Below are 62,785 nucleotides of genomic sequence, written 5' to 3' on the forward strand. Positions count from 1 at the left end.
GTGAAATCCTGTCCTGTGTCATCTTCTCTGACGAGGATCATCACCAGAGCCCACTCTCTGGAGAGCAGCGATAAGCATTCTCTGTTTGGTCGGTAATTGGCATGAAAGGCCACAGTCCTGAAGCAGGACATCACTGGATTCCTGTCGACGCAGAAACTTTGGTGAGATTGTAACTCTGGCCTCTTCTGAGTTACCAAAATAGAAGTGGCAAATATTTGTCAGCTCTCCTGCCAATTCCTGTTCATTTCTAGTGACTTCCTGGGGTACAATGTCGAGAAAGATTCTGAGCCCGTGTCTGAGGCTCAGTGGAAAAGATAACCGCTGTTGATTAGTGAGGTCTGCAGTGGATGAATAGCAGAAACACAGCAGTGGAGGCTGGTTCCTGTCCCATGGGCATTAGATGCTGTCAAAGGGTGGCTCAGGGGTCTTCCCTGGTGGTCCAGTGGCTAAGACTCTGAACTCCCAATGCAAGAGGCCTGGGTTCAGTTGCTGGTCAGGGAACTAGATCCCACATGCTGCAAACTAAGTTCTCATGCCACAGCTAGGTCTTGGTGCAGCCAGATAAATGAATATGTGATAAATGGTGGCTCAGCTGTGGGCTGGGATGACAACCCCTGTTATTATAGATATTCTTATAAAGAGTGACCAGGGCATCCTCTCCAGTATTCTTGCCTGGGAAATCCTACGGACAGAGGAGCCTGGAGGGCTATGGTCCATGGGGTCACAAAGAGTCGAACACGACTGAGCACGCAGCACACACACAGGGCATTCATGCTGCAGGAAAATCTTTGGAGGTGATGATCTCTCCCTTCCATTTGAGGAAAAAAAGCTTCCAGAAAGACGCCTTTCTTCTCCATTATCTGAGCTCCTGAGAAGGGCAGCAGGTCAAGCGCCATTTCCTCCTCTTTCCCCCGAGAAGTGAACTGCTGGTTGCCAGCAAGGGCCTCTTTCTCCAAGGCTGTTCTGGAGCTCTTGTTTGCCCAGGGCAGCTGCAGTCACACAGTTTGTTTCTCGTCATGGAAAGCTGAAACTTCTCAGAGCCCAAGCTAAATACTGGCTACGGCAGAACATCCAGTTTTTTTTTTTTTTTCCATGAGCCCCTGCTGAATTGAAACCCAGAAGCCAGCGGCCCACCTGCCAATTATTACAGTTAATTCTGTGCAGGCTTGACTCAGGAACCGAGACAGAGAGTTCTGTTTGCTGCTGGGGGCACACAGGGCGGGCGGGAGGGGCCATGAATGCCCGTGTGTGTGTGTGTGTGTGTGTGCCCGGGCTGGTCCTGGCAGCCACAGCGCCCTCCCCTGCGCCGGGAGTCTGGCATCCAAGTGTGACTTCAGTGGGGCCTCTTTCTCCTTGAGTCGGCCTCTGAGATCAGAGATGTTGACGGTCAGGAGCTTCTCTTCCTCCTGCTCCACACCACGGCCACCGGCTTCCTCTTCAGAACTCAGTTAAGAACACTTGTGTTTATTATTTTATTTTTTCCAAAGGAAAAGAGAGAAAGACATTCAGGTTAAAACTCTGGGAGTTTTCTGTTGCCTTTTCTCCTCTGACCCCACTGCCTTGTAAGATCCCATTAACTCGGGCAGAGAACAGTCTCTCTTTGTTCCCCGGAAGCGAGGAGTGAGTTTTGTGGTGGACCACGGGGCGAGTTCCAGTTTGGTCTCGCCTGAAGGTGACCTCAATCCTGGTTGCTCAGGGCTCTCTGTCCTAAGTTCCTTCAGGCCTCCTTCAGTTGATTCATGAGTTTATCCATTCACCCGTTCGTATGTTCATTTGCTCCTAGTAAGCCAGACAACTAGGTGGGACATCTGGTTGACCGTGAAGGGGAGGAGGATTTCCTGCCCTCTGGGAGTGAAGCGGGAAAGTAGAGAGAAAGCAAATAATTACAGGAACAACCAAGGACTGCATGGCCAGCGTTAGGTAGGGGATGCTCAGGGCTAAGATCTAGCTCTGCCCTGCAACAGGGAAGTGAGTGCACAGAAGATGCTAGAGCAACCACTTGGGATGTGGTACAAACCTGTTAGAAGGAGACATGATCAAGAAAGTTCAGTTCATAATCTAGAATGTTCAGAAAGGAAGTCATCCCTAACTTTCTTGTCATTTTAAATAGAGAGCTGAAGGGGGAGTTGGATGAAGCAGAGAATGGATCTGGGTGGTGGGACAGCAGGTCTCAGGAGAGGAAATACAAAGTACAAAGGCCCCCCAAGACCCACGGATCCTTCCAACCGCTGAAGTCTACGGAGACCGGAGCATTGGGTGGCAGTTGGGGGAAGTCCAGAACGAGGTGAGATGCAGCAGGCAGTAGGGCAGCCGCGCCCGGCCTCGTGAGTCTGGAGAACCAGGGCCTCCTTCTTCAGGATGCAGGGGGTCACGGGGTGAACTGAAGCTCAGGTCACAGCATCGCTGTCCCTGCTCCCGTCCTGTGGTCCCTGGATATTTGTGGTGGCGGTTTCGTTGCTAAGTCGTGTCCAACTTTTGCGAGCCCATGGACTGTAGCCTGCTAGGCTCCTCTGTCCATGGGATTCTCCAGGCAAGAATACTGGATATTGTCTCCCCCTAACTCAGCAAGACAAGCCATTGGCCCAAAGTGACTGCCCACGGTGGACACTGTGCCAGGGCCAAGGCTGGCATAAAGATGACAAGACCCAGGCCTGACTCCAAGGAGCTCACCTATTGAGGGGGTGGATGGACCTGGAGGTGGGTGCCCTTGTCACCCCGAGGAGGGAGCCATGACTTGTTCCAGGCAGGGAGGGGTGGGAGGATGTCTGGGGGAGGAAAGGAGACTTGAATGAGTCTCGTGGAGGAAGCCATTCACACCTGGAGGCTGGAGATCCAGAGGTAGGACAGCCAAGGTGAGTTTGAGACCAGGGGTTGCAGGGTATATTTAACTGGGCTGTCTGGCCCCTTAGCCTAGAACATTTGAGCCTCCTGACTGACCCAGAAAGTGGGTGGCTGATTGGAACCACATGTTGGCACCAGCCTTCTCCTGTTGATGCAGGAGGGGGGCTTCATGACAAACACGGTGCTGAGAGAGGAGCGGCTGGTGGAGGGGGGCAGTGCTGGGCTGGTCCCTCTTCTATGAAGAGCGCTCCATCCTCCGTGATGGATGGGAGGCCAAGGATGTAAGCTTCTGACTCCTGCCCTGCATTTTAGACATGACAACCCTGGGAGATTTCTAGACCAGAAAACTCATCTTAAAAAAAAAAAAGAAAAACCCACACCTGCCCAGGGTCCCAGGGGACACTGTGCCCTGTGCTCCCCTCTGGTCTCAGCTGCAGCAAATGTCTCCAGACCGTGGCCACCTAATCACACGGTATAAGCATCTATTTTAGTTACATAAACAGAGTTGTCTACATTTGGACTCCGGGGCTGGCTGCAGGAATTTGTAAACAGCGTGGCGTACGCGTCTCACAGAAAGTTGCCAGGACATGCTCCTTTCCCACTGCCTGTTGTCCAGTTTTCCCTTTTATAGAGAGTCTGGCTGGGAAAGGGAGACGGAACTTATTTGGGAACAGGAGACAATCTCTCAGGCAAATTCCTCTCTCCCGTTTCTGCAACCACCACCTCCTCTTCTGAAATGTTGAGGTCTGGTATGGAATGAAGACTGCTCCTGAGTTATGAGTCCCTCATAAATACTAGCTTCTCACAAATATAAATATCAACCTCACGCAAAACAAATTTGGGGAGTTGTTATTCTCGGGAGGATAACAAGGGATTATGAAGCTTGAGATGGGTTCTAAAAGCTGTTGGACGCCGCTGTCTCTATCAGGGCCAAGACCCCATGTGACATCACAACGTCCCCTTTGCTACCCCCGCGGAAGAAGGTTCTTCAGCTTCAAGCAGAGGCTGGGAAGGTTCAAGAATGAAGATAGGCTTGGGGCCACGGAGGAGTGGTAGCCTCAAGGGGGAGAGGGCCTTCTTCCTTTTCCTTCATTGAACAACCATTAAGGAAGCATCTATTCAGATGAGATGCTGCATTCAGCATTGTGAGCCTTAGAAGATGTCTAACTCACACCGTCGGCATCAGACAACATCAACGAAAGGTGGGAACATGGAGTCATGTAGGTGGATTTGGACCGGCAAAGGGAGTTGAGTTTTACTTAACACGTACATATCTGCTGAATGAATAAGTGAATAGATGAGTGAACAACAGGTCTGTGACTGAGAATGAAGCCTGCTACAGTGGCTGGAATCGAATCCTAATCTTAATTTCATTGCAAGTTCACTTTTACTCAGACTTAAAGCTAAAGTCACAAGCTGTCCCTTTCAGCCTGGAACTCAGGGGGCAGGATGGAAAGCAATTCCCAGGCAAACCAGCACAAATTGCTCCTACTGCTCAAAACTTGGAAGGAAAGAGAAATAGAAAGAAGAAAAGCTCTCGTCGATGAAATACCTGAACTGGGGGGAAATGGGAGGAAAAATCAGAGGTTATTGAGACATACAGCATATATATAGCAGTCGTGTTTCTCCTTTCATGTTTTAGAAGAACAAAGAAGCAAAAAACAATTTACCCACGTAGAAAGGCACAGGGAAATTAGGAGGTTATGGGGAACTGGGCATTGACAAGCAAAACAAGAGGGCTTCAGTTCTTCTTAAAATATTCTCAAACAAGCTCCACAGTAAATAAAGCTGCTGCTGCTGCCAAGTCGCTTCAGTCGTGTCCGACTCTGTGTGACCCCATAGACGGCAGCCCACCAGGCTCCCCCATCCCTGGGATTCTCCAGGCAAGAACACTGGAGTCGGTTGCCATTTCCTTCTCCAATGCATGAAAGTGGAAAGTGAAAATTGAAAGTGAAGTTCCTCAGTCGTGTCCGACTTTCCGCGACCCCATGGACTGTAATCTACCAGGCTCTTCTGTCCATGGGATTTTCCAGGCAAGAGTACTGGAGTGGGTTGCCATTGCCTTCTCCAAAATAAAGCCACAGGTAGCCTTTTATTTCATCTCCGCAGAGAATGGCAGAGAAATCAGGACTTTGAGTCACTGAAAATGTTGTGTCTGGAACAGTTACCTATGATTCAGGAGCATTTATACAAGGAAAAACTGAAGCTACAATAAGCAGGAATTTAAAGCAATTAATGTTTGGTGTAACGGTTCTATCTTCTACCTAGACTTTTTATTTCTTTAGCTTTTTCTATAAAGTGTAACCCTTTTAGAAAGGTGGGTGGCTGTTAATATTTAGCGATTTGATTTTTAAGGAAGCAACGGTGTCTGCTCTTTTAATAGAAGAGTTTAATGTGTTAGAGATGCTGTCGCTGAGTGGGGAGCAGCAGGATGTCAGAATCAGTGACCATCCCGGGGGACAAGTCCGGCTGGTCCACGGGACGAAAAAGCTCGGCTTTGGCGCCACCTGGTGGCACTCATCTAAATAAGGGCGAGGTATTGCTCATTTAACCTCAGAAAGTGACAGAAAAGGTCCCTAAGGTCATCGAAAACATTATTTCATGAGTTTTTGCACTGTGAGCAGTTGTGAAAAAGAATGATATGGACCTGGTTCTTTCATTATAAAACTTGAGTCCATTGGAAAATGGTCTCTGAAGCCTGCATGCCTCAATTTTGTATCTTTTATATTGTTTTTTTTTAAGTTTTTAAAAAAATGAAGTGCAGTTGATCTACTACATTGTGTTGGTTTCTGGTGTACAACAAGGTGATTCAGTTATACATACATGTGAGTCCTGTTTCATATTCTTTTTCATTATGATTCATCAAGGGACTTCCTAGGTGGCGCAGTGCTAAAGAACCCACCTGCCAATGCAGGAGACACAAGAGATGTGGGTGTGATATCTGGGCTGGGAAGATCCTTGGGTTAGGCAATGGCAACCCACTCCAGTGTTCTTGCCTGGAGAACCTCATGGACAGAGGAGCCTGGATGGCTACAGTCCATGGGGTCACAGAGTCAGACACGACTGAACACAAACACATATGATTCATCACAGGATACTGAATATAGTTCCCTGTGCTCTACAGGAAGACCTCATCCTTCCTTTATGATGCAAGCGACTTGAGCATGTGAATTCAATGCCTTGTGCCTGGGGTTTCTTATCTGTATAGTTGGGGCAACAATGAAACCCATTTCATGGGATTATTGTGAACCTCAAATGAGCTAATATATGTGAAGAATTAAACTTTTTGAGTCCAAGATTATGACTTCTGGTCGTCATTTTCTCATCTCTCAAGTCTCAGATGGGGCTTGCAGGTTGGGGTAAAGAACAGAAGTGCCTCAAACATTGCCTGGCATACAGCAGGTGCTCAATAACTAGGAGCAGCTGAGCTAGTGGCAATGGCTTTGACATTATTTATTGTTGGGCAGGGGTAGGGTGAAGCTGGGAAAGCTGGCTGAAACTTTCGACAGTATTTGAACTTTGATGTTGTTAGTGATTTCTTGAGAGAAAGGGATGCAATGGTCCATTAGATCTGTGCGGGAAACCACAAGAGCAGCCAGAGCCTGGTTTCTTCAATGACAGCTAAGTGTGAGGTTGAACTTCCTGAGCAAGACTTTGCCCCAAGGCTTGAACACCACTCTTAGGCCCTGGTGGCTCAGATGGTAAAGTGTCTGCCTGCAATACGGGAGATCCAGGTTTGATCCCTGGGTTGGGAAGATCTCCTGGAGAAGGAAATGGCAACCCACTCCAGTATTCCTGCCTGGAGAATCCCAGGGACGGAGGAGCCTGGTAGACTACAGTCCATGGAGTCGCAAAGAGTTGGACACGACTGAGCGACTTCACTTCACTTCAAACTATGACAAGTTCACAGAGCCATCAGAGAGGAGACAGCTCTGCCTGAGACTGTCGTCTGGGCAAACAGGGAAGACGGTGATAAGGGGAGAATTGGAGAAAGTGGAAATGATGGTTGGAACCCTTCTCTGTTTCTTGGTTCCTCTCTGTGCTGGACTGGAAGATCTTTAAGACCCCATATCGTCCTAACATTCTACCCAGGGTTCATAACCATGGATACAAAACACAAAGCTGTGCTGGTGAGGATATGGAGAAACCGGAATTTTTCACTCCTTCCTGGCTGGAATGTAAACTGGTATAGCAACTCTGGAAACTAATTCAGCAGTTTCTTAGAAAACTAAATAAGCATCTGCCCCATGACCCAGCTTGGAAAGAAAGCTATGACAAACCTAGACAGTGTATTAAAAAGCAAAGACATCACTTTGCCAACAAAGGTCTGTAGAGTCAAAGCTATGGGTTTTCCAGTAGTCAAGTACAGATGTGAGAGTTGGACCATTAAGAAAGCTGAGCGTGGAAGAATTGATGCTTTTGAACTGTGGTGTTGGAGAAGACTCTTGAGAGTCCCTTGTACTGCAAGGAGATCCAACTAGTCCATCTTAAAGGAGACCAGTCCTGAATATTCGTTGGAAGGACTGATGCTGAAGCTGAAACTCCAATACTTTGACCACCTGATGTGAACAGCTGACTCATGGAAAAGACTCTGATGCTTGGAAAGACTGAAGTTAAAAGGAGAAGGGGGCAGCAGAGGATGAGATGGTGAGATAGCATCACCAACTCAATGGACATGAATGTGAGCAAACTCCAGGAGATAGTGAAGGACAGGGAAGCCTGGCGTGCGGCAGTCCCTGGGGGCCCATGGCTTAGGGACTGAATAGCAACAGTATGACCCAGCAGTTGAGCTCTTGAACATTAATATTGGAGAAATGAAAAACTTACGTTCACATCCAAACCTATACATGAATGTTCGTAGTAACTCTGCCATAGCAGAAAACTGAAAACAATTCAAATCTCCTTCAGCAAGTGAAAGGTGAGACATCGCTAGAGTGGAGTACTACTCAGAAACACAAAGAAACCAGCTATAGACATACACAGCAACTTTGACGGGTCACAGGGACATTAGGAAAAAAAAATCCATTCTCAGAAGGTTGTTCACGTATGATCTTATTTACAAAACATCCTCAAAATAACATGTTTATAGAGGGTGAAAACAGAAAATAGAGGGTGGGAGAGAGGGGTGCAAGTGTAAAGGGGATTGTTAGGGGGTTTCTTGATCTTCCCAGATGACACGAGTCGTAAAGACTCTGCCCGCCAATGCGGGAACCACAGGAAACACAGGTTCGATCCCTGGGTCAGGAAGATCCCCTGGGGGTGGAAATGGCAACCCGCTCCAGCGTTCTTGCTTAGGAAAGCCCATAGGCAGAGGAGCTTGGCGGGCTGCAGTCCAAGCGGTCACAAAGAGTGGACTCGACTGAGCACACAGAGGCTTTCTTGGAGGTGAGAGGGGGGTGGGGCAGTTCTGCACCTTAGTGGTGGTAGTTTCATGAATCTACACATTAGAGGAAAATTGCACCAAACGATACACACACATCGATTCAGTGGACGTGAACTTGGGCGAATTCCAGGAGATGGTGAGGGGCAGGGAGGCCTGGTGTGCTGCAGTCCATGGGATTGCAAAGGGTCGGACACGACTTGGTGACTGAACAACAGCAACAAGCACACAGAGATGAATGTCAGTAAAAACAGTGAAATCTGAATAAGACCTGTGGTCTAATTAACAGCATTGTATTGGTATAGATTCCCTGGTTTTGATGTCTCACATAGTTTTATAAGATGTCATTTACTGAGGAAAGCTGAGCGAAAGGTACATGGGACTCAACATGTTTGCAACATCTTCTGACTCTACCGTGATTTCAAAATAAAAATGATAAAAAAGCAATGTATACAACAGTTGTATCCATCACTGCCTGATATAAAAATTAATAAATAAATAAGCCCAGACCTTGTTCGGGGCTATTGGCTGTGAGATCCAGCAGGGAGGGAAGCCCTCCGCCCAGAGCACAGTGCGTCTCTGATGCCCAGTGCTGACCGCGGCTGGACCACTCGGCTCTGTGAGCCAGGCACGCCTGACAGCGCTGTGGGGACACAGTGTGGTCATTATGGGCACCGCAGCCTCTGGTTTAGATCTGCTTTCCCTAGCCTGAGCCGAGGAAAACCTATAATAAACACCGTGCCTAGTCAGGTCTGAAAGACCATCGGCAAGAAAGAGGTGGTCAGGAATTCTCCAGACAGCAGGAGTCATCCCTCTGGGCCATCTCTCTTCTGGATACCCATAAAGCTGTTCTGCCTCCTTGAGGTTGCTAATCTGAAGCAAATTCTTTTGCTTTTAATTTGATTTAATTGTTGTAAGAACATTTAACAGATTTACCCTTAAAAATTTTTTTTAAGTGTACATTACTGTTGACTAGGTGCAATGTCGTACAGCAGATCTCTAGAGCTTGTTCATCTTACTTGACTGAAAGCTTATGCCTAGTGATTAGTAATTTCCCATTTATAAGCACCATCCCCAACCCCCGAAACCACCATTCCACTTTTTGATTCTATGAATTTGACTATTTCAGTGTCTCACATAAGTGGAAGCCTGCAGTGTTTGTCTTTCTATGACTGGTGAATTTCCGTCAGCATGATGCCCTCAAGGTTCCTTTGTGTTTTGACATACCACAGAACTTCCTTCTTTGTAAAGGCTGTATAGTATTCCATTATAAGTGCCTACCACATGGTCTTCATCCATTCATCTACTGAAGGGCACTTAGGTTGTTTCCATGTCCTGGCTCTAGCAAACAGTGCTGAGATGAACATTGGGGGTGCAGATATCTCTTCAAGATCTTGATTTGGACGCGTCTGGATAAATACCCAGGGCTGGGGTCACTAGATCACATGGTAATTCTAGATTTAATTTTTGGGGGCCTCTGGTACTGTTGTCTCTAGGGACATGGCCGTTCTGCATTTCCACCAACAGTGCGCAGGGGTTCCAATCTCTCCACATCCTCTCCAACACTTGTTGTCTTAAAAAAAAAAAAATAGCCATCCTGACACGTGTGAAGTGAAGCACATTCTTTAAGCTACCACACTTTGGAATCTAGGAGAGTCCTAAAGACAGTTTTCTCCCAGACAAGGCAAGGACTTGTTCTAAATTTTCAAGGAGATGGAATTCCTACAAATCTCTTCTTAAGGGAGTGGGTACTTGAGTTTGATGGATGTCCCTCCTTGAGACCCAATCTGAGTGCATCAGAAGGGCAGAAGGCCTGGGTGTCCACAGTGATAGGGCCTAGGTGGGGTTGCTGGGACATCTGGGGGTCTCTTCCGGCCCTGGATACTCCCCATCCCAAGCTTCTGTCATTGAATCAGACACAAAAATTGCAAAGAAAACCGACTCAACAATCTGCCTAAATGAAGCAGTCAGGACTAAGGAGAGATGTTGTCATGGACACATCTGGGAAGCATTTCACTGGATGCATTCACGGGAAGCTGGGTTCTAAGTAGAGACCGAAAGGCAGGTCTGATTCCTGGCAAAACTGGAAAGCAAGATGAAGTTTGCTCGTGAGAATCCTCTTCTCTGTTCCCCTTTGGGGTTGATCTGCTTTTCCCTACAAGGGTCCAAGGCCTCCCACTACTTCTAGGGGAGACAAAGCCCTGATGGTTCTCCCTTCTCCACTTTCCATCCAGTTTCATTTTCCCCCACACCTGTGGCCCACATGTTGAGGATTCTTTTTTCTTTGTTTTGATTCTCCTCCTCTTTGAAAATCGTCTCTGTAAAATAACCCTGGTATCACAGTAAGGCAATCGTTCATTCCAGATTAGCACAAGGGAGGAAATGATGCCAAAAGCTCAGTTTCTAGGTACACGGGTGCTGAATGGAATCTCAGAGACAGAGATTTGGGTGAAGTGGGAAAGGATAGCTTCATTACCTCGCAGGAACTGCAGGAGATGCAGCTTTGATCCCTGGGTCAGGAAGATCCCTTGGAGGAGGAATTGGCAACCCACTCCAGTGTTCTTGCCTGGAGAATTCCCATGGACAGAGGAGCTTGGTGGACTACAGTCCATGGGATCACAATGAGTCGGGCACAACTGAGGGGCTTAGCATACCCATGAATCTGGAAAACACTGAGAGCTTTTGTTCAACCAGAATCAGAATGAGAAATTACAGACAAGATTCCTGCTGTTGTGGAACTCAAGTTCTAGTTAGAGACAGGGCATGTGGATCAATAAAACAGGGTCACTTCAGAATTCAGAGATGCCATTATGCAAGGTGGTACAGTCTGTGCACAAATTCCTCTAACACTCTGAGTGAAGGGTGTCCCCCAGTTGTGCACTGACAGTGTATGGAACAGGATGGGGCAGCCCTACACAATTCAGATAATTTAAAATTGTTCCAAGTGACTGATGACTGAGCTGGGCATCCATGTTACAGATCTGGTGAGCAGGGGAAAAAACTTGTCTGAGAATATGTCATTTGAAGTGAACAAGAAGCAAGCCATACTAAGATCTGCAGGAATATTGTTCCAGGCAGAGAGAACAGCTGATGCAGAGATGCTGTGGCAGGCCAAATGATGGCCCCTCGAAGATGCCCAGCTCCTGATCCTTGGAACCTATGAATAAAGTTAACATACGTGGCAGAAGGGATGTTGCAGCTGTGAGTAAGTGAAAAGCCTTGAGGTGAGATTATTCTGGATTATTTGCACAGGCTAGGTGCAATCACAAAGGTCCTTATAAGAGACAGGCAAGAAGGTCAGGGTGAGTGGTAAGAAATGTGAGGATGAAGCAGAGGTTGGAGTCACATGAAGAAGAGGCCATGAGCCAAGGAATGTAGGCAGTCTCTAGAAGCTGGAAAAAACAAGGAAACAGGTCCAAACCCTCAGAATCTCCAGAAGGAATCAGCCCTACTGACACCTTGATTTTAATCCAGCTAGACCCATTTTGGACTTCTGACCTCCAGAACTTTGAGATAATAAATATGTGTTGCTTTAAGCCACTAAGTTTGTGACAGTTTATTGCAGCAACAATGAGAAACTAATACAGTCGCTAAGGCACGAACCAGAAGAACAGGTTACAGGGGGCAGATGAGATCAGAGAGGGGACCAGGGGTCCTATACTGGCTTGCAGGTTGCACTAAGGAGTCTGAATTTTACTCCAAAGGTGATGGGAAACCAGTGGAGACTTTTACACAGGGCAATAGCATGTTCTGATCTATGTTTCTAAAAGGTCATGCTGGTTGCTCTTAGACCTGGATGAATGAGGACAAAGAGCAGAAGGCTGAAGGCAGAGAGCAAGCCATGACAAAACCACAAGGCGGGTGGTTCAAAGTAGACTGAGTTGGGATGTGTTTTGAAGTGTCAGATTAAAACACGAAACCACAAAAGCAGTAAGAAATAAAGCTGAATCCATTGCTTGCCAGACAAAAGGACACGATCAAAAGGTCTGCCTGTGCAGAAATAGGAAGAGCAAAGCTTAGGGTAACAACAGAAAAAGAATTACAACAGAAGAGGACAGGTTTCTGAGAACAGATGTCCAGTTGGTGTATGAGATGGACTGCAACTCTTCTTTGCAGTTGGCCATCACACCAGTTACAACACAAAAGCCCAGACGCAGTTTCCAATGAAGTTGAGTTGGATTGCCACAGTTCTGGTGGGTTCAATGTTGCCCAGAGGTCACACTTACACATCCAAGCTCAAGACTTGGAGAGATTTTTCTTGACGGGAGTGAATCTACAGTATCTGCTGATGGATTGGATATGGGAGGTGAGGAAAAGAAAGGAATCAAAGCTTATTCTTGGGGTTTTGGCTTGAGGAACTGAAAGGATGGTGAGTGTACCTTTACTGTGATGGTGGAGGAGCAGATCTGGTGGAGAATTAAGCGTTCTGTTTGGACCTTTAAGGCAAGATGTCATCAGACAAGCAAGCAGAAATGTCAAGAAAGCATCTGGACATTTGAGACTGAAGTTCACAAGAGAGAACTGGGCTGGAGACATAAATTTATAAATATGGATTTTTAAGATAGCAACTTAATTGTGGTATAGTTTACATCAAGTTACACATACCCATTTCAAGTGTACAGTTGTATGACAAATGTGTCCACTCGGGTAACCAACACTGCAGTCAAGATACAGAACAATTCAGTCACCTGCAAAAGTTCTCTCTTCATCCTTTGCATTCATGCCTCTCCTCACTTGGCACCAGGAAACAACTGATCTGCTTTCTATCATTACAGATTACTTTTGCCCTTTCTGGAATTTCTAGAAATGGACTTACACAGTAAAACCCCTCTTTTGTCTGACATGTTTTGCTCAGATAATGTTTTTGAGATTCATCCATGTGGTTGCATGTATCACTGGTTTGTTCCTTTTTATTTTTGAGCAATAGTCTATTGTATAGATAGACCACAATTTGTTTACTTGTTTGTCTGTGGAAGGATATGTGGGTTATTCCCAGTGTTTATATTTTGAATATAATTGCTATGAACATTCATATGTAAGTCTTTGTGTGGACATAATTTTTCATTTATCTTGGGTAAATACATAGAAGTGGAAATTGTTGAGGCCCTTTTTAAAAATTAATTGATTTGGCTGTGCCAGTCTTAGCTGTGGCATGTGGGATCTTTTTTAATTGCAGTGTATGGCATCTAGTTCCTTGACCAGGGATTGAACCTGGGCCCCCTGCACTGTGTGGAGTCTTAGCCACTGGACCACCAGGGAAGTTCCCATTGGGACCCTTTTGCTAAGTTATTCAGAAACTACCAAACTGTTTCCAAGTAGTTGTATCATTTTCCATTCCCACCAGCAATGAGGAAAGTTCCAGTCACTCCTCAGCTTCACCAACAATCAGTGTTGTCAGTCTTACTTAAAGCTTAGCCACTCTAGTATATGAGTGGTGGCATCTCACTGTGCTCGTAAGTTCATTTCCTGGCTGACTAATGATGTTGAGCCACTGAAGGGTATAGGAAGGAGTTCAAGTGTAGCTAAAAAAGAAAAGAAAAGAAATAATGATTAACTCCAAGGGAAGGGGGAGAAACTTGTACAGGAAAGATGTAATTACAGCTCACAATGTGAGTCATCAAGGAACAAGGTTTCTATTACCTTAGAAATGCAAACTCTAAGATTGGATTTAACCCTAAATTGTGATGTAACTAACTTCCCAGGTGGCGCTAGTGGTAAAGAACCCACCTGCCAACGCAGGAGATGTAAGACACTCGGGTTTGATCCCTAGGTTGGGAGATTCCCTGGAGGAGGAAATGGCAACCCACTCCAGTATTCTTACCTGGAGAATCCCATGGACAGAGGAGCCTGGTGGGCTACAGTTCATGGGGTTATGAGAGTCAGACACAAGTGAGCGACTAAACCACCACCACGTGCCCTAGAGCCTGTGTTCCACAAGAGAAGCCACCACAATGAGAAACCACTGCAACTCTTTTTCCGCAACCAGAAAAAAGCCTGAGCAGCAATAAAGACCGAGCACAGCCAAAAAATGAAATAAAAAAATAAATATTAAAAAATTTAGCAATACATTTAATGCAAACTAATATATACAAAATATACTCATTCTTATAACACATTAATATAAAAATTATTTGTCATAAGTCTTCAAAATCTGGTTTGTATTATACACTTATAGCACATTTTGATTCAGATCAGCCATACTCTTAGTTCAGTAAGTGTCTTATGGAACAACATATATTTAAATGCTGAGAAGGAAAACTGAGTCAGCTATCCAGTTCAAGCTGAACAAACAAGCCAACGTACTTTTCTTTGCATAAGTTATTTAGATATTTCAGGATAAAATGGTTTTAAGCCTATGCATTTACTCCAGGTATTAAATTTGTTTCATCTCATTGATATTTTGGATAAAAATAAAATCCAATAGACTTGAAAGAAAGGTCAGTGTTAAGTTCTTATAAGTATTTAAGCTAGCATACTGCTATTTTATAGGGTTTCTCTGGTGGCTCAGTGACAAAGAATTTACCTGCAATGCGGGAGACATGGCAAGAGCTGTGAGTTCGATCCCTGGGTTGGGAAGATCCTCTGGAGAAGGAAATGGCAACTCATTTCATTATTCTTGCCTGGAAAATCCGATGGACAGAGGAGCCTGGCAGGCTATAGTCCATGGGGTCACAAAGAGTCGGATACCATTTAGGAACTAAACACACACACACACTGCTATTTTGCATGTATGAAATTCACTAGATTTGATGTTCAAGTTTTCCAAATATTCCATAACTCTGTGTTAACCAATTTATTATCGGAGTTTCTATAGCTGAAAGGCAGACTCAGTTCTAAACAAAGTCTTCTATGCTCTTTTCTTTCAAAGGAATTTTGGGTTTTGTTAGTGCTGGATGTCAGACTGAATTTTAAATCCAAAAGCAGATTCAGCTCTCTAGATTTTATTTATTTATTTTTTAAAATTTATTTATTTTTTATTTTACTTTACAATTCTGTATTGGTTTTGCCATACATTGACATGAATCCACCACGGGTGTACATGCGTTCCCAAACCTGAACCCCCCTCCTACCCCCCTCCCCACAACATCTTTCTGGGTCATCCCCGCGTACCAGCCCCAAGCGTGCCATATCCTGCATCGGACATAGACTGGCAATTCGATTCTTACATGATATTATACATGTTTCAATACCATTCTCCCAAGTCATCTCACCCTCTCCCTCTCCCACTGAGTCCAAAAGTCCGTTATACACATCTGTGTCTTTTTTGCTGTCCTGCATACAGGGTCATCATTGCCATCTTTCTAAATTCCATATATATGTGTTAGTATACTGTATTGGTGTTTTTCTTTCTGGCTTACTTCACTCTGTATAATTGGCTCCAGTTTCATCCATCTCATCAGAACTGATTCAAATGTATTCTTTTTAACGGCTGAGTAATACTCCATTGTGTATATGTACCACAGCTTTCTTATCCATTCATCTGCTGATGGACATCTAGGTTGTTTCCATGTGCTGGCTATTATAAACAGTGCTGCGATGAACATTGGGGTACATGTGTCTCTTTCAATTCTGGTTTCCTCAGTGTGTATGCCCAGTAGTGGGATTGCTGGGTCATAAGGTAGTTCTATTTGCAATTTTTAAAGGAATCTCCACACTGTTCTCCATAGTGGCTGTACTAGTTTGCATTCCCACCAACAGTGTAGGAGGGTTCCCTTCTCTCCACACCCTCTCCAGCATTTATTGCTTGCAGATTTTTGGATCGCAGACATTCTGACTGGTGTGAAGTGGTACCTCATTGTGGTCTTGATTTGCATTTCTCTGATAATGAGTGATGTTGAGCATCTTTTCATGTGTTTGTTAGCCATCCGTATGTCTTCTTTGGAGAAATGTCTATTTAGTTCTTTGGCCCATTTTTTGATTGGGTCGTTTATTTTTCTGGAATTGAGCTGCAGGAGTTGCTTGTATATATTTGAGATTAGTTGTTTGTCAGTTGCTTCATTTGCTATTATTTTCTCCCATTTGGAAGGCTGTCTTTTCACTTTGCTTATATTTTCCTTTGTTGTGCAGAAGCTTTTAATTTTAATTAGGTCCCATTGGTTTATTTTTGCTTTTATTTCCAGAATTCTGGGAGGTGGATCATAGAGGATCCTGCTGTGGTTTATGTCGGAGAGTGTTTTGCCTATGTTCTCCTCTAGGAGTTTTATAGTTTCTGGTCTTACATTTAGATCTTTAATCCATTTTGAGTTTATCTTTGTGTGCGGTGTTAGAAAGTGATCTAGTTTCATTCTTTTACAAGTGGTTGACCAGTTTTCCCAGCACCACTTGTTAAAGCTCTCTAGATTTTAAAAACATGCCCTGTGTAGGCAGAGGTAAGTAAAGCTGTATGTGAAGGTGTGGACTGCAATGTAGTTTTGAAGGAGAATATTTATTTTCGTGTCCCTTGCTTTCTGGGCAAGTAGCATTTTATTGTTGGGGACAAGGCAGAGTAAGTCTAAGGAGAGCCTTCTGCAGAGGTCAAGAAGGCTGATGTCCATCAAGGGAAACAGGAGACAGCTCTGTCCCCCTTTCACTTTCTTCTCCAGCTTGTAACAGATACTTCAAAGAAAGTGAAAAGTGTGAGTCGCTCAGTCATGTCCAAATCTTTATGACCCTACGGACTGTAGCCTGCTGCGCTCTTCTGTCCATGGAATTTTTCAGGCAAGAATACTGGAGTGGGTTGTCATTTCCTTCTCCAGGGGATCTTCCAAAATCAGGGATCGAACCCGGGTCTCCTGCACTGGAGGCAGATTCTTTTCCATCTGAGCCACTGGGGAAGTCCCTTACTTACAAAACAGAATCACAGACATAGAGAATGAATTTATGGTTGCCCAGGGGATAGATGGGAGGAAGGGATAGTTACGGAGTTTGGGATAAGCATATACACACTACTATATTTAAAATGGATAACCAACAAGGATGTACTGTTCAGGACAGGAAAATCTGCTCCATGTTGTGTGGCAGCCTGGAAGGGAAGGGAGTCTGGGGGAGAATGGATACACTCATATGGACGGCAGAGTCCCTTTGCTGTCCACCTGAAACTATCTCAACATTGTTAATTGGGTATTCCTCAATTTAAAAAAAAAGAGCTGCCCTTCTCATAATAAGGCTGGCCAAGTTGTGCTTCTCACTGCCACGTCCTCTTTTTATTTCTCTGAAAAATAATAGCAAAAGTTAACATGGGTAAGGCACTTACTGTCTTATTATGTGCCAGGTCTGTGCTAAGTGCTTTATGTTCTTCATCTCGTCTCATTTTATGACAACCCAATGAGACAGAAACTCCTTTCTACCTTGCAGCTGAAGAATCTACAGATCAGGAACACTATGTAATTTGCTCTCCAGGTTTGTCAGCCTCCAAAGCCAAGCTCTCAGCCTCCAGGATATATCACCTTCCAGTCTTGCTCTAATTACCAAAGTGTAGACTCATTCTTTTGATTCTTCTTAGCTCTGCACCAGGAGAATTCAAGTTATAAGGTTAAACTGATGCCAAAGACGAAGCTTCAATACTTTGGTCACCTGATGCGAAGAGCTGACTCATTTGAAAAGACCCTGATGCTGGGAAAGATTGAAGGCGGGAAGAGAAGGGGATGACAGAGGATGAGATGGTTGGATGGCATCACCGACTCAATGGACATTAGTTTGAATAAGCTCTGAGAGTTGGTGATGGACAAGAAAGCCTGGTGTGCTGCAGTCCATGGGATTGCAAAGAGTCGGACATTGAACTGAACTGAGGCTGAACTGAGCGGAGCTGAACGGAAGGTTAAACCACCAGGGCTGCCTGAGGAGGGAGATCAGCATCTGTTCCTTATTTCACCAGCAGGGGGCATAGTCCTCTCAGTGGAATTTACCAGGGAGACATTTAAATATCCTGCTTCTGTTTCTATGAAGGCACTCTCAGTCCAATGGGGCCATCAGATCCATCCTTTCCCGTGGAGTTTGTCTTGTCTTGTTTAGAGAAGGCAACTTTAGAAAACTAATGGCGTCATAAGAAGCTGGTGCAGAGTTTTAGAAATCCTTGTATTTCTTCAGCTCACTTCAGTTCAGTTGCTCAGTCGTGTCCGACTCTTTGGACCCCATAGACTGCAGCATGCCAGGCTTCCCTGTCCATCACCAACTCCCAGAGCTCACTCAAACTCATGTCCATTGAGTCGGTGATGCCATCCAACCAGCTCACCCTCTTTCGTCCCCTTCTCCTCCTGCCCTCAATCTTTCTCAGCATCAGGGTCTTTTCCAGTGAGTCAGCTCTTTGCATCAGGTGGCCAAAGTATTGGAGTTTCAGCTTCAGCATCAGTCCTTCCAATGAACACCAGGACTGATCTCCTTTAGGATGGAATGGTTGGATCTCCTTACAGTGCAAGGGACTCTCAAGATGTCTTCTCCAACACCACAGTTCAAAAATGTCAATTCTTCTGCACTCAGGTTTCTTTATGGTCCAACTCTCACATCCATACATGACTACTGGGAAAAAAATAGCCTTGATAGATGGACCTTTGTTGGCAAAGTAATGTCTCTGCTTTTTAATATGTTTTCTACGTTGGTCATAACTATCCTTCCAAGGAGTAAGCGTCTTTAATTTCATGGCTGCAAGTACCATCTGCAGTGATTTTGGAGCCCAGAAAAATAAAGTCAGCCACTGTTTCCACTGTTTCCCCATCTATTTCCCATGAAGTGATGGGACCAGATGGGCCATGATCTTAGTTTTCTGAATGTTGAGCTTTAAGCCAACTTTTTCACTCTCCACTTTCACTTTCATCAAGAGGCTCTTTAGTTCTTCTTCACTTTCTGCCATAAGGGTGGTGTCATCTGCATATCTGAGGTTATTGATATTTCTCCCGGCAATCTTGATTCCAGTTTGTGCTCCCTCCAGCCCAGCGTTTCTCATGATGTACTCTGCATATTAGTTAAATAAGTAGGGTGACAATATACAGCCTTGACGTACTCCTTTTCCTATTTGGAACCAGTCTGTTGCTCCATGCCCAGTTCTAATTTTTGCTTCCTGACCTGCATACAGATTTCTCAGGAGACAGGTCAGCTGGTCTGGTATGCCCATCTCTTTCAGAATTTTCCACAGTTTATTGTGATCGACACAGTCAAAGCCTTTGGTGTGTAGTCAACAAAGCAGAAATAGATGTTTTTCTGGAACTCTCTTGCGTTTTTGATGTTCCAACAGATGTTGGCAATTTGATCTCTGGTTCCTCTGCTTTTTCTAAAACCAGCTTGAACATCTGGAAGTTCAGGGTTCACATATTGCTGAAGCCTGGCTTGAATAATTTTAAGCATTATTTTACTAGCGGGTGAGATGAGTGCAATTGTGCGGTAGTTTGAGCATTCTTTGGCATTGCCTTTCTTTGGGATTGGAATGAAAACTGTCCTTTTCCAGTCCTGTGGCCACTGCTGAATTTTCCAAATTTGCTGACATACTGAGTGCAGCACTTTCACAGCATCATCTTTCAGGATTTGAAATAGCTCAACTGGAATTCCATCACCTCCACTTGCTTTGTTCGTAGTGATGCTTCTTAAGGCCCACTTGACTTTGAATTTCAGGATGTCTGGCTCTAGGTGAGTGATCACACCATGGTGATTATCTTGGTCATGAAGATCTTTTTTGTACAGTTCTTCAGTGTCTTCTTGCCACCTCTTCTTAATATCTTCTGCTTCTGTTAGGTCCATACCATTTCTGTCATTTATTGAGCCCATCTTTGCATGAAATGTTCCCTTGGTATCTCTAATTTTCTTGAAGAGATCTCTAGTCTTTCCCATTCTATTGTTTTCCTCTATTTCTTTGCATTGATTGCTGAGGAAGGCTTTCTTATCTCTCCTTGCTATTCTTTGGAACTCTGCATTTAAATGGGTATATCTTTCCTTTTCTCCTTTGCTTTTCGCTTCCCTTCTTTTCACAGCTATTTGTAAGGCCTCCCCAGACAGCCATTTTGCTTTTTTGCATTTATTTTTCTTGGAGATGGTCTTGATTCCTGTCTCCTGTACAATGTCACGAACCTCCTTCCATAGTTCATCAGGAACTTTGTCTATCAGATCTAGCCCCTTAAATCTATCTCTACTTCCACTGTGTAATCATGAGGGATTTAGGTCATACCTGAATGGTCTAGTGACTTTCTCCACTTTCTTCAACTTCAGTCTGAATTTGAATTTCTTCAGATCACATCTAATACATTAGCTACAGCACTTGGTTGTTGCTGTGGTTCAGTCTCCAACTCTTTGTAACCCCATGGACTGCAGCACGCCAGGTTGTTCTTTCCTCCACCATCTCCTGGAGTTTGCTCGAACTCATGTCCATTGAGTCAATGATGCCATCCAGCCATCTCATCCTCTGTGGTCCCCTTCTCCTCCTGCCGTCTATCTTTCCCAGCATCAGGGTCTTTTCCAGTGAGTCGGCTCATCACATCAAGTGGCTATGGTACTTTGTAGGTCATTTTAACCCCAGCCCTCTTCTGCTTGCCAGCCAGAGTACTGCAAAACGTATTGTTCAGAGCACCACTTAATGAGAAAATCCAAGATGAAACAAAGTTAACGTTCCTTTACACTGGAACATTACTGCATAATGACCAGTCCTGTGACTCTCAAGTGACTTTGGTGGAGTGTAACTTCTGCAGCCGCCATTCAGGAACCAGACTCAAACTCTGACTCTACTTCTTTAAAAACAAACAAACAAAAACTTACTTTCAAAATTTATTCATTTGGTTGTGTCAGGCCTCAGTTGTGGGATGAAGAATCTCCCTGTGTCTTGGGAGACATTTTTTTTGTGCCCCACAGAGTTTCCCAGGTGACTCAGAGGTAAAGAATCTGCCTGCCGATGCAGGAGACTCAGGAGACGTGAGTTTGATTCCTGAGTTGGAAATATCCCCTGGAGAAGGAAATGGTAACTCAATCCAGTATTCTTGCCTGGAAAATCCCATGGACAGAGGAGCCTGGCAGGCTACAGTCCATGGGGTCACCAAAGAGTTGGACATGACCTAGCAACTAAACAACAACAACAGGGACTCTCTAGTTGTGACCTTGAGGGCTTAGTTGCTCTGTGGCACATGGAATCAATTTACACCATCGGGAACTGAGCTCATGTCCCCTCCATTACAAGGTGGATTCTTAACTCCTGGACCACCAGGGGGACGTCCCTGCCCCTACTTCTATTTCATTCCCACCTGTTGACCTTACTGTGCCTGGATTCCCTAGTTGTCAAGTTCACAGGACTTTTCACACTGGGTTGTGGAAGCAATCACACGATGCTGATACAAGAAAAGCGTTTGAGAAGAACCTGGCATGTGGTAAGTACTCAAGTGTGTCAGCTTCTGTTAAGTCCCACTCTGCTCAGTTCCAGTGTCTCCAACTGCCATAGAAAGGATCATTCAGTAAGTAGAATTTGTTCAGCTTTTTGTATTCTTTGCAGACTTGCTTCCATTTCCTCCATATAACACCTTTTGTGACCAGTTTCTATTTTACCAGACAACAGTGTTGTTATAATTCATTTGGAAATTGTTGCCAGAGAGAGGTGAAATGAAGTGAAGTGAGAGTCGCTTAGTTGTGTCCAACTCTTTGCAACCCCGTGGACAATACAGTCCATGGAATTTTGCAGGCCAGAATACTGGAGTGAGTAGCCTTTCCCTTCTCCAGGAGATCTTCCCAACCCAGGGATCGAACCCAGGTCTCCTTCATTGCAGACAAGTTCTTTACCAGCTGAGCCACCAGGGAAGCCCACAGTATTTAAACAAAATTTGGCTTATGAGGAGGTGGTCAGAATAGGAAGTCCTGCCTTGAAATATACTGACTGTCTTCTCACTTCAGTTCAGTTCAGTTGCTCAGTCGTGTCTGACTCTTTGCGACCCCATGGACTGCAGCACACCAGGCCTCCCTGTCTATCACCAACTATTGGAACTTGTTCAACCTCATGTCCATCGAGCTGGTGATGCCATCCAACTATCTCATCCTCTGTCGTCCCCTTCTCCTCCCACCTTCAATCTTTCCCAGCATCAGGGTCTTTTCCAAGGAGCCAGGTCTTCGCATTAGGTGGCCAGAGTAGTGGGGTTTCAGCTTCAGCATCAGTCCTTCTGATGAATATTCAGGACTCAACCCACACTAACCACCCACGGCCATATTCATGTCACCTCTCTGGGACACATTCCTTCCTCATGAGGTCTGCAGGGAAAGGTGCTGTCCACTGACATTTGCCCTGGGGAGGGAGACTCCCAGTACCCTGACTGGAGCTGGCATCACAGGGCTGGAGGTGGGGAACTTGTGCCCAAGGCCAGACTCCACCCAGGCACACCCACTCCAGACACCAAGGTGAATTCCCAACTGCTGGTCAGTATTTGACTTTCTACATAAGATTAGATTAAATATTTGGGTTTGTAAACATCTAGGACTGCAGATGGCGGTCAGCGAGGGCTCGGCTGGCTACAGGCTGAAGCTGCACACAGGCCAGATTTATGCAGCACCCTGGAAGCTCCCCAAGCCAGCAAGAAGGTGCAGCAAAGAATTCCCTACCGCTCACACACCATACAGGTAAGTTTCCATCACAAATTCTTTATTGTTTGAGGAATTAAGTAACAAAGCTATTTTTTTTTCACCAGAAAATGATAAAAGGAATGATTTTCCTGGTACAAGACCTGGCCTTTCCTTTCTTTCTGCTTTCCTTCCTTGCTTTCTTCCCTCCTTCCTTTTCTGCACCCTTTTGCTCTCTCTCTCTCTTCTTTCTCTCTTCCTCCTCTCCCTCCTCTATTTTCTTGTTCTCCTTTCCCTCTTTTTCCTCCTTCTTCTTTTTGTAGGGCTTTCTGTACTTGTTTCTTCTGTAGTTGCCTTTGCCTGGGCACGTTGAATGTGTATTTCTTTACTGTTTTAAATATTTTATTTAACTAATTGCACCAGGTCTTAGTTGCCATATGTGGGATCTAGTTCCCTGACCAGGAGATGAACGTGGGCCCTCTGCACTGAGAGGGTGGAGTCTTAGCCACTGGACCACCAGGGAAGTCCCTGAATATTTAATTTTCTAAATGGAAGTTTCATGGTAAATGCAGATACTTGTCTTTTTCTATTCCTGTTACAAAAGGGAAAGACTGCTGCCTTTTGTAGGTCCAGATGATACTAGTGAGCCACAGTCTGTAGGAAAGAGAGCTTTGGGTTTGAGAATCAAGGGCATGTTGCTTTCCTCATAGTGTCCCTTTGTCCTGGTCATGAATTATGCACAATTAAGACAGGGGCTCCCCTGGTGACTCAGACAGGACAGAATCTGCCTGAGGTATAGGAGACCCGGGTTCAATCCCTGGGTCGGGAAGATCCCCTGGAGAAGGGAATGGCAACCCACTCCAGTATTCTTGCCTGGAAAGTCCCATGGACAGAGGAGCCTGGTGGGCTATAGCCTATGGGGTCACAAAGAGTCAGACACCACTAAGCCACTGACACTTTCATTGTGTGACAGTTTTAGGGGTTATTATGTATCCTGAAGATAAGGCTCAACCCACTGATGTGTGTGGAGTCAAGCTTGGATCTTGGTCTCATCTCTTTTTGCCCAGTGAGCTGACTGGTTGCAGGTGATGGAAACAGAGAGTTTCTGGACTTCGTGACCTTTGCTAGGACAAAGTAGGGGCTGGGTGCCAGCCTGGGTGAGTTGGGTTTCGACACTCAGACTTGTGACCTTGGATGGGGGATTCAAGCTTGTCTCAGGCTATAGTTACTCTACTCCCCAAAGCAGCAGGCAAGCCCCAAGAATCTCTAGGGACCCATCCTTTTATTTGACCGAGCAAGAACCATCTATTAAGAATGCCTGAAAGTGTAGACCCATTTGTATTAAATTATATGACTTTGCCAATATTTGACCATTTTTAACCTCTATAAACGGCAACTTCAAATGGTCCAACAGGACGTAAATAATAGTGGCCTCTCCATTTCTTCCTAAGGTGAATGCCTATTATGGTATTCAACTTAGAGGAGGAAAAACTGCTCATACTAAATGCGGTCAACGTCTATCAGTAAAATAGTTATTTGGGGGTATCAGAAATGTTAATCTGTTTGTTTCAGCAGAATGTCCATCAGTGAAACAGCTTTCACACACCATGATTTGGTTTCTGCCTGTGGGTATGGGACAGAGGATGAGTCGCCCAGCCATGTCTCATGCAACAGCGTCTGAATAGTGAATACTCCTTGGCCTTGACTTTTTCAGTCTCGCCAGGGGTCAGCACTGAGGCATTTTATCCCCAGAGGCCCTTTTCAGCTCTGTGCTTAAAAAGCACCTCCTGATCTGCTTAGCAATGGCCTCTGTCCATATAAAAGAGCTGAACAAATAATCAGCAGTATTAGCTCTAAGAGGCCGGTAAATGCAGCTTCGTCCACACCCAGAAACAAAGCCAACTCCAGGGGATCTCTGAACTCCTTCATTTCAAAGATACTTTGTGGCAGAGATTCTTCGTTGGGTTTCGGGGGCCCAGGAGTCCCCCAAAAGTGAATGTAGAGCTTTGTATCTGCATACATATACTTTTCTGGGGGAAAATAGTCATATTTTTCAATTGTTTTTCAAGGAATCTGGGGACCCTCCCTATCCCTCCCCTCCCACAAATAAGTTAAAAATAACTGTTGTAGTTTCCAGTTGAAATCTGCAGAACACAGGGTAGGAATGTTCATTCATTCAACAAACCAATAATAAAAGTCAGCTCCCCACCAAACCTGGGCTTCCCTGGGGGCTCACATGATAAAGAATCTGCCTGCAATGCAGGAGACCTGCCTTCAGTCCCTGGTTAGGAAGATTCCCCGGAGAAGGGCATAGCAACCCACTGCAGCATTCTTGTCTGGAGAATGCCACGGGCAGTGGATCCTGGCGGGCTACAGTCCATGGAATCGCAAAGAGTTGGACATGATTGACTTTCACTTCACCCAACAACCCCTGTGCAGGTCCCGGGATTCAGAGATGCATAAAATGATCCCTGCCCTCCAGCAGCTCTGTTCTCATGTCTTTTGGAATCAAAGGATTTATTCTCTAAACATCAGTTTCCTCGTTTGTAAAACAGGTTCAATTGAGTTCAGTGGCTTAGCCATGTCTGACTCTTTGCAACCCCATGGACTGCAGCACGCCAGGCCTCCCTGTCCATCACCAACTCCCAGAGTTTACCCAAACTCATCTCCATCGAGGCGGTGATGCCATCCAACCATCTCATCCTCTGTCATTCCCTTCTTCTCCTGCCCTCAATCTTTCCCAGCATCAGGGTCTTTTCCAATGAGTCAGCCCTTCGCATCAGGTGGCTAAAGTATTGGAGTTTCAGCTTCAACATCAGTCCTTCCAATGAATATTCAGGACTGATTTCCTTTAGGATGGACTGGTTCAATCTCTTTGCAGTCCAAGGGACTATGAAAATGTCTTCTCCAACACCACAGTTCAAAAGCATCAATTCTTTGGCACTCAGCTTTCTTTATAGTTCAACTCTTACATCCATACATGACCACAGGAAAAACCATAGCCTTGACTAGACAGAACTTTGTTGGCCAAGTAATGTCTCTGCTTTATAATATGCTGTCTAGTTTGGTCATAACTTTTCTTCCAAGAAGCATCTTTTAATTTCATGGCTGCAGTCACCATCTGCAGTGATTTGGGAGCCCACAAAATAAAGTCTGTCACTGTTTCCGCTGTTTCCCCATCTATTTGCCATGAAGTGATGGGACTGGATGCCATGATCTTAGTTTTCTGAATGTTGAGCTTTAAGCCAACTTTTTTACTCTCTTCTTTCACTTTCATCAAGATGCTCTTTAGTTCTTCTTCACTTTCTGCCATATGGGTGGTTTCATATGTGTATCTGAGGTTATTGATATTTCTCCCAGCAATCTTGATTCCAGCTTGTGCTTCATCCAGTCCAGCATTTCCCCTGATGTACTCTGCATATAAGTTAAATAAGCAAGGTGACAAAATACAGCCTTGACGTACTCCTTTCCTGATTTGGAACCAGTCTGCTGTTCCATGTCCAGTTCTAACTGTTGCTTCTTGACCTGCATACAGATTTCTCAGGAGGCAGGTCAGGTGGTCTAGTATTCCCACCTCTGGAAGAATTTTCCACAGTTTGTTGTGATCCACACAGTCAAAGGCTTTAGCATAGTCAATAAAGCAGAAGTAGATGTTTTTCTGGAACTCTCTTGTTTTTTCGATGTTCCAACAAATGTTGGCAATTTGATCTCTGGTTCTTCTGCCTTTTCTAAATACAGCTTGAACATCTGGAAGTTCTCAGTTCATGTACTGTGAAAGCCTGGCTTGGAGAATTCTGAGGATTACTTTGCTAGTGTGTGAGATGAGTGCAATTGTGCAGTAGTTTGAACATTCTTTGGCATTGCCTTTCTTTGGGATTGGAATGAAAACTGACTTTTCCAGTCCTGTGACCATTGCTGAGTTTTCCAAATTTGCTGGCATATTGAGTGCAGCACTTTCACAGCATCATCTTTTAGGATTTGAAATAGCTCAACTGGAATTCCATCACCTCCACTCGCTTTGTTTGTAGTGATGCTTCTTAAGGCTCACTTGACTTTGAATTTCAGGATGTCTGGCTCTAGGTGAGTGATCACACCATCGTGATTATCTGGGTCGTGAAGATCTTTTTTTTTTTTTCCTAATTCTTCTGTGTATTCTTGCTACCTCTTCTTAATATCTTCTGCTTCTATTAGGTCCATACCATTTCTCTCCTTTATTGAGCCTACCTTTGCATGAAATGTTCCCTTGATATCTCTAATTTTCTTGACAAGATCTCTAGTCTTACCCATTCTATCGTTTTTCTCTGTTTCTTTGCATTGATCACTGAGGAAGGCTTTCTTATCTCTCCTTGCTATTCTTTGGAACTGCATTTAAATGGGTATGTCTTTCCTTTTCTCCTTTGCCTTTCACTTCTCTTCTTTTCATAGCTATTTGTAAGGCCTCCTCAGACAACCATTTCACCTTTTTGCATTACTTTTATTGGGGATGGTCTTGATCAATGCCCCTGGAAAAAAGGTAATTGTCTACATTTTAGAGAGGTTTTGATCATCCTGTGAATAGCACACAATAAACAGGAAATTGAAACTAAGCAAGCAAGCAAACATGACCAGGAGCTTAGGGAAACGCTTGCGTTGGGGTGACCACTGACCTAGGTTCCTGAAACTACAAGAGCAAACCACCTTTCTACCATGTGTGTATGAATCTTGGGCTTTCCTGGTGGTCCAGTGGTTAAGAATCCATCTTGCAATGCAAGGGACACCGGTTTGATCCCTGGTCCAAGAAGATCCCACAAGCTGTGCAGCAACTAAAGCCCATGGGCCACAACTTACTGAGCCAGTGCTCTAGAGCCCACAAGGTGAAACCACTGAGCCCACATGCTGCAACGACTGCAGCCCATTCGCCTCGAGCCCATGCTCTGCAACAAGAGAAGCCAGTGCAGTAGCAGCCTGAGCATGGCACCGAGAGCAGCCCCTACTCATCGCAGCCAGGGAAAGTCCACATGTAGCCGCAAAGACCCACCACAGCCCCGAACTATATACATCTTAGAAAAACAAAATAAACCGTGTGACTCTGGAGACACCCAGCTCCCTCCTCTAGTAGAGCTGTACTTCTTCCTTCCTCTGCAGTGACCCTCCCCTCAAGATTCAAAGCGCCCCATCCTCCTTCCAGTGTGAACAACTGGGGCTTCCCTTGAGGCACCCCATCCTGGACGGCCTTGCTAAACATCGAAACACGCCTCTCCTGTAGCCACTATGTTCCCTCGGAGCCCTGAAGGAACAGGGGGCTAATGACTGAACTCTTCTTGAGTCAGGCTCTGGCCCGGAGTGTTCTTAGGTAGTGACGAACTTAGGAGTTGCTTTGATGGAAACATTCACAGAACAGTGTTGGCAGTGAGTGTGACCAACTCTACCATCCCTTCCATGTGACACTGGGACTCTACTGCCTCCACCTGGAGGAGACAGGAATTACAGGCACAGAGACACAGCCCACAAAGGAGACTCATGGAAGGCGGGTAGGCCAAGGAGCTCAGTGTACGGAGGAGCTTGTAATGTGACCACCTCTCTGGTGGAACCCAGATCCTATGTGGGCCTCCAAGGTGGGCCGCAGGTGGCCCAGGGCATGCTGGAGCCATTTTACAGAACAGCACTTCAGTGAGCAGGAACAGCTAGAATAGTTCTCATCTCGACAGAAAACACACACACAAATAACACAACAAAACATGAAGGGAATCCAGTTCTCTGCCTAGAAGAGGTCTCTTCTTCCCCTTCACAGTTGCGTCCTACTCCACAGTTGCTCAGGGTCTTCTCCCAGACTAAACTTCTCTCATCACCCACAAACCAGCCTTTTTATTTCGTAAACTTAGCTCTTCTGGGATTTTTGTTTGTTGTGCTGTTTCCCACCCTCCCCCCCAGTGTCTCTATGTTCCAACCATTTTTCTATTTGACTTAACTGAAGGAAACTGAATTCTCTCTAGAGGGTGTAGCAGAAGGATGTATACACTGGGAAATCAGTTTTCTTTATTGGCTGAAGCTGTGGGAAAAGGCTGGAAGGACCAGAGGGTGAGAACACCAGTGGGTGGAGCAGTCAGGCTCCATCACGTTTGTGAGGTGAGCCCTGGAGAACACGGGAAGGGCTGGTGGTCTGTTGATGCGTGAGACACATGTGAGATCCCCTAGATGAGTAGACCTGGGCTCTTCAAGGCTGAAGAAGCTAGTGATGATGATGTCTTGAGTCTGGTTAAAGTCAATCCAGCTGCACTCTTAAACAGTGAACTGCTATTTTAAGGGGGACAAACATGCCTCTGTCACGTTGCTTGGAGAATGCACTTGGCGAGTTGTTGTTCAGTCGCTAAGTCGTGTCCAGCTCTTTGGGACCCCACAGACTGTGCATGACGAGTACCTCAGGGCCGTCTTATGTCTTTGTTAAATTTCTCTTTGACCCGCTCTGTTCACACCTGTTACAACGCTTTGCACCTTGCATGCTCCCTTGTTTCCATCTCTCCCACAACACTCAGGTCCCACAGGTAGAATTCTCATATTTGCTGTTGCTGCATTTCCAGTGCCGGCACATACCTGGCATGTTCATTTATTCATCAAACACCCATTATGTGCCCAGTGTGTGCCAGGCTCTGTGCCAACATTCGGTAAACCAGGGTAAACACAGGCGATGTGAGCCCTGCCCTCAGAGGCATGATGACTGATGGGAAAGATGAGACCACAAGCCAATAATTACTCACACACACAGAGTGACATATACACATAATTACCACATATTGGAGAGAGCACTTTGAAGAAAAGTAAAAAGACACTGGGCTTACCTGGTGGCTCAGTGGTAAAGAACTCATCTGCTAATGCAGGAGATGTGGGTTCGATACCTGGGAAGGGAAGATCCCCTGGAGAAGGAACTGAGTAACCCACTCCAGTATTCTTCCCTGGAGAATCCCAAGATCAGAGGAGCTGGGCAGGCTCCATGGAGTCACAAAAGAGTTGGACATGTCTTAGCAACTAAAACAACAACAAAACAACAACAACAAAAGACTCCATTGGAGAGAACTGGAGGAGGGGAGAATGGCTGAGAGCAGGACCAGGGATATTTTCTCAGAAGTAGCAGCTAAGCTGGGCCCCAGAGGTTGAGGAGGTAGCAGAGGGAAGAGATGGGGAAAAGTATTCCAGGCTGAGGGAATAGAATGTGCAAATGTCCTGATGCAGAACAATGTATACTGACCTGGAGGAAGGTAGGCCAGGCCAGTAAAACCAGTTGCCATAAGGGAAGAATAACTGGGGATGTGGTTAGGGGCTGGCCCGGCCAGGCCAGGAAGGAGGACTTTACTTTGAGAACAACAGGAAGGCATTGCATGTTTTCAAAGCAAGGGAACAATATGCTCCCATTTCCCTCTTAAAAAGAGTACATTGACTGGGCAGAGATAGGCAGATGTGACCCCGGGGAGGTGGTTTTAGGGAGGGTTGTATTGCATTGCACTGTGTCCGCCAGGTGAGAGACGCTGGTGGCCGGGCAGTGGGAACAAGGATAGAGTTGCGAAATATGAGTGATCTCTCAAGTTGTTCCTTTGTATCACTTACCGAAAGTGCTTCTTTCAAATACGGAAGGACATACTCATACCTTACAGATACCTGGACTAAATCACAGCCTGCTCATAGGAAACGGAGGGCATCACAATGTCTGTCCATGGCCCTTGCAAACTTCTGCCCCATAATTCTCTAAGAACACAGAACATACATCAGTCATTGCTTCCTTCAGCTGATGTCTGTGGAATATCTGTTATGCATAAGGCATTGTGTTAGCTATTGTGAGGTGACCCATCTATTTAGAAACAAAGTAATGGATGAAAGGCAATCGATGAAAATTTTGAAGGTAAGAAAAATATAAAGAAGAAAAAAAATCTGAGTATACCAGCTATGTTAACACTTTAAGCTTATTTATTTCCAGGCTTTTTTCATTTTCTTCTACATATATTATTTATTTACATATGCAAATTGGGATCATAATACATATAGTTTTATGTGCTCTGTAACTATTATGTGCTTATGATACTTTTCTTGTAAGATCAGTCAGTTCAGTTCAGTTCAGTCTCTCAGTCGTGTCAGACTCTTTACAACCCCATGAATTGCAGCAAGCCAGGCCTCCCTGTTCATCACCATCTCCCAGAGTTCACTCAGACTCGTGTCCATCGAGTCAGTGATGCCATCCAGCCATCTCATCCTCTGTCGTCCCCTTTTCCTCCTGCCCCAATCCCTCCCAGCATCAGAGTCTTTTCCAATGAGTCAACTCTTCACATGAGGTGGCCAAAGTACTAGAGTTCCAGCTTCAGCATCATTCCTTCCAAAGAAATCCCAGGGCTGATCTCCTTCAGAATGGACTGGTTGGATCTCCTTGCAGTCCAAGGGACTCTCAAGAGTCTTCTCCAACACCACAGTTCAAAAGCATCAATTCTTCGGCGCTCAGCCTTCTTCACAGTCCAACTATCACATCCATACATGACCACTGGAGAAACCATGGCCTTGAATAGACGGACATTTGTTGGCAAAGTAATGTCTCTGCTTTTCAATATGCTATCTAGGTTGGTCATAAATTTCCTTCCAAGGAGTAAGCATCTTTTAATTTCATAGCTGCAATCACCATCTGCAGTGATTTTGGAGCCCCCAAACTAAAGTCTGACACTGTTTTTCACTGTTTCCCCATCTATTTCCCATGAAGTGATGGGACCAGATGCCATGATCTTCATTTTCTGAATGTTGAGCTTTAAGCCAACTTTTTCATTCTCCTCTTTCACTTTCATCAAGAGGCTTTTTAGCTCCTCTTCACTTTCTGCCATAAGGGTGGTGTCATTTGCGTATCTGAGGTTATTGATATTTCTCCCGGCAATCTTGATTCCAGCTTGTGCTTCTTCCAGCCCAGTGTTTCTCATGATGTACTCTGCATAGACATTAAGTAAGCAGGGTGACAATATACAGCCTTGACACACTCCTTTTCCTATTTGGAACCAGTCTGTTGTTCCATGTCCAGTTCTAACTGTTGCTTCCTGACCTGCATACAGATTTCTCAAGAGGCAGGTCAGGTGCTCTGACACTGTGCATGAAAAACTGCTGCATAAAACATGCAAAATATAAAGAATAATAAAATGTGCATTTAATCACCAGCCAGGTAAAGAAGAAATAATATTACCCCCCCAACCTTGTCTACCCCTCCCTCCATTCCTTAAGGTAGCCAAATAGAGAAAGAATTCATTTTCTTAAACTTGTTCGCCTATTTTATTTAAATTGCAGCAGGACAGAAATATGCCAACTCTCTCCAATCTGACACAGACACTGGAATATGTCTTCAAAAGGATTTTTATCACTTACATGGAAAACTGGCGCAGGAACACAACGGTTGAGCAAGAGGCCCTGCAAGCCAAGGTTGATGCTGAGAACTTCTACTATGTCATCTTGTACCTTATGGTGATGATCGGAATGTTCTCTTTCATCATTGTAGCCATCCTGGTGAGCACGGTGAAATCCAAGAGACGAGAGCACTCCAATGACCCATACCACCAGTACATCGTGGAGGACTGGCAAGGGAAGTACAGAAGTCAAATTGTGAACCTAGAAGAATCAAGGGCCACCATCCTTGAGAACACAGGTGCAGCAGCGCTCACGATGTCTCCTTGATCAGAGGTGGAGGCATGGAGTCAATGCCTGATATGCAAATAGGAAGAGATGCTGGTTCTACGGAGTCAACCCAAGTTGTCATGCTTCGAAAACTCTAAGTTCCTTACTCTCTGTTGATAATTTTCATCGAGATCCCGTAGTTGATCAGCTAAGAGGACATTTCAATCTCATGCTTCACATTTGCTCTATGGAGCAATAATTTATGTCGAAGACCTCTTTTCCTTTCTGTGCAATGTCAGTTTCATTTTAATCAATGTCAGTAGTGAAAATAAAACCAAATTTGAAGTAATGTGCCTGGGCAGTGGCAGTGGGGATAGAAAGGAGAAATTAACAAATCACTGAATAGTCTCCCTTGTGAAATATTATTCTGTATGTTTGACTGATTCAATTTATAAGTAGCCAAGGTGTATTATTCAGAAATGGAGGTTCAAAAATCTATCGCTTGCTTACTATATTGAAGTAGGAGCATTTATTTATTAATTCATGAATATGGAGTCAGAAGTGACAAATGAACAGAACCACAGGTTTCCTTTATGTGTATTGCTTCCTTGGCATTGAGCTTATTTGGAAGTTGGAAGACAGAACCAACATTTCATAAGGCAGAATCCACACCAGATAAATAGAATCTTTAGGAACTACCTGGTATAACAAAAAGATATTTTTAATTAACATTTTAAATTTTACAGAAGACTAACTTAAAAGTTCTTGTTATTATAGAAAAAAAATAATATGTGAAAACACTGCCTAATAAACCACTCATTCTTTTCACTCAATTTATTTTCTTGGTTTACAGTTACTTATTTTATGTTTCAAGAAATTTATTTTCATGAATATATGGAAAGTGGCTGAATTACTGAGGTCTATTGAAGAGCTAGACGGTAACTGCTTAATATTTTGACCATGGGGGTCATGATATTATAGAATGTCAGGGCCAAAGGGCACCTTGGAGATCACAGAATCCTTGTCAGACCATTTCATTTATGGATAGGCAACTCCAGTTCACAGATTAGGTGACTTCATTCCTTAATTCAATCAAGTACCATTTATTATCTGTCTACTTGGGTCAATGGCTTCCCTGTGGCTCAGCTGGTAAAGAATCTGCCTGTCACGCAGGAGAACTGGGTTCAGTCCCTGGGTTGGGAAGATCCCCTGGAGAAGGGAATGGCTACCCACTCCAGTATTCTTGCCTGGAGAATTCCATGGGTTGTATAGTACATGGGGTCACAAAGAGTCAATATGACTGAGCGACTTTCACTTTCACTTTCTGGGTCAATGGCCTAGACCAGGAGTATACAGATGAATGTGACTCCCTGAGCTGGAGGAACTCACTCAGCAGAGAAGGAGGCAGACACAGAGAGGGAGTCAGAACATCCTGATGATATAATGTGACAGGGTTATAATGGAGACCAACGCAAAGTGGGAGGAGCCAGGACAGAAGGCCTGCCTAACTGGGGTTAAGGTCCAGAGAGCAGCTGAGAGGGGAAAGTCAACAGCAAGACAGATATATGGGGTGTAGCCTCATGAAGTTCATGCCCCCTCACTTATACTCTGCTCCTTCCCCAGCTCCCCATCTACTCAGCAGAGACAGGGCATTGTGAACAAAGCCTCAAGTCTCAGAGCACTGAGACAAAATTGAAAAGAGGAGTCCTTCTTCAGCATCTTATATGGATTACAGGATTTGTCTCTTTAGAGTGAAATACAGTAGGTCTGTTTCCTAATAACAAGCATTCGATTGTGCTAACAGAAGCATTAAATACACTGTTGAGGAAAGCCACCCATATTCCAAGAGCATTTATGGCAAGAGTAGTTTCTCTCCTTAGATGAGAAACCCAGAAATGCTGAACCACACAGAATTTTTTTTAATTAATTTACTTGCTTATTTATTTTGGTTGCATTCAGTCTTAGTTGCGGCATGCAAGCTTAGTTGCCCTGCGGCATGTGGGATCTTAGTTCCCTCACCAGTTCCCCAATCAAATCTGTGTCCCCTCATTGGAAGGTAGATTCTTTTTCTTTTTTAATTTTATTATGAAAAATTGTGTTAAACATTTACAAAAGAAGAGAGTAGTTTGGAAGGCATATTTTTAACCACTGGACTGCCAGGGAAGTCTCCAGAACATTTTAATCAACATGCCCAGAGCAGCAGATGGAAAGCATCACTGATTCAATGGACATGAGTTTGAGCAAACTCCAGGAAGTAGTGAAGGGCAGGGAAGCCTGGCATGCTGCAGTCCATGGGGTCACAGAGAGTTAGACATGACTGTGTAACTGAACAACAACCAGAGCAGCAACTCGGGCAACAAAATCTCAGCTTTGGATCTGGATCCAGACAGGAATCCAAGGTTTCTACTGACTGACCAAATTTATCTCCTTGACCAAACCCTGGTCAGGCTCCTTTGAACCCTCTTCTTGAATTGACCTCAACCTAGGCCTAAAAACCCTGCAGACTCTTGGCACAAAAGATACCATCTACCTCCCCACACTAAGAGACTTGAACAAACACTACCTGCATCCCTAAGGAGATCCTGGCCTGCTTTAAGATGCCTGCCTAGGAAAACTTAAGAAGGAGCCAGGAGAGTGTACTATTTGTTCAGGCCGAAACCTGGTGGTAGGCAAATCAGCCCTGAATCCCTGCTAGAGCATTTACTTTAGAAACTTTTCTATTATAAATCCTTTTTCTCCTCCTTTGAGGTATAAATCATTTACCACTCAGAACTGCCTTGTCTCTTTGGTATGCTAGCATTCAAGGAGGTAACAGCTTTAACTTGCACCACTGCCTCCAGTCATAAAGGCTGAACTTTGTTTCTCCTCCAGGTAAGTGTCTATTGACAGATTCAGACGTGGTTGACCCAGTCCCCTTCACTTTTTATAATTTCCACCGACTTTGCTCAAGTAGCTGCTGTCCAACCCCTTCCTATCTTTTTTTTTTTTTTTTTTTTTAATTTTGACTGTGTGGGGTCTTTGTTGAAGCACACAGACTCCTTTCACTGCAGCCCGTGGCCTCAGTTCCCCAAAGGCAGGTGGGATCCGTTTCTGGTCCAGGGATCAGATCAGGGAAGTCCCCCTCCTTCTCCTTTTAAAATGTTCAGTTACCTCTGTACAAACCGAGCTTGGTTCATGCTGGGTTCTCTTCCCTATTGTGATAGTTACTGAATAAAGTCCATCCTTTACACTTCAGCTGGTGTCAAGCTTTGTTTATCTTTGACACAGAAAAACAAATTAAGGGGAAAAATATCTAGGTTCCCCTAATTAAGTACGTTTTATTATCATTACCTAAAGTATATTGGAGCCAACACAGATGGTTAGCAGCCAACTTTACTTTGGGGGATTAGGAGAAATGCCCGATATTTACCAGCATTTCAGGTCTACAGCCGCTGGTACCTGCTCCACTTTGTCACTTCAGCATCAATTCCCACTGAACTCAGCCTTGCCACATTCAACCTGGCAACTAAAAAAACGCCAGTTCCAACAAGTTGCTGGTTTTCTTTGCCACCCATCTGCTTTTAGAGTTCTTTCCGGTTGATCCATATAAACTGAGTCCCATTCACTTTTTACAGCAGAGCTCAGAAGCCATTTGAAAAGGAACCCATGGCAGTGGCTGCCCTGATAGTCGAGGTTCAGATTACCCAGATTCAGGTCCCAGCTCTGGCACTTGCTGGCTTTAAAACCCTGAACAGTTTAATCAGTTTGTGTCTCCGTTTCTTCATCTGTGAAATGGTTATAGTCACATCATGTCTTTTATAGGCTTGTAAGACTTTTCTTAGACAATAGCTGCAAAGTGCTTAGAGCAAAGCTATTTCGGTTACTCTCTCCAGGAAAACTGGGCAGAACTTGTTGACAGAACTAACCCCCTACTCCCCAGTCCCTCAGTTTGTCCTTTCCTCTGCACTCCCAACGGGATTCCACAAGACTGCCTGGGTTCAAATATCAATTTTGCCACTCCAATTCACACATTTCCTTGAATCAACCACTTAATCTCCCCCTGCCTCAGTTTCCTCAACCAAAAAAGGGTGAACTTCCCTGTTGCTACCCTGGAATTTTGGTTGTCCACTTTGCACCCTCGCTTGGGAGTGGGCTCAAATTCCACTCTGGTTTACTAAGCACTTGTTGAATGAAGGAATCTGGGAACCTAGTAACCGTCACCCTACCACTACCCCAAAGGAAAAGGAATGCATTTTTGGCAGAGAAGATAAAGGCTAAATTTGGAAACTTTTGAGGACCCACATCAGACTGGTTCCAACCACAGACTGGTTCCAAATCAGGAAAGTATGTCAAGGCTGTATATTGTCACCCTGCTTATTTAACTTACATTCAGAGAATATCATGAGAAATGCTGTACTGGATGAAGCAAAAGCTGTAATCAAGATTGCCAGGAAAAATATCAATAACCTCAGATATGTAGATGACACCACACTTAAGGCAGAAAGTGAAGAAGAACTAAAGAGCCTCTTATAAAAGTGAAAGAGGAGAGTGAAAAAGTTGGCTTAAAGCTCAACATTCCCTGGTGGCTCAGATGGTAAAATGTCTGCCTACAATGAGGGAGACCTGGGTTCAATCCCTGGGTTGGAAAGATCTCCTGGAGAAGGAAATGGCAACCCACTCCAGTATTCTTGCCTGTAAAATCCCATGGAGAGAGGATCCTGGCAGGCTACAGTCCATGGGGTTGCAGAGTTGGACACAACTGAGCGACTTCACTCTTTCACTTTCAGAAAACTAAAATCACGGCATCCAGTCCCATCACTTCATGGCAAATAGATGGGGAAGCAGTGGAAACAGTAACAGACTTTATTTTGGGGGGCTTCACAATCACTGCAGATGGGGAATGCAGCCATGAAATTAAAAGATGTTTGCTCCTTGGAAGAAAAGCTATGACAAACCTAGACAGCATATTTACTTGGCCAACAAAGGTCTGTCTAGTCAAGGCTATGGTTTTTCCAGTAGTCACGTATGGATGAGAGAGTTGGACTATAAAGAAAACTGAGGGCCAAAGAATTGATGCTTTTGAACTGGTGTTGGAGAAGACATCTTGAGAGTCACTTGGACTGCAAGGAGATCCAACCAGTCCATCGCAGAGGAAATCAGTGCTGAATATTCATGATGCTGAAGCTGAAACTCCAATACTTTGGCCACCTGACGCAACAGCTGACTCACTGGAAAAGACCCTGATGCTGGGAAAGATTGAGGGCAGGAGGAGAAGGGAATGACAGAGGATGAGCTGGTTGGATGGCATCACCGATTCAATGGACATGAGTTTGAGTGAACTCCGGGAGTTGGTGATGGACAGGGAAGCCTGGCATGCTGCAGTTCAAAGAGTCGGACACGACTGAGCGACTGAACTGGGGACCCTCTTGCCCTCGGCGGCACACAGCGAGGAACACTCGGGGATGAGAGACAGCTGAGGGGGAGGGGCCCCGCGACACCCCGCTCTCCCGCCGCCGTCCTCCTCCTCCAGCTCCGGTCAGTGGAGAACAAGAACCTGCCCCCGCCCTCCTCCGGCGTGGACGAAAACACCTGGCCCACGCCCCGGAAGTTCGCCCCCGGCCCAGCCAAGTCTGTCCAGTGACCCATGTTGCGGCCGCACGAAGGCCGCCCGGGCTCATAGCGCGGATTCCAGAAGCGGGAAACAGTCTCCCAGCCCGGGTCCACTGCGCCGGCGGAGCCGCTTATCCGCCACAGGGGCGCAGGCTCCCTGCACCGGCGCGCGGAGCGGTGCATTTCGGGATGTGTAGTTTCCCCGTGAACTTCCCTGGTGGCTCAGATGGTATAGCGTCTGCCTACAGTGTGGGAGACCTGGGTTCGATCCTTGGGTCAGGAAAATCCTCTGGAGAAGGAAATGGCAACCCACTCCAGTACTCTTGCCTGGAAAATCTCATGGACGGAGGAGCGTAGTATGCTACAGTCCATGGGGTCGCAAAGAGTCGGACACGACTGAGCTACTTCACTTCAGTTTCCCCGCGGCATGGTGGGAGTCGTGGTTTGTGTGCGGCCCCGCCTACCCACCATGGCGCGGAGCCGCCTACCCACTATGGCGGCGCAGGCTCATTGCGCCGGCGCGCGGAGCGGTGCTTTTCGGGACGTGTAGTTTCCCCGCGGCATTGTGGGAGTGGTGGTTTGAGCGCGGTCCGGGAGCTGGATCCTCCGCGGCCTTGAGCTGTAAGTGGGCGGCGTCGGTGTCCGCCGGATCCGGACCCGAAATCCGGCTACTCATTGGGGGGCGCCCAGGCATCGCGTTCACGCTTTCTCTCCTTGACGCTCTCCCGCGGGACCGCGGGGGTGTCAGCCACCACGGCCCACCCCCGCGGAGCGTCAGCCGGCTTGTCCAGGCACCCCAAAATGCACGGATCCAGTGGCGAGGGGTGGGAGGGGGAAGGCATGTGGAGGCTGGCACGCAGGCCGAAGAGGGGGACCCAGATGTGGTTCCAAGCTAGAGAGGTTTGGGGGCGAGCGAAAGTCCCAGACGCCCTGTTGTGTAGGTGGGGTAAGCGGTGGTCGCCCTTGGCCCTCATCCTCGGGTCTGAGCGGGGCAGGTTTTGCCCCCAACCCTAGTGTGGAGGTTGGAGAGGACCTTTACCTGGCCCTGCAAGTCACGGAGGGGCAGAGGCCCAGTTCCTCGCCCTGGGAACCCCAGCAGATCCCGGAGTGGGGCTCAGAAGTCAGCCCAACTGATAAAACCCACTTCATCTGGAACTACCCCCCGCCGCGCCACACCTCTTCCACGCACTCATCGCTACTTCAAATGATGGGGTGAAGGGTTGGGATAGAAAGAGGCTGGGAATGAGAGCAATTTCGGGAAGTTCAGATTAAGGACACAGCCTAATGAATGGCTGGAGTGAGACATCAAGAGAAGGACCGACCCTTGGGTCTGTTAGGTGGAGCAAGAATAAAATTGTGGACTATACCTTGTTCATATTGCTATAATTAGCCTAATCTGTTTTCTTTAGGAGAAATCTAGCAAAGGAAAAATAAGGATATTTTTGCAGTAAAGGAAATAGAGCCATCTCTTTCTAAGCCATTGTTATCTTTGAGTTTAAAGCTAAGACTGGATAGTTCCAGGGGAAGTTTAAAACTTCTTGCACTTCGTAGATTTTATGTCTTTCAAAACTGTCCCCATCTGGTTGGCTTTTGTAGTTTAGCCCTCAGACACCAGCTGCCTCCTGGTGCTAAGATTGCATTCGGTGTACATATGGCAGCAGAGCACTAGCCTGCTGATATTTTTAGCTTTCTCAGTTGTTCTCACTTGCTGAAGTCCTGCAGGGAGCTGCAAAAATGGCTGAGTTGCAACCTGTAATTTAGCTAGTGGAGGTGATGGAATTCCAGTTGAGCTATTTCAAATCCTGAAAGATGATGCTGTGAAAGTGCTGCACTCAATATGCTAGCAAATTTGGAAAACTCAGCAGTGGCCACAGGACTGGAAAAGGTCAGTTTTCATTCCAATCCCAAAGAAAGGCAATGCCGGAGATTGCTCAAACTACCACACAGTTGCACTCATCTCACATGCTAGTAAAGTAATGCTCAAAATTCTCCAAGCCAGGCTTCAGCGATACCTGAACTGTGAACTTCCAGATGTTCAGCTGGTTTTAGAAAAGGCAGAAGAACCAGAGAACAAATTGCCAACATCCGCTGGATCATTGATAAAGCAAGAGAATTCCAGAAAAACATCTAATTCTCCTTTATTGACTATGCCAAAGCCTTTGACTTTGTGGATCACAATAAACTGTGGAAAATTCTGCAAGAGATGGGAATACCAGACCACCTGACCTGCCTCTTGAGAAACCTGTATGCAGGTCAGGAAGCAACAGTTAGAACTGGACATGGAACAACAGACTGGTTCCAAATAGGAAAAGGAGTATGTCAAGGCTGTATAGTGTCCCCCTGCTTGTTTAACTTCTATGCAGAGTACATCATGAGAAATGCTGGGCTGGAAGAAGCACAAGCTGGAATCAAGATTGCCGGGAGAAATATCAATAACCTCAGATATGCAGATGACACCACCCTTATGGCAGAAAGTGAAGAGGAACTAAAAAGTCTCTTGAAAGTGAAAGAGGAGAATGAAAAAGTTGGCTTAAATCTCAACATTCAGAAAACAAAGATATGCCATCTGGTCCCATCACTTCATGGGAAATAGATGGGGAAACAGTGAAAACAGTGTCAGGCTTTATTTTTTTGGGCTCCCAAATCACTGCAGATGGTGACTACAGCCATGAAATTAAAAGACACTTACTCCTTGGAAGAAAAGTTATGACCTACCTAGATAGCATATTCAAAAGCAGAGACGTTACTTTACCAACAAAGGTCCATCTAGTCAAGGCTGTGGGTTTTCTAGTGGTCATGTATGCATGTGAGAGTTGGACTGTGAAGAAAGCTGAGCACCGAAGAACTGATGCTTTTGAATTGTGGTGTTGGAGAAGACTCTTGAGAGTCCCTTGGACTGCAAGGAGATCCAACTAGTCCATTCTGAAGGAGCTCAGTGCTGGGTGTTCGTTGGAAGGAATGATGCTAAAGCTGAAACTCCAGTACTTTGGCCACCTCATGCGAAGAGTTGACTTATTGGAAAAGACTCTGATGCCGGAAGGGATTGGAGGCAGGAGGAGAAGGGGACGATAGAGGATGAGATGGCTGGATGGCATCACCAACTCGATGGACTTGAGTCTGAGTGAACTCCAGGAGTTGGTGATGGACAGGGAGGCCTGGCGTGCTGCGATTCATGGGATCGCAAAGACTCGGACACGACTGAGCGACTGAACTGAACTGACTGGGGAAGAGTTATCATTTGGAGGCAGTGGGTGGGAATGAGTTTGATTAATTTGCCCTCTCCTCCACCCTCAACACACTCCTTTCACTGCTTTGCAGATGGACTTTTAAATGTTTTTCTTTCCTGAAGAGATGGAATTTTGTCACTCTAGATACAACGATGAGGCAGCTGCCAGTCATGTTTTTACAGTTAGATGCTGTGATGTCAGAGAGAATGTGACAGGAATTTCAGAATTGCAGTTTTCTTCTTTGGATTTTTAAAATGGTAACACTTTGGCTTGGAGAGGCTAATGGACTGCCCCCAGGTCAGATTCCTTGTCATTGGTGCTGCCAGGCGTAGAGCACAGAGCTCCAGTCCTTCTGGTCATCCGGTGCGGTTCTTTATCCCATGCCCTGCTGTGTCATTTGCCCTGGCCACCACTTGCTTATGTTCTTCAGCTTACCATGTCCGTTACTGGAAAGACATTTATCAGAACAGTTATGGTTGGTATTTGTTTAGTGCTTTTCATATGCTGAGGCTGGTACTTAATGTTTTTATAACCTAGTCTTTGAAGGAGAATTTATAGAGTAGGGAGCTGAGGTTTAGAGAGGCCCTGTGACTCATCCAAGGTCATACTACTCGTAAACTTAGCACATGATTGCCAGAGGGCCAGACCACCAGGCATTCTTTTTACTTCCTCCTGTAAGTTTTTTTGGACCTTTTTGTGGTCCTTGACCTTGCTAATTAATATCTAACTGACTTCACTAAGTGAGTCATTTGGTCTCAGAAAATGTGTGGGAAACAGCCAAACCTGTCTACTTATATATGTAGACAACTCAATAAAAATAGAGGTGAGAAAAATAAAGTTGATACAACCTTCAGTTCAGTCGCTCATTCATGTCCGACTCCTTGTGACCCCATGGACTGCAGCACGCCAGGCCTCCCTGTCCGTCACCACCTCCCGGAGTTTGCTCAAACTCATGTCCATCGAGTCAGTGATGCCATCCAACCATCTCATCCTCTGTTGTCCCCTTCTCCTCCCGCCTTCAATCTTTTCCAGCATAGACATTTTAATTTACAACATGGTTCATTCCTGAGATTATCAGAGATTGTTCAAAGTGAAAATTCCAGCAACAGGTTGTAACCTGTTGGGAACATATTTTTCCAGGGCGGGTCAGGATCTACTGCTCCTTATAGACAAATCTTTTATACATGAAGGTAATGAGCACCTTTGGGCTTCCCTGGTGGCTTAGATGGTAAAGAATCCACCTGCAATGTGGGAGACCTGGGTTTGAAAGTTGGGTTGGGAAAATCTCCTGGAGGAGGGCATGACAACCCATTCTAGTGTTCTTGCCTGGAGAATCCCATGGACAGAGGAGACTGGTGGGCTACAGTCCATGGGGTTGCAAAGAGTCAGACACTGAGTGCCTTAGCACATGAGTGCCTTCAATCATGGTCATCTTATTTAAACAGATTTATGGTGTAAATTCCTGTCGTGAGTTTATCTGACTTTGAAAAAGTCCTGGGGAAAGCTTGGCTATCTTGTGCCAGCTTGCTTTTATTCAAGATACTATGACCTTGGATGTAAAGTTTAGGTGCTTTTGTAAGTGAAAGTTTTCAAAAAAACATGTCTCAAGTTTATCTCTTTTTCCCCATTCTAAAGGCCTGTGAATTTTTCTTAATCCTAATTGTAAGTCCATTTAAAGAAAGGCATCCCCGTGACTTTTTAATGCGGAGCTCTCTGTCTGCATTAGGATCAGACTCAGGGGCCGGACTGGATGAGTGACAATCCCATTGCTTCCTGTGAGTGTGGACGTGCCGCTGTCACGTGAACTGGCACTAGTGGTGAGAACCCGCCTGCCAGTTCAGGAGACCTAAGAGGTGCAGGTTCAGTCCCTGGGTCGGGAAGGGCCCCTGGAGGAGGACATGGCGACCCACTCCAGTGTTCTTGCCTGGAGAGTCCGTGGACAGAGGAGTCCGTGGGGCTGCACAGAGTTGGACACGACAGTGCACATGCGCACACATACACGCACACATACTCCAGAGTATAGACGATAAACTACACCTCTTGGGGCAGGCGTGAAGACGAGCTGAGTTATTGGCACGCAGTGCACTTTAGCCTGGCCGGGTACAGTAAAGTGAAGCTGTGATTCCTAACACTGAAAGTCTCCGAATGGTAGAAGTAGAGGCCCCCAGAGCCCGTGTAGTTGACACTCCCTGTCTTCATTTACAGATGGGATGGAGGCCCCCAGAGGGCAGTCACTTAGCAGAATGTGTAGGCCCTCCATCTGGAGCTCAAGTCTTCGGACTCGTAGGGTATGTGTCCTGGTCTAAAATAGTGACGTGGGAGGCCTCAAAGCAATCCAGTGTCCTGGCCGTGTCCCTGCCTTGTCTCTTCCGCTTCACCTTCCCCTCTGTCTCCCTGACGTTTTAGAGGGAATTTTAAGATTGGAATGACTTTCTTAATACCATTTCCCCCTATCCTTGATTCCCTTCCCACCAGATATTTTTGAAAACCAATTTTACCTTGAGGCTTCCCTGGTGTTCAGCAGTTAAGAATTCATCTTCCAATGCAGGGTTCAGTCCCCACCAGGGAACTAAGATTGCACACGCTATGTGGCAGCTAAGCCCACATACCTCTATTGCTGAGCCTGAGAGCCACAATAAAAGATCCCATATGCCACATCTAAAACCTGATGCAGCCAAATTTATAAATAAATCAATAAATGAATACTACAGCAAAACAGTATTCCTTTAATTAATACTCACAGGACCCGAGACATAAAATGATACCCCTACCCACAGACCAGCTCTTGTTCAGGGCAGGAGGTGGGAAGAGGGTCAGATTAGGGCCTGGGCACCTTTGTCCACAGATGAATGGAGTGGGCGCACGCTTTCCCTTGGGAGCGGGGCCAACACCTCTGCTTGGCTGTGCTCCCTTCCCGGGTCAAGAGCAGCCAAGGAGATCGTTCTGCTCGGCAAGAGCCGAGGCTGTCTCGCTCATTGGGGAGGACTAACCCTCCTCTGCAGAGCTTGCTGTCTTGGCTCGTGGGCCCTCTCTCCCCATCAGAGAAAAGTCTTCCTAAGGTGGTCTGTCTAGAAAACTCAAATTGACCTGTTTCTTCTCTTCCCCATCAGAACAGTGGGATCTGCCCCAACCGGGTTCCCTCTCCTTGTCTGCGTGGCCCACACGACTAGGAGTGGAGCCCCAGTTGTTCCAGCATGAACTGGAAGGTAAGAATATCATCAAACATTTATGGCCTGTGGGTTGTCTTTCTCCTGATTGTAAAAATTCAGAATAGTTTTGTAGAGATAAGTGGACTAAGAAAAAAACAAAAGAAGAAAATGCAGGAATCATGATATATAATACTTTAAGTGAACACATAAATGTACATTTTTTTTCACCAGACTTTTGGAGGAAGGCCTTTTCTTTGGGAGGACGTTGACTGCCCTCAGACGTGCCTCACCTTGCTCGCAAAAACCACCCCTTCGAAGTTTCACTTATAATCTCACATTTTGGTTTCTTTAAAGTGGATGAAAAAGATTTTAAGAAACAATCAACATACAAAATCCTTCCTGATATTTACACTCTTCCTTAATCTTTCCCATTTGTGTTGCCAACAGTATTCTTTTTTTTTTAATTCAAATTGATTCTTTCAAAACAGACACCTTAGTTTTCATGGAAATAGCCTTTCTTTTCTGTGGTCATATTTCATGAGTGCCATGTTTAAATAGATTATCCATTATGACATCAAGTGCTACTTAAATATACTGACTGGCACAAACACAGCTGACCCCTGTAAAACCTTCAGTACAGCTGGTGGAAGCAGAAGTTCAAGGGCAACCAAAGAGTGTCCTGTGAGCTGCAAGCCTGCAGAAGGCTGTGGGCCACAGTCAGCGGGTCTTATAGGGACAGGGGGGTGTCACGTTATGTCCTTCAAGGAAGTGGCGTGGGGTAGGTGCAGGGTGGCCACTAGGGCAGTCATGAAAATAGATGCTTTGAAAAGAATCAGATCAAGTCAAAATCATATATCTTTTCAGTATCCAGAGTTGGCTGCTATTAATATTAACAATTTTGGTGTATTTTCTCCCCATGTTTTTCGTATATATGTGTGTCATGTGTATGTCTCCAAACTTAGGATCTCCTTATATGTCTTTTTTCAGTTATCATAAGCATTTTCTGATTCAGAACAGCCACTGGCGTTCGTCACAGGAAATGGAAAGATCTGGAAGCAGGATCAGGGAGTCAGGAGACTACAGTTCAGTTCAGTCGCTCAGTCGTGTCTGACTCTTTGTGACCCCATGGACTGAAGCACGCCAGGCCTCCCTGTCCATCACCAACTCCCAGAGTTACTCAAAGTCATGTCCATTGAGTTGGTGATGCCATCCAACCTCTCACCCTCTGTCATCCCCTTCTCCTCTCTTCAGTCTTTTCCAGCATCAGGGTCTTTTCCAATGAGTTAGTTCTTCTCATCAGGTGGCCAAAGTATTGGAGTTTCAGCTTCAGCATCAGTCCTTCCAATGAATACCTAGGACTGATTGCCTTTAGGATGGACTGGTTGGATCTGCTTGCAGTCCAAGGGACTCTCAAGAGTCTTCTCCAACACCATAGTTCAAAAGCATCAATTCTTCAGTGCTCAGCTTTGGACCCCCTCCTTCCCCAGCCCCATGGGGCCTAGGGGCCGCACAGTGGGGCTCTGGGGACTCTTCTCTAGGAGGAGCCTGGCCAAGGTTCAGGAGGTGGAGTGAAGACTCTCTGAGGGCTTAGAGATGTAGGAACGCACGCGTCGCACGTGTGGGGTGTTTCAGAGCTGCCCATTGAAAGGCCAGGAAGGAAAGATGGGGATGAGAGCACGTGGGGCAGTGGGGGCCAGGTGCAGCACGGGCTGAGATGTAGTGAAGGGTTTGCAGCGTGGGCAGAGGCTGAAGTGAGTAGTTGGTGACGGGGCAGCAGCTGGTACAGAGGCCGCATCAGCAAGGGCCAGCGTGTGTGCTTGGTGCTCCGAGGCCAGAGCGCGTCTCAAAACCACCTCGACAAGTTAGAATGTGAATTGTGGTCCCACCCACTGGAGTTTGATCGCGTTGGCCTGGGGGTGAATGAGTTCCTGGGTGGCGCTGATGTATCCCGGTGAGCCACTGCACAGAGAAAGCTTTCTTTTTAGTTGTGGAGTGACAGCAACCCACTTGACTGCCCAGGCCAACCTGACTTGTCACAGAAGGAGTCCTTTCCTGTGTCAGGAACACAGTTTTGTACAGAAAACTGTACAAAAACTGCCTGTACCTTTGTGACCTTCGGGCAGACACACAGCTCCAGGGCTACCAGGGAGCCCTTCCAGGTAGTGTCTGAAAGGAATGGCCTTCTGCCCAAACTACAGTGACCCCCCCCCGCGTCCCCTGCAGGAGATTAAAGGACTGTGGGACCCCCAAGACATCCTGTGCTTCCCTGTCTACCTCCATCAGCCTGTGGCCATGAGCAGTGGTCAGCGACAACAAGCACCCAGTGCCTTAGTACCTCAGCAGCTGGGGGTATTGAAAATGTCAGTCATTCGTGGGACTTCCCTGGCAGTCTGGTGGTTAAGACTCTGAGCTCCCAACATGGGGCAGGGGTTTGATCGCTGGTCAGGGACCTAAGATTCCATATGCCGCAGGGCGTGGCCAAGAATAAATTTTAAAAGGCAGTCATTCTCATTACACGAGTATCGGCGTTTATTTAAAAAACTGATACAGAGCTAGACCACCCAACTATGTTTTCTTGATTCACTTCCCTGAAGGTTTGGGAGTTAATCTGAGGGTTTTGTTAGAAGGGAAATCAAAGGAAGATATTTCATACGACTAAAAACTAAGATCATGGCACCTGGTCCCATCACTTTATGGCAAACAGATGGGGAAACAGTGGCTGACTTTATTTTTCTGGGCTCCAAAATCATGGCAGATGGTGCTTGCAGCCATGAAATTAAAAGACGCTTACTCCTTGCAAGGAAAGTTATGACTAACCTAGACAGCATATTAAAAAGCAGAGACATTACTTTGTCAACAAAGGTCCGTCTAGTCAAGGCTATGGTTTTTCCAGTGGTACTGTATGGATGTGAGAGTTGAACTATAAAGAAAGCTGAGAGCCGAAGAATTGATGCTTTTGAACTATGGTGTTGGAGAAGACTCTTGAGAGTCCCTTGGACAGCAAGCAGATCCAACCAGTCCATCCTAAAGGGAATCAATCTTGAATATTCATTGGAAGGACTGATGCTGAAGCTGAAACTCCAATACTCTGGCCACCTGATGTGAAGAGTTGACTCATTGGAAAAGACCCTGATGCTGGGAAAGATTGAGGGCAGGGGGAGAAGGGGATGACAAAGGATGAGATGGTTGGATGGCATCACTGACTCAATGGACATGAGTTTGGGTGAACTCCGGGAGTTGATGATGGACAGGGAGGCCTGGCGTGCTGCGATTCATGGGGTTGCAAAGAGTCAGGCACGGCTGAGTGACTGAACTGAACTGAACTGAACTGAAAAATCTAGCACACCTGCCTGAAAGAGTTGCAGGAACAGTGGCCCTGACAGTTCCGTTTTAGCCTGTGTGCTGTCCTTGACTCCCACTGCATTGCCCACTCTCAGTCCCAAACTTCCGCCTCCTCCCCACAGCCTTTAAAAAGAAAGTAAATACCGAAAGCACTTCCCTGGGTTTGTTTGTTGACATGCTTCCATTTCAGTGGGTTTCTAGCTTCTGATTTCCATGTACATCCTTTCACTGCTAGAGCTTAGTTTTGGGTGTAGATCTTAGAGAACAGTGAGCTGGGCTTTCCCGGGTGGCGCTAGTGGTCAAGAACCTGCCTGCCAGTGCAGGAGACCCAAGAGATGCAGGTTCGATCCCTGGGTCTGGAAGATTCTCCTGGAGGAGGGCATGGCAGCCCACTCCAGGATTCTTGCCTGGAGAATCCCACGACCAGAGGAGCCTGGGAGGCTACAGTCCCTGGGGTCGCAAAGAGTTGGACACGACTGAAGCGACTCAGCACTCAGGCATGAACTGTGGGCTGTGATAGGGGTCTGATTATGACAGGACTCCAGGGGCTCATCCATAGGGATGGAGAGAATTGGGAGGGAGTGACTTGCCAGCGTCTAGGGCTAACTAGGGCTCAGCCTGGAAAAGTCCCAGTGAACGTAAAATGAAGTTTATATCTCCAAACTGGTGATTTTTGTCTCCAGGGAGGTAAAAGTTAGCATCTTTTCTTTCTTAGCTGGCTTATGAATGTAGAGCCAAGCCTCACCTCTAAGCTGTGACCCTTCAAGAAAGTAGATGAATTAGATGAGTTGGAGGGTGGTTGGGGGAAGTCAGGGAGATTAGCCATAGGTCTGAGGCAGGAAGGGCCTAGACACCAAGTCAGTGTTGTAAACAGCTTGTATTCATCAGGGTAAAAGGTTTTTCCTTCTGTAACCTTTTTAGTCTTTTATACTGTTTGCCAGACTGAGCTTTCTGAAGTGTATAGGTTATGCTTATTCTTTACTGTTTAACCCAATTCTGTGGTTGAAAACTATTATCTAGTTACTCAGAGTGCTCTTGGGACATAATTTATTAATGTCAGTTAATTCCACTTCATTGAAATCAAGAGTCAGTGGGAAGACGGCTGGCATAGGTGTCAGAGTGTTCGGTTCTAACTCTCGCTCCTCCTGAATTAGCCATGTGATGTGGGGGCTTGCCACCAGCCCTGAGCTTTACTCTCCTCCTTTGTAGAACGAGGTGTAGACCCAATCCTTGTTCAGATCCTTCCACAGCCCTCCACATCTGGAGCGGACTGTTCTCAGCTGAAGTTTTCATTAACCCGTTTCAGATCAGCTTTAGTTAAACCATCAGAGGGAGGGACAGATGCAGTCTCCATGGAAGAGTCTCCTTGTCCCACTGCTGCATATAGTTAAGTGATGGTTGGCATCTCACCTAAGGAGTTCAGTGGACTAAATCCTACTTGGTCCTCCGGAATAGTGATCTCTCAATGAAGGCATAGCTATTCACTTTATCTGGGAACAAATTTTTAGTTACACACAAAAAGCTCATAATTATTATTCAGGTCCTACTAATCGTGTTTCCCAAACTAGTATACTATTTGCCTTGAGATACTTGTGATATATAGAATTTCGTAATAAAGCCTGCTCATGCAAAAAGTGAGTAATTCCAATCCCCTAGTTATTCCCCAGTTCTCATTTTAGCCAGTGGGTTAAAACTTCCCTCCAACAAAAGAATTACAGAACAGTGAATTAAGTAGCTAAGCTTTAACGTTTTAAGTTTTACTTTATTTTACAGTAAAGTTTTACTGTATTTTACTTGTATATTTATTTTACCTTCAAATACCAGTGCTAACGCGTAGCTGGAACCAAGAGCCAATCATAGCATCCCATAAGGGTGGAGATTCAGAAGGAAGATTTGGTCCAGCCTCCCTTTGCAGGTGAAGAGGCAGAAGCTAGGGAAAGTCAAGTGACCATTGCGGGTCGTATGTGCTGTGCGTGGGTCATTGAGTGGGCCGAGCGGGGCTGTGCCCAGTCCTCTGGCTCCAGCTGCTCACTGCAGCCTCAGGCTCAGGGGGTGAGGGGCAAAGTGCATGGGCAGGTTGTGAGAGAGCACAGCCATGGCATCTGTGAAGCCAGCAGCCAGAGGGTGGTGAAGGGCACCTGAAACCAGGCTGCCCGCAACCTGGAACCGGGCCCTCATCTCTCCTGTGTCCGGGAGGCTCCCCACCCAGCCTAGTGCCCAGTGCTTAACAAGGTGCACAGGAGATGTGTGCTGAGTGAAGGGACGTGAAAGAAAATTCCTTATCCATGATCGAATGTCTCCACGAGTTTTCTTTCTTCTTTAAGGTGCTTGAACACTTCCCCTTGCTGCTGTATATCTTGGCAGCGAAAACACTAATCCTCTGCCTGGCGTTTGCTGGAGTCAAAGTCTACCAGAGAAAACGATTGGAAGCAAAGCAGCAAAAGGTGGAAGCTGAGAAGAGGAAGCAGGCGGAGAAGAAGGAGAGCTAAAGGGGAGTGAAAGGTATGGGCTTTGCAGACTACACAGTGGGTTAGGGCGGGCCTGCCCCTGGATGTGATGAGAACTCCACCTTTCTCCAGCCTGAGGCTCTGGGAGGGCGCAGGGCCCCACCTGCCCCAGGAGGTTGAGCAGCTCTGTGTCAGGCCCAAGTGCCGGACCTTACCTTTGAGCGCTGTCTGCTCGGCGCCCCGGGGGATGGACAAGTCCTCTCTCTGCTCCGAGCCTGCAGCAGCTCTCCCTTCACAGGAGCAGAGGCGTTTGACAGGGTCTGGGTCACAGAACTCTTGGTACTTTCGGGAAAGTTGTGGACCTCTTTAGAGAAGGTCACATGCTAGAAACACCTAAATTGGACCTAACATTGCAGACAGCGATGGGGAGGATGTGGGGTCGCAGGTCACGTAAGACCCCTACCTGTCCCTAAGATTAAGAAAGCCTGCTGACCTCACGATGGAGTCCCAATCCTAGATTTGGCGTGAAGTCCTCCTCCATCCGTCCTCACCCAGGTCACATGTCCCCCGCTGCTGCCTCTCCCCACGCTCCTGCAGACCACCTTGACCACGGTAGATTCTCTTGGCCTTTGCTGGTTAGTCCCCTGGCCCAGAACGCCTTCCTTATGACCGCTCCGCCAGCACAAAATCTTCCTCATTGCTGTAGTCTGGTGCCTGTCTCAGAGCTCATCTGTGTGTGTGTGTGCATGTGCACACTCAGTGTCCAACTCTTGGTGACCCCCACCAGGCTTCTCTGTCTCTGGGATTCTCTAGGCAAGAATCCTGGAGTGGGTTGCTATTTCCTACTCCAGGGGATCTTCCAGACCCAAGGATGAAACCCAGGTCTCCTGCCTCGGCAGGCAGATTCTTTACCACTGAGCCATCTGGGAGCTGTCCCGTAGCACAGGGGCTGCCCAGAACGTGTTTGTTTTTAAGGCACCAGGAGGAAGTTATTCACCCCTCCAGCTTACAGGTTGGACTAATGACAGTCAACAGGTTCCCTCATTCTCCTGTGCTCAGCCAGTTTCATCGCGTCTCAAGTTGAGGTCTGTGCTTTTCTCTAAAAAATGAGAGGACTCACGTATGGTAGCAGGGAATCCTAGACCAGTGGTTTCCAAAGTTGATTGATGATCAGGACTTGCCTCGGTTCTTTGTTACAAGGCAGATTCCCAGGTCCAGCCTCAGAGCGGCTCCATTACATCTGTGGCTAGATCTGGGCACCTGTTCTTTCGAAAACCTCTCAGGTGATTCTTCCACTGTCTTCTCAACAGCTGGGTTTGGTGACCTCCAAAAGCCCTGTTAACCCTGAGATAGGCTTCTGTAGAGATGATTTCCTTTACAGGACTCATAGATTTGTCATTAATAATAATTGCAATATGTCTTGAATGACTGTTCTGTGCTAGCATTTTCCTAAGCATTTCATAGACAGCCATGTTACTGACCACTCCTGGCAGCCCTGTGTGGTTCATTCAGACTGAACACGGTCAAGGACAGATAAGCAGAATTGAACCCAGGTTGGACATCCAACCGCAGGGCCTCACCCCTGGCTGCACGGTGTCCTAATCTCAGGATGGAGCTGTGGGAAACACTGGGCTCCTGGTCCTCCCCCCAGGATAGGGGACGGTGCTCTCATCGCCCACTGCTCCCTGGGCCTTGGCGAGCTGTAAACGTTACAGGCAAAGGAAGTTATTGTTATTAAACCTTGCCTTCCGGAAAAAAAAAACAAAACAAAACATTTTTATTGACTGAAATTTAGGAGCAGGCACCAGAGTGGGGGTGGGGGTGGGAGGGCGGCGGGCTGCTTCCCAGGTGGTGCAAGTGATAAAGAACCCACCTGCCAGTGCAGGAGACATCAGAATCATGGGTTCGATCCCTGGGTCAGGAAGATCCCCTGGAGGAGAGCATGGCAACTCACTCCAGTGTTCTTGCCTAGAGAATCCCCCTGAACAGAGGAGCCTGGCGGGCTACAGTCCATGGGGTCGCAAAGAGTCAGGCACCACTGAAGCAACCTAGCACACACTAGAGCAGGGAAACGGGGAGTACTTGGAAATTAAAAAAGGTGAGAGAAGGCAGCATTTCCATTGAAATGTTGTCTGGATTTCTAATCCAGCAGAGAGGAAGCAGAGATTAGATGTGATATCACAGATACTTCTTCCCTTCCCCAAATGTCCATGGCAGCCCAATGTGAAGCAGAGATGCCTTGCTTGCCCACCCAGCCCAGCACTGACCAGGGGGTTACCCTCCGGTTACCCTCCCAGGCTGGGGGCTTATCGACGCTTAGCCCACAGCCGTGTTTTACACCGAAGGGATTTTTAGATGAAAAGAAATTGTGATGCCAAAAATAGATTCATCAATAGACAAGCTTCTGCAGTTTCTGTTTCAGTTTAAGTAGCTGAGCATAAATGTAGATGCTGAGCAAGTAAAACATTCACAGTTATTCTGCCAGACAGTTCATCGTCATCCCTTTGGTCTTCCTTTCTAGATTTTGTGGTGTAATGTCAGCTCGAGTGGACTCCAGCTGAGAAGAAAGTCTTAATCATTGAACGATATGTCAGAAGACAAACTCGCAGCCTCTAGCCTACCTGAAAATGATGTGAATTTTTATATGCTTTTAGAAGAACCAGTATTTTGTTTGCTAAAATAAAATAACCTTTGTAGAATAAGCCCGAGTACATGTGTGCCTGTCTCTCTCCCTCCCCCTAGCTCTCCTCTGTGTAGTCAGAGGAGGAGGGAGTTTTGCGTTTCCAGCATTTCCTCGCCATGGGCGCCACATTAGAGGTGCCCCTCTGTAGAGGACTGGGCTGTAGATGGTCCCCGTCTCCCAGCCCTCCATCCTGCTTATCTGCTCCCTGGCACATCCACTTCTTGTCTCCTCTTTGGCTCCTCCTGCAAGCACTGTGGCCCTTTCTCATGTTTGCGTCCTTGGGGTGGAGGGAGGCCGTTCACCCCTCCAGCAGCATTGGCACCTCTGCTGAGCCTATGAGGTCCTTGCAGGGAGGAGCTGGGGTGAGACCCGGCTGCTGGGGTGGGTACCAAGTCTAGGAAGAAGTCAGGCTGCCGAATCCCTCTGGGAAGAAGAAAGAGGGGCCCGGGTGTGCTTTGTCCTTTTCCCACCAGTTTGCTTGTTGGGATTTGGTGGCATGAGATGAAGGACAGGATGCCAAAAAGACTTTCAGATTTGAGATAGCGGGGCCCATAAGTATTTTTCTTTGCATCTAACAGATTGAGGTCTCTACTAAAAAGTTCCCGTTTCTTCACTTCTCTCAAGATACCGGAGAGGATGGGGAATGAGGAAACAGTAACCAAAGCCACAGGTACGGTGGAATATTTGATCTCATTGCTGGCAGCCACATGGGCAATTTGCAAGAGTGCCTATTAGTAGATACCCACCCCAACCCCCACGCCACCCTGGTCCAGATTGGTGGAACTTGGATTTTTAAGCATGAGGGATAAAAGGAGTTACATTTTTCTTACATTTTGCTATGAGTGCTGGATGTTCCTTATCACAACTTAGAATTTATAGAGAATCAAAGTTTTAAATGGCTTCCCAGGTGGCTCAGTGGTAAAGAATCCACCTACCTATGCAGGAGACACGAGTTTGATCCCTGGGGTCGGAGAAGGAAATGACAACCCACTCCAGTATTCTTGCCATGGACAGTGGAGTCTGGCAGGCAACAGTCCATGGGGTCACAAAGAGTCAGACACGGCTGAGCGACTGAACACTCAACACACACACAAAGTTTTAAATATGGGAGATTTTGACTCTATAAGCTACAAATCCCACAATAATCAGAGGGAGACTTTCCCCTGACATTTCATGGAGAATCTATGCCTACCTAGTTCAGGTTTATTTTAAACAGGTGATTGCCTAGACTTTGGGGTTTAAACCTCAGTTTTAGAAATTGTGGAACATCTTGCCATCTTGAAAAATTGGGTAGCAGATGACCTAAGCATGGGAATAAACCACTGACCATGCCCATGGGTTTTCTGTAAACCGTTGGGGGTTTAACTTCTGTCTGATACTCTCTTCTGCCACTGCTGCTGCTAAGTCACGTCAGTCGTGTCCAACTCTGTGCGACCCCATAGACTGCAGCCCACCAGGAGAAGATAATTAATCACTGTTCTGTCACTAAGTCGTGTCTGACTCTGCAGCCCCATGGATTGCAGCCCTCCAAGCCTCCCTGTCCTTCACTATTTCCTGGAGATTGCTCAGATTCATGTCCTTTGAGTCGGTGATGCCATCTAACCATCTCATCCTCTATTGTCTCCTCCTCCTGTCCTCAATCTTTCACAGCATCAGGGTCTTTTCCAATGAGTCAGCTCTTTGCATCAGGGGGCCAGAGTATTGGAGTTTCAGCTTAGCATCAGTCCTTCCAATGAATATTCAGGGTTGATTTCCTTTAGGATTGACTGGCTTGATCTCCTTGCAATCCAAGGGACTCTCAAGAGTCTTCTCCAACACCACAGTTCAAAAGCATCAATGCTTCGGCGCTCAGCTTTCTTTTTAGTTCAACTCTCACATCCATGCATGACTACTGGAAAAACCATAGCTTTGACTATAGGGACCTTTGTGGGCAAAGTAATGTCTCTGCTATTTACATGGACAGAAACCATATGCATGTTCAGGCCTCACTAGACGTGTCATGACTGTGCCACTGGGAGCTGGCACAATGCCTGCTACATAGTAGGTGCTCAGAATGGATGAACGAATAAATATAAATATGACCCTCACGACCCACATGGAAATGAGTCAGGAACTTGGCTCATCACTGTTAACAGGTTGCTGTCAGGGACTGAACTGTGTCTCCCCCAAACCTCTTGTTGAAGCCCTGACTCCCAACACCTCAGAATGTGACTATATTTGGAGATAGGGTCTTTAAAGAGGTGATTAAGGTAAAATGAGGTTCAAGGGATGGACCCTAATCCCAAAGAACTGGTGACCTTATAAGGAGAGGAGATTAGGGCAGAGACAGGTGGAAAGTCCAAATAAGAACACAACAAGGAGGTGGCCATGTGCAAGCCAAGTAGAAAGGTCTCAGGTGAAACCAGACCTGCTGCTACCTTGATCTTGAACTTCCAGCCTTCAGAACTGCAAAAAAGTTAATTTCAGCTATTTTGTTATGCAACCTTAGCAAACTAACACAACTGTGAGTCTCTCTCCAGACCTACTGCAGATGTGGTTCCCATTCCTGTATCATAGAAGCCAGACAGGAATTGTTCTCAGTGTGTTCCATGATGCTTTAAAATCCAAAGTGTATCCATGGGACCAGCTCAGCTGTAAGAAAGCCCTTTATGAGGTCATCATCCTATTCTGGCTAGAGGGAGACAAGCAAGTTTTGAAAAACACTTGAAGACCTCCCATGCCTCACTTTGCAAAACCTCTTTTGAGAAACATCATTACCAGAAATCTATTCAATAGCATCAAGAAGAAGCAATGTCTCCAGTATTTGCAAACACTGAGAACACTGCAATACGATGGGTTTACAACAGTATATTTTGGGGAAACTGATATCCCTGAGAGTCTTGTAACTGGGGAAGATTTTAGTGATGGTTATTACATGCCAACTCCAACCTGGTGTGTTGTGCATGCTGGTGGTAGTCAAGGATGGGTGCCGTGGAAATATCGAATGTTCCTAAGGGATGAGTTATGCATCAAACAGGAAGACAACCTCTTCTTCGAGTTCTGTGATGTGGTGAAGAAGGCCTATGGCAAGTGCACTGTTGTGGTCAAAGAGAGAAGGCGGCAGGACGAGACAAGGCCGAAGGAGAGCAAAGAGACTGAGGCCCAGGCCCACGTCCCCTCGGTGGTTAACTTAACAAGTGTCACGTGTTGTCCTGAGGTAGCCAGGTCCTATGGCCATAAACTACTCACTCTGCCTTCTCCTTACAATTACCTGAACCCTTTAGACTCAGCCTGGTCTTCTCTGAAATGGTTCATCATCAATAACAGAAAGGAGTTTTGTCTGCAGTCTGTGGATGGTGTCTATTCTTACCAGTATATACTCTTCAGTGATTTAATCAGCAAAGGAATTGAAAGGATAAACCTTAGCAAATGGAGGACAATAACTAACAAAGTACGAAGATGGGAAAACTACTATCTTGCTAAATTTTCTTAAGGGTGGTGATCCCTCCAACCCGTGGTAGGATGGTGCTGTGGGTGTGATCTTTACTGCTTCTTTTGGCCTTGATTCTGGACCACTGTGGCCAAAGACACTCTAATAATGGCCTCACAGGGATCCTGTGAGAATGGAGGTTCCTACGGGCTTTGGTAAAGTGCTCATGGGTTGCTGAGGTTTCATTAAATCTTGTTGGTAAATTAGTAATCTTGACTCTCATTCTTCTCAAGGCCACTTTGAGGGCTATTATGTCCATGGAGGATTGAGGTTAACCCAGTCCAAAGGAGCCTGGTGGTGAGTTGAGGCGAACAGAGCTAAAGGTTGTATGGTCAAAATTTAGGTCTGGGAGAAAAAGAGAACCAAGTGTGTGGTCACAGAAAGTTGAAGTTAACTAGTGTGCCTACTGGTTTCAGTCCACCAGAGTAATCCATGGGAAGGCAGTTTGCCATCGACAGCTGTGGTCTGGGTGGTGGCTGAACTGGCTTTTTCCTTCCATTTCTTGAAAGCAAGGAGGCAGAGGGCTGAGCAAGAGACACCCAAGGAAGTGAAATCCCATGCACATCCTCCAAGGCAACATGGTGGTCCCCATAAGGAACCTGGGAAGCTATGACAGTAGTTGGTTCAAGTAGGACTTGGTGGGCAAACAGGTGAGTGTCTACGGCACCTACTTATCCAATTCATCTCCTATTCCAACTGCAAGAGTCCCAACAGTTCAGTTCAGTTGCTCAGTCATGTCCAACTCTTTGCCACCCCATGGACTGCATGAATTTACTCAAACTCATGTCCATTGAGTTGGTGATGCCATCCAACCATTTCATCCTCTGTCCTCCTCTTCTCCTCCTGCCTTCAATCTTTCCCAGCATCAGGGTCTTTTCCAGTGAGTCAGTTCTTTGCATCAGGTGGCCAAAGGATTGGAGTTTCAACTTCAGATCAGTCCTTCCAATGAATATTCAGCACTGATTTCCTCTAGGATGGACTGGTTGGATCTCCTTGCAGTCCAAGGGACTCTCAAGAGTCTTCTCCAACACCACCGTTCAAAAGTATCAATTCTTTGGCTCTCAGCTTTCTTTATAGTCCAACTCTCACATCCATACATGACTACTAGAAAAACCATAGCCTTGTCTAGACAGACCTTTGTTGGCAAAGTAATGTCTCTGCTTTTGAATATCCTGTCTAAGTTGGTCATAAGTTTCCTTCCAAGGAGTAAGTGTCTTTTAATTTCATGGCTGCATCACCATCTGCAGAATCCCAAAAGGAGGTCATTAGAGTGTCATGCATTTGTGTCTTTGGACCCTGGTTGCTGAGCCACCTGTGGTTGATACAACAGCATCCTATTCAAGTTTGGAGCTGCTGTTGATGGTAGTTGTAAGTATTAGTAGTGGCATTTTTCACTTTTATAGAAAAACACCTGCCTCCTATTAAACATATCACAAAACTCACTCTTGTTTATGTATGTTCAAGCATTAATTTTACAATTGAAGTGATTATGCTAGGGTATGTTGAAAACATCTGAAAATTGCTACCCAGCACCCAGCAGACTTGCCTAGACGTCAGGTGGTGAGACTAGGTTTCTGCTGCTACTGCTAAGTCGCTTCAGTCATGTCCGACTCTGTGCGACCCCACAGACAGCAGCGCACCAGGCTCCTCTGTCCCTGGGATTCTCCAGGCAAGAACACTGGAGTGGGTTGCCATTTCCTTCTCCAGAAACCTCTGTAGCCAATATAAAAGTGAAAAATGCCACCACTAATCCTTATAACTACCATCAGCAGCAGCCCCAAACTTGAATATTTGCTTGTTGCCCTGCCCTACTCCCTTCCTGAAAGTCTTTGGATTATGCAGAAACATTCTGTCAAAAAAGATGTTCAGTGATTTTCAGCAACTAAGTGGTGGACTCCCACAGCATTGTTTTCACGCATTTTATCTGGGGATGAATTTCACCCAGCACTGCCAGTCACTTGGAACCAGACAGTCTCAGCTGCACCTCCAACTTTATAGCCTACTGTGCTGTATGAGTTTCTTGTGACAGCTGTAACAAATGACTACACACTTGTTAGATTAAACAAACAAAAACTTATTCTCTCCCCGTTCTAGAGGCCTGATGTCTGAAATCAGTTCCACTGAGTCAACACCGAGTTGTCAGCAAGGCCACCATCCGTCCACAGGCTCCGGGGAGAATACATTTCTTGCCTCTTTCAGCTGCTGATGGCTGCCAGCGTTCCTTGACTTGTGGCTACGTCACTCCACACTCAGCTTTGGTGGTCACATGACTTTCTCCTCTTCTGTGTCAAATCTTCCTTTGTTTCCGCCCCCCCCCCCTTTTTTTCCCCCGCCTTGAGGACAAGTAATAGGACTCAGACCTGCTTGGTGACTTCAGTGTCAGGGGCCTGAGTGTGGAGATGTTGAATGTCCCCACATCACATTTTTCTCACACCCGTCTAGGGTTCTGTATTGACAAGCACTAAGAGCTACACAGACTTACCTCATTTCATCCTCACAACAGCTAGCGATGTAGGAATTGCCATTGTCTCCATTTCTCAGAAGGGTAAACTGAAGCACAGAAATATACATAACTTGCTCCAGTGTGGAGGAGCTGAGTTTCAAATCCAGAGTTCCCGGTTAAGAGTCATTATTCACACAGCCCCTCCACCAATGAGCATTCATTCATTCTCATAACAATCCCTCCATTTTACAGATGGGGAAACTGAAACCTTGAGCAGACACTTGGATCAGTCAGGTTCTAAAGCCTACGTGTCCAGCTGCATGCTTGGCTTGATTAATGAAGCCCACCTTTTCTTTCTCACCGCACAATTCACAAGGCATAAGGCTCCTCTGACATCAGACAGGCATCAACCAACAAAAGAACTGCCTCCAACTGGACACCACAGTGAAATGTATTTCAGCACACAATCGAGCCAGAAGAGACGCCTTTTCAAGACACATGATTTTGCAGTGAGAAAAAAAAAAAAAAAGGTTTTAAGTTATCAAATGAACGAGATAGAGTTATTTTTCTTTGAAAGCCAAAATGATCGAATAAAGTGAGATTGGGATTGTATTCCTTCGAGGATTTGTTCAGTCATTAGGAAAACAAGAAGGGGAAAGAGAACATTGGTGTAACTGGAGATCAGAGGGCCACTGTCAATGTGCTGTTGGGGTATGTAACATCATACTCGTCATTAAGAAATGCTGCTTTATGCCCAGCGTGGGAACTCCCAGCAGAAGAGAATGGGAACACGCTGGGCTTCAGGAATCAGATGGACCTCGGTAGAAGCTCAAGTTTCCAGCTTGTTAACTAGGAGACTTTGGACAAGTTACTTTACTTCCCTGAGGCTCAGTTAACTCATTTGTAAACTAGAGTTAAGGGCTTTAAATGCTTAGCCCAAGCCATGCCACTGCCTCAAGAATCCCCACTGTTACAGTACAGGCTGGGGTTCCAGAAACACATCCACAGTTAGACCTACTGTCGCTGACCTCATTTCCTTTTCACTCTTTTAGGAAAACTCTTGCTGCTTTTTATCATTTGGTTGTAATAAGGGTAGACACAGCCATCTTAAGATACTTTGATCAAAGGAAATGTTGTTCACTGGCATTTCTTTTCAGACCATCTGTAATAGGTTAGGGAAATAAGGATAATAAAGTTTCTCCTGGTGGGGTAGACCAGAAGGGATGGTGAGGATAGCCTGGAATCTTTTGGGAGGTCAGCGCTTGTATGAAATAAACAGTGGGTGTGAAGACACAGCGGCCCTGGGTGCGTGGACACATCCCTGGAGGAGACTCTGTGATGTTGGTGGCACTGATTCCTTCCGAGAGCTTGGGTGATGGACCCTCTTGTCCTCTTTGTTCCTCACCAGCACTAACAACCACGTCGCCACTCCCTTTCCACAGGCCAGAGTGCTTACCCCCACACGCCCCCGACTCTAGGAGGTGGGATGTTGGAAAATGGCCCGGCCCTGGGATGAGCCCAGAAGTAAATAGGAACACAGAGCCAGATGCCTCCCGACTCTGGCTATGACCACTCAAGGGAGGTCCAGGCTCAGCTGGGTTGATGGAGCCCACACCTGGCCAATCAAGGGACCAAGCTGCACCCCCACCCCAGGCAGTACAAACTCCTTCCATCTGTGACTGTTTTACAGAACATTTTTACATACTTGACCTCACTCAGTTTAGACAACCACCCTGTATATAGGCAGGGCAGTGATCGTGAAGCTCATTTTACAAATGAAGACGAGGCCAGGTGGTAACTGACTCACCTAGGGACGTGCACACACCCCTGTAGGGACAGGAGGGTCAAAGCTAGAATCCACATCTTCCTGTTAAGAAGCCCTCACATCCCTCTCTAGCTGGCTGTATGGATCAGCCAGGATCAGGCCAGGCTACGAGTAGTGGAGCCCTAACCACAGAGGTTTAAACAAAGTAGGAGAGAACCCCCTAACCCCGCAACCAGCAGAAGAAGTCCTAAGGTGCTAAGGCAGCAGTTCACGGTTAATAGGATGGATCCATCGCCATAAAGAGCTCAGGGTCCTATCTTTTTCTTCCACTGTCCTAGACTTGGTTGCATCCTTAAACTCCTAGTCCAAAACGGCTGCTGACCAAGTCATTGCATTAGCATTCCCAGTAGAAGGAGCAAAAGTGGAAAGAAGGACCCATCCTTTTTCTTTTAAGGGACTTTCCAGGAAGTCTCACCAACCAGACTTGGGCTCAAGGGAAGCTGGGAAAGGTAGTCTTTGCTTTGGGTGGTGAGGCGGCCAGCTGAGCATCCCTGCTTTCCTTTCTTTGGGTGTGACCCCTCGTCCACTCAGCAAAAATGCGAGCAACTTCTATGTGCCTATAGTCTGTGCCCTGGACAAGGGTCCAGAGAGAGCAGGCTCGGGCCCTGGAGGCAGTCAGGCTGATGGTAAGGAGCACCTCTTGGTCAGTGAGACACTGGAGGTGAGGGAAGTGAGGGGTCAGAGTCCAGGGCTGGTGTGGGCAGAGTGGCAGGAAGAAATGAAGCTGGAGCTGAGCCCAGAGGAAGAGGTGTGGCTTATCACAGAGAGAGGGAAGGGACCACCCACCCAGGCAGAAAGTCAAGTGTGCCCAGGCTACCAGCTTCCTTAGTCGTGGGTTCTGTGGGCATGAAGCTGTGTGTGTGTGTGTGTGTGTGTGTAAGGGGGCATATGAAGAGTGGGGAGCAGTGTGAGTGGAATGAGAGGAAGAATGCAAGTGTGGAAAGGACAGGGTGGAAACAGGAAACAACACATTGCGTGAGGAGGAGTCTGGGCTCTTCTAGAAGGAAAGGGAAGACACTGCAGGGTGCAGAGCAGGGCGGGGGAGCTAGTTTCCAGGTTAGGGTGGGGAAGCATAACTTTGCCCAGTGAGGAGTCCAGCTCCTGGTTAAACACCCTTGTGTGGTTTTCCAGGCCCAACGGCGGCAGTTACAGAGGCGTCACCCGGCAGGACTCGTGGGGACAAAGGCTGCCCTCCCGCAGCAGAACTGGAGACCAGCCGTGCCCTGCAGTCTCTGCAGGGAGCTGTAGTTGAGGACTCAGGGCCCCCCTGGCCTGCAGAGAGAGGGGACTGCAGACCTCAGGCCCCCAGCCTCTGCCCACTGGGGCCGTGGGCACCCCTCCTATGCTTGGAGCCAAAGGTGTTGCCTCAAGCAAAGTGGAAACTGAGGCTGCCAGCACAGCTCCCCTGGACACCCCCTTGGCCCACATTTAGCAAGGGCTTGAGTGCCCAGGCACCTGGATGCCACCCACCCCCACCCAACCAGCTTCCCTCCCCCCTATTCCTTTTGCGTCTCCCTCACCCTGTGACCCAACACAAGCTTACTCCTTCTGGAAAATCCTTTCCCTGCCCCCTGCCTTCCCCTCCGGCTCCCACTGGCTCTGTCCCCTCCTGTGAGGTGTGCAGCAGGCAGCAAAGCTGGGAGAACTTCTTTACAATTTTCAAATAACCAGCTTGCTGTGTTTTCAGGTGAAGTCCCTCCAAATTTAATTCAGTGAGGCTAATTGCAAATCTGAAAAAAAAAAAAAGTACAGTACACACAAAAAAAATCAATATATTAGTGTTCAGCACATCTGGAAAGGATTGGGCCAAGAAAAGTGAAAAGTGAAAGAGAAAGTCGCTCTGTCGTGTCCGACTCTTTGGGATTCTCCAGGCCAGAATACTGGAGTGGGGTAGCCTTTCCTTTCTCCAGGGGATCTTCCCAGCCCAGGGATCGAACCCAGGTCTCCTGCACTGCAAGCAGATTCTTAACCAACTGAGCTAGCAGGACCAAGGAAAATATTGGACCAATATTTGAAAACTAACTAGTTATTTGTAATGAACGTTGCTCAGTGGACAGAGGAGCCTGGCTGGCTACAATCCATGGAGTCACTGAAGAGCTGGACACGACTTAGCCACTAAATAGCAACGAGCCTATTGCTCAGGCATAACTGGTTCCCTGACTTTACAGACCACACACACACACACACACACCCCTTCACATACACACACACCCCTTCACATACTCACACACCTTCACATACACACGCACCTTCACATACACACACACACACCTTCACATACACACACACACACC

General features: G+C 46.3%; 3 protein-coding genes across 4 annotated transcripts; all 3 read left to right on the forward strand.

Annotated features, from left to right (window-relative positions):
* Positions 1-32,005: 32,005 nt before the first annotated feature.
* On the forward strand, positions 32,006-32,377 carry KCNE2 (potassium voltage-gated channel subfamily E regulatory subunit 2). Its single transcript, XM_040228643.1, has one exon. The coding sequence runs from the start codon at positions 32,006-32,008 to the stop codon at positions 32,375-32,377; it is 372 nt and encodes a 123-aa protein (XP_040084577.1).
* A 6,044-nt stretch (positions 32,378-38,421) lies between these two features.
* On the forward strand, positions 38,422-59,278 carry SMIM11A (small integral membrane protein 11A). 2 transcript variants are annotated; one of them, XM_040228676.1, is made up of 4 exons: positions 38,422-38,527; positions 44,244-44,339; positions 49,949-50,126; positions 58,919-59,278. In XM_040228676.1, the coding sequence occupies exons 2-3, from the start codon at positions 44,328-44,330 to the stop codon at positions 50,111-50,113; spliced, it is 177 nt and encodes a 58-aa protein (XP_040084610.1). In that variant the 5' UTR covers positions 38,422-38,527; positions 44,244-44,327; the 3' UTR covers positions 50,114-50,126; positions 58,919-59,278. The 2 variants fall into 2 exon arrangements, with proteins under 2 accessions (XP_040084610.1, XP_040084603.1); XM_040228669.1 differs by lacking the exon at positions 58,919-59,278 and adding an exon at positions 52,593-52,776.
* Positions 55,331-56,882, forward strand: FAM243A (family with sequence similarity 243 member A). Its single transcript, XM_040228657.1, has one exon. It carries the CDS (start codon positions 55,471-55,473, stop codon positions 56,224-56,226), a length of 756 nt encoding a protein of 251 aa, XP_040084591.1. The 5' UTR covers positions 55,331-55,470; the 3' UTR covers positions 56,227-56,882.
* Positions 59,279-62,785: the final 3,507 nt, after the last annotated feature.

This window comes from Oryx dammah, unplaced genomic scaffold, assembly GCF_014754425.2.
Source record: "Oryx dammah isolate SB20612 unplaced genomic scaffold, SCBI_Odam_1.1 HiC_scaffold_2, whole genome shotgun sequence".
NCBI classification, from domain to species: Eukaryota; Metazoa; Chordata; class Mammalia; order Artiodactyla; family Bovidae; genus Oryx; species Oryx dammah.

What these genes read in the sequence shown, in the direction of transcription:
- KCNE2 (XM_040228643.1), top strand. Translation starts at nt 32,006, where the DNA reads ATGCCAACTCTCTCCAATCTGACACAGACACTGGAATATGTCTTCAAA.
- FAM243A (XM_040228657.1), top strand. Translation starts at nt 55,471, where the DNA reads ATGCCTCACTTTGCAAAACCTCTTTTGAGAAACATCATTACCAGAAAT.